At 41.3% G+C, this 72,089-nt stretch overlaps 3 protein-coding genes across 4 annotated transcripts in view; all 3 read right to left on the bottom strand.

Moving 5' to 3' along the window:
* The window catches only part of LOC123020483 (epidermal retinol dehydrogenase 2-like), a 28,033-nt gene extending 24,147 nt beyond the window's left edge, over positions 1 to 3,886 (bottom strand). Inside the window, exon 1 of one of the 2 annotated variants that reach the window (XM_044424282.1) lies at positions 3,850 to 3,886. The gene's annotated coding sequence lies outside the window, so the exon portion shown is untranslated. Of the gene's footprint in view, positions 1 to 3,201; positions 3,441 to 3,849 lie in introns of those variants that run through there. The other variant, XM_044424281.1, reaches the window with a different exon arrangement.
* Positions 3,887 to 11,235: 7,349 nt separating this feature from the next.
* LOC123020521 (epidermal retinol dehydrogenase 2-like) lies at positions 11,236 to 17,675 on the bottom strand. The gene is made up of 6 exons (XM_044424349.1): positions 17,349 to 17,675; positions 14,332 to 14,463; positions 13,457 to 13,556; positions 12,435 to 12,579; positions 12,059 to 12,181; positions 11,236 to 11,362 (listed from the first exon to the last, which is right to left on the bottom strand). Exons 1-6 carry the CDS (start codon positions 17,673 to 17,675, stop codon positions 11,236 to 11,238), a joined length of 954 nt encoding a protein of 317 aa, XP_044280284.1.
* A 16,934-nt stretch (positions 17,676 to 34,609) lies between these two features.
* Positions 34,610 to 41,363, bottom strand: PENK (proenkephalin). The gene is made up of 2 exons (XM_044424367.1): positions 41,226 to 41,363; positions 34,610 to 35,275 (listed from the first exon to the last, which is right to left on the bottom strand). Exons 1-2 carry the CDS (start codon positions 41,361 to 41,363, stop codon positions 34,610 to 34,612), a joined length of 804 nt encoding a protein of 267 aa, XP_044280302.1.
* Between the last annotated feature and the right edge of the window lie 30,726 nt (positions 41,364 to 72,089).

Here is a 72,089-nt window from a genome sequence, read left to right as displayed (position 1 = left end):
TACATATAAATTATGAACACAGATGATTTAGAGCTGGATAGCCATTACAAGGAACTGCCGCAGAATAGGTGGTTCAGCTTGGGTGAGTTCCTCCTTTCCCATTTTTTTGTATATAAGTCAAAAAGAGTTGCAGCACAAACAGATAATCTGATAAACTATCATAGGAAACAGAACATATCTTTAATATAGTTGATATATTTTCTCATTGTTGTAGGGAATACCTAAAATGGCTGCTCAAACAATATTATAACTAATCCATGGAATTGCTATTAAAAGCAAGAGGGACAGACTTAACTCAGCATCTAAAAGATGGTAAAGAAGCAGCATGGCAAATGTCTAGGGAAGGAGCTCAATAGACAAGAGCACCAGAAGAAGATTCAGGTCTTAAATGACAGGCAGCTTTATACAGCAGCAAGGAGAGACCAAGATACCTTGGGACCAGAATGTTTATAGACAGTATAAAGATTTGTAGCAAAAAAAAAAAAAAAAAAAAAAAAGCACACTGAAGATTTATTAGATGTAATGATGAACATGCCCTGCCTCACAAACAATATAGATTTCTCAGTCTTCCTCTCCACTCGTTTAATATAAAATGGTAATGCTAACTGCATTCACACCTTAAGCATCACGTGTAGTCTTAATTGTTCCTGGAAACAGCCTGCAACATAGTACAAATTCCAGAGGAATGATAATCCATGGGTTAATAATCTACCTTCTGAAAGCATTGCTTTATTTAATTTCTATGCCACCTAATAGCTAAAACTCCCTGGGCAGGACCAGGACAGACTCCAACAGGACCAATATGCAATAAAACAACCTGACTTTTTCAAAATACAAAATTTGACAGCTAAAACAATATTGTATGCAGAATAATCTTATTAAATTACCCAGATGTCCCTATCAAGACATAAATAATGCATTTACATGCCTTGCCATAGAGGATTCTCTTAACCTGGTGCCAAATAATGACAAAGCTGGTGCCAGTAGGTTTCACTATTCCCCATCAGTGAGGAGAGTGCCACTGAGAAGGCCTTTTCCTTTTTCCACCCTCCATGCCTGCCTTTATAAGTTAAAACGTGGAAGCATACAGGCATCCAGTGTAAGTGGGCCAGAATTGGTCTTACACATTCAAATAGTCCAGTCCCAGTTATTTACCTGTCTGCTGCATTTTCCAGACATCAAAGGTAGTCCCACCCAGAGAACACTGCAGTAATCTAGAGATTATCAGAGCATAGGTTACTGAAAGTATGTTATCCCTGTCCAAATAAGGATGTATATGGGCCACAGACAGGCCAAAAAAAAATCCCAAAAAACCCCCAAACATTCATTTGGCTTCTCTGTACTTTCCTTCTCCTACACTTCACCCTTACCTCTGCTTTTCCATCCAATGTTCCAACTTTCTCTTTAGCTCATTTCCTGCTTCCCAAATATTTAAAGAACTCTTTATGTTGGCCCTGATGTTGTTAGTGCTACATTTCTCAAGATGACTTTTCTTCATCTTTTGATGACTATTTGCATCATCTTCGTGCAAGCTCTTGCTTCTATTTGTTTTCTTCATCTGGGAAAGATTTCCATTTATTTTTTCCTCAAAGAAGCCTTTGTTTTGCTAACAGTTTCCTTGACATCACTTGACACCGCTTGTTAACCACACTGGTGACCTCTTTGACTTGGTGGTACCTTTTCTAACCTCTGGTATAGATTCTAGCTGAACTTCTATTATTGTTGTTTTGGATAATTTCCAAGCTTTTTCCATATGAGTGCAATGTCAGTCTCGCAGTTTTTCCTTCACTGTTGCACAGCATTGAACATGTTTTATTATTTCTCAAGGAATGCCAGAAGTTGAAAAAAACAGACTGTTTCTTTTTACACAGATTTCAGATAACTCTTCCAGGTAACTTAGTATCCTCTTTAAGATAAACTGTCATCAGATAGTCAGTGGTTTTCCAAATAATTACTATAGAAATGGAAGAGGCTACAAATATCCCTATTCTGCTGTCAAATCTCGTAGTTGCACCCGCCGGGGCCCACTTGCCGCCTGATATTTACCGTATGTGGCTCTTCCACTGAGCAAGACTGGCCACCCCTGGTCTAGACAAATGTTTGATTAAGCAAGAGCATGACACATTCAAAGTTAAACACTTTTACAACATAATCCTACAAATGTTTACGGACAAGTAAAACTCACTGACTGGTGAGTTTCCTCTGCTTATTTTAGCTGTATTCTTCTATATTTAAGAAAGAATAGTAGAGATAGAAAAGAAAGAAAAAAAAAACAAAACTCAGCATCCTCCATGCTCAGGGCATTCTAAGCATTGTAAGATTTCTTTCTGCTTAAACATGTATAGGATTGCATCCTTAAAGCCGTCAAGATTTAAGCGTGAGCATATATAAACACAGCTGAAAAGTGTTTATCTTTCAGTGGATTCCTGTCATGTTAGCAGATAGTTTAGTTCACCCCCAATTAAAAAAAGAGTGGGCTATAAATACAGCATAATAATAACAATACTTTGCACAAAGTGTTTCTTGCCTCTATATCTTAGGCCTAGTATTAATTCATTTACTACATATTTATAGTGCCCAACAGCCAAAGCTCTCTGGGCGGTTCACAACACTGGTACAACACTGGTACTGTGTCGATTTCGAAAGGTTGAATCTTTCGCAAAGACAGGCAAAGTCCCAATTTTGTAGAACAAGAAGGGCACCCGCGATGCTCGAAGTGCAGCTCAGTCGGACGTGACGTCCAGCATAACCCCTGGAATTCTTGCACTGAAAAACTAGCCCGGTTGATTTCAGCTAGGTTTCCACTTTCCGCCTAAGAGTGTTTGCACGGCCAACAACCCAGCCCCTTCGAAAGCGAAGGGCCTTTCCTAGCTGCTTCGTTTTGCGATTCCCAAGGTGTGCTGCCAGAACAACTCTCGGCAAGGAGGAAACGATTCCTCCTAGAGCGGGTCATCCGGCCGGGGGCTCCTCTCCAAGTTAGCGCTCGCAAGTGAGGCAAAGGGCAGCCGTGCCCAGCCGCCTCTTTGGAGGAGCCAGCAGCTCACATCCGCTGCTTTGGAGGAGAGCCTCATCTCTGAGCGCGATCTCGGCGTCGTCTGCTGCGCCTACACCTGACCGCCCTCCAGGCTCGCTCCCCGCTGCGCCCAGGCCGCCCCTCCCTTCTCCTCCCGCTCGGGAAGCCGCGACAGCTGCGAAGCTAACCTCGCCCGGACGACGAAGCACGCTAAACGCTTCGACTGAGCCCGGCTGCGGATATAGGAGGGACGCGCTCGTCGCGGCCGTGCGCGCGCGCCAAGACTGGGTCCAGGAAGTCGCGCTACTGCTGCGCTGGCGAAGTGCCTCACGTGGGGCGGGGGCGGGGAGGGGGAGGGGGGCGCAGACGGAGAGAGAGAGGGAACAAACGGGCGCCGCTGCTTCCCGGAGTCGCCCCGCCAGCTGCCAGCGGGGGCTGTGCGGCTGGGCCGACTGGCGGCGTGGCTTCGGAAGTTCAGGCTGCGGATCCCTCCCTGCGCCCAAAGGCCAAGGGAGGCGATGGATGCTCTTCGCGTTCTGGCAGGCCCGTGACTCGCCTAAATGCGCTTGGAAGGGGGAACTCGTCTGGTCTGCCGGCCCTTCATTTGACTCTTTGTGATTATTTGTAAAGAGGAATATCACTAATTGAAGATATGAAGATGATACCGTACTCCTGCAGAACGACCAATGACCGGAAACGACTCCTGATAAAAGTGAAAGTACAAAGTACAAAAGCAGGACTGCAGCGGAATATAAGGGGAAAAAATGGCCACAGAAGAATTAAAGAACTTTACTGTTCATACTGAAGGAATCAGAACTGTGAAAGATTTCACGTACCTTGGCTCAGTCATTAGTTCAAAGGGAGAGTGCAGCCAAGAAACTTGAAGAAGATTGAGACTTGGAAGGGGAGCAGTGAAGGAACTAGAAAAAGATGATCAAATGTAATGACATTTCAATAGAAACCAAGTTTAAAATCCTGTTGTATTTCCAATCACAGTGTATGAGTATGAAAGCTGAACAGCAAAGAAAGCCAACAAGAAGAACATTACTGTATTTGACACATGATGCTAGAGAAGAGCTTTGTAAATATCTTACACTGACAGAAAGACAAACAAGTGGACCCTAGATCATATCAATTCAGAGTGTTCCCTAGATGCAAAAATGACAAAACTGAAGTTTCATACTTAAGACATATCATGAGAAGGCAAGACTCACTGGAGAAGAAAATCATGTTAGGGAAAGCTGAAGGCAGAAGATAAAAGGGAAGATCAATATGAGATAGATTTAATCCATAAAAGAAGCTATTTGGAGGGCTTTCATTCATAGGGTCGCCATAAGTTGATGGCACATAACACACAAGAAGAAATTCTGCTCCAGCTTACCTCTGGCCCACAGTTTGCTCTCCGGGTAGCAAGTCGACTCTTCTTTCTCCTTTCAGTGCAGCTGAGAGAACTGGGCGTGCTGGGTTGTGTAACCCTGGGAGACAGTATGAGTGGAGAAAGGCAGGTGTTTGTGTAAGACACATCTGGCACTTTCATTTGTGCTTGGTGGTGAGAAAACTGCCCTGTACCTTTGAACCAAACTCCAGGGTTTCACACCCCAGTTGTCCTGGGAAGAAAAACAAAAAAACAGCCAGATTGCAGAAGGTAATTAGGTATTGGGACAGCAGAAGCTAAGCCTATTATAATGCTATAGCCATGATGATCCTCTGTTTTAAATGTGTTAATGTGAGGCTGGCTGCAAATGATGGGTTTGGGGGTTTTTTTGAGCCAAGCTTGGCAACAAGTTTTCTGGTTCTAATATATCAGGGATGTTTAGGTAGCTGTAAAGTATGGGATGATGTGGTTGGTGGGGAACCACTAGTGTGCCTCATAACTGAAGCACATGACCTTGTGCAGCCCCCCCCACCCCCATAAGACTGATAAATTGAGAGCCTAAAATTACCTAGCTGTCCCACAGCTTGGAAGAAAGTAAAGGCAGGAGGAAACAATCATAGATAAATAACTTTACATCCATTGGAGAGGTGAAGCTTTGCCCAGAGGATAGACAGAAGTCAGATTAAGAGCATCCCTGCACAAGGCAGGCATTGTGCACTCATGGTCCCTTCCTCACAGAAGTTTGCAATTCCTTTTCATGACATCCAGGATCTCCTGTGCTTTCCAGCCATTTTTGCAAGTAATTTTAAAAGGAAAGTGCCATATTGTAGTGTTAGGTAGTGCTATACAGCCACTTTGCCTCATTGTACAATCAAACACAAGGAATCAGAGAAATTACCCTTCCAAACCAAAGTACCCAAAACCATGTTAAAGGAATGCACTCTTCCTTCTGCAATGAAAATGGATGAAGCCTAAGTAAAGCTGTGGGAGAAACACCTCATCTAGAGAAAGCCAGTGCTGTCCCTGTGGCATGATCCCTAAGCACCAAGAATAATAGGAGATAGATGAAGGCAGAAGTTGGTATTACAAGACTTTTTGAAGTGTTGGCTTTAGTCAATGAGTGAGTGTGCATATGAGGGGAGAGGGGAAGTGCCATCTGTGCTTTCCTCCATATAGAAAAATGTTTTCGAGCTGGCACTGACTGCTAGGATCAGATTGCTGGATGCAAAGATGTAATGCTGGCATCTCTTTTGAATAGGCAGTACAGTTTGATGATATCAACCTTTTCATACATTCAAGCTTTGTAGATAATGAAAGCATGACAATTACCATTGTAAACAGGAAGCAACCATCTCTTCATTTGGCTGCTTCTTTTCCATCATGAGCCATATTACAGATCTTTCTGCATATCTATTGCCCAATATAATTGCTCACCTGGATTCACAAACACATGAAGGAAATAGATGTGCTTTAGCTCCAAGCACTATAGGATAACCCAGTTTTCATCCAAAGGCACTACCCAGAAATTCCATCATTCTGTTTCCCATAAAGTCTTTTCTGTACTAAGGTTAAAAAAAATGGAAGAAGTGGGGAAGTATGGGAGGATTTATGAGTGGAAGACAACAGTGCTTGAAGTCCTGTATAATTCCATGACTGAGGAAGGGCTCACTTTCCATTACATTTAACTGATGAAGCACATGTTGGCTATTAGCTACTGTTGGAATTAGTGTTTGAGGGCTGCTTCACAGATAGCTACAGAAATGCAGGAACCTCTGTGTAACATTTGGAAAACAGAACTACTGCAACATATTAAGGGCCACACTATAATATAGCATAATCAACTTGCATTATCCTCAGGAATAGGACTCTGAGCTGCCGTGTGGTATAGGGACTAGATAGTAAGCACTCCAATCCTATGGAGGTCACACAGGGAAATCCCATTATGAAGAAATTGTACTTGGCTTATGTCAAGAAAGTGGGGACCCGATGTGGCTGTTTTGTGGCTACCTCTGAAGCCCAGCAGATGCAAGAGGTTTTTATTTCCTGAAATTATACAAGAATTACACAAGAAATATATTACAGTCGGCCTCAGGTGGGCCTAAAGTATCCTTGGAGCCAGCATGTCATAGGCCCCAGATAATTCTAAAAAACTTAACTAGAGCCTGAATAACCCTAAAAACCTTCACCCATATTAGCAGATGCAGACCAAGGGGCAGGTGAGGGAAAAATAAAGGAACCCACACCCTCTTAAATCTCAAAGCGGCATACCCTCCTTGTGGGTAGTCCAACCTCCAACAGCAGGAGGTGTATATGTATATATACACCTCCTGCTGTTGGAGGTATATATGTGTATATGTCAGAGAAAACTGCCGGATTGCCAGTGATAGCTGAGTCAGGTGAGGACTGCTGGAAGGGTGCAGGGGCAGCTTGCAGGAGCAGTGCAAGCAGTCTACTCCCACAATACTCCCAAAGGTTCCTAGCCAGTCTCAGGGTTGCAGAATGTCCAGGCCAGGGACTTACATGTTCAGACTTTCTGATTTGGGTTATTAGCAGCTTCTGAAAAGTCTTGAAGGACAGTCCTACATAAAGTGCATTGCAGTTACTAAGTTGACGATTAACAGAGCACAGATTAATGAAACCAGCCTGTCCTTGTCCAAATAAGTAGGTAGTTCATCCAGCAGCTGAAGAGGGTAGAATCATAGAGTAGTAGAGTTGGAAGGGGCCAGAAGGTATCAGGTTCAAGCCCCTGCTCATTGCAGTACTTCCAGGTAAACCTTTCAGTTGCAGTAGACGTTTCAGTAGTAGAACAATTGAGTTTCAGTTGTTGCAGATGCGTTTCAATTGTTGCAGCCTGAAGATGTGGACAAGGTGCTTGGACTAGTCTGACCCACCACTTGTCTGTTCGACCCTTGCCCCTCGTGACCGCTCATCAGAGCCAAAGATATGCACCTGGATCCAGGAAGTTATCAATGCCTCTCTGAGGGAGGGTTGGGTCCCTGCCCCTTTGAAGGAGGTGGTGATCAGGTTCATCCTGAAGAGAGCCACCTTGGACCCAGAGATAACTACCAACAATAGGTTGATGACTAATATCCCATTTTTGGGCAAGGTGCTCGAGTGGATGATGGCTGGACAACTCCAGGTCCTCTTGGAGGAAATGGACCATCTAGACTCATTTCATTCTGGCTTCAGACCTGGCTATGGAACTGAAACTGCCTTGGTCACCCTGTATGATGATCTGTGCAGGGAGAGGGACATGGGGAGTGTGTCCCTGTCAGACCTGGACCTCTCAGGACCTGCTCATGAGCAACCCCACTCTTTGGCATCAACAGAGCATGGGGTGAGGATGTAGATAAAGCTGCCAAAGTGTCCACTTTCAGTAGCTGTCATCCTGGGTTCCTTAATATGCTTCTGCAGTGTCCTCTGGGATTCTTGTAGGAATAGTAAAAAGGAAGGACGGAAGGAGATGCCTCAGGACCATGCTGGATCATACCAATGTTCCATCCAGTACGGTGCTCTGTTCACAATATGACAAAGTAGCTGCCCACAGGATCCCTCAAGCTGGATGGGTTCAGTAGTTTTGCCTACCCAAGCTCTTCAGCAACTGGGGTGGGTAGACATGCCACCTCTAATAACAGAGGTAGTCCTTAGCCAGCAAGGCTAGTAGCCAATGATGATTGGCTAGTAGCCAGGAGCCTCTAGGCAACTTTAAATGCAGGGTGGCTATATAGTATCATTCAAGCATGCCTATTATAGAAGTATTTCTGTTTGACCCATTACCAGTTCATGCTTTTCCCCTCTAGAATGAAACCCATTCCCAAACAGACCATCTGCTTCTTTACCCTATGCCATCAGTTCACCTCCAGAGACAAGCACTTGTTTCCACAAGAGCAAGTACCCTTTCAAGCTTCTCTGTCTGTCTCCTTGCCAGCATAGGTTAGACTGTGTTTAACCTACATAGCCTGATCCTCTGGTTTCCAGACTTTGCCCATTTCTAACATTAATACATGTCAGCGATACAGGGCAAGGAGTGGAGTAATCTGAAATTCCAGCAGCTGAGGTCTTTTATAAAATTGCTTTTCTTTAGTTATCTGAAACATTCTCAATTCCCTCTGACAATAGAGAAGCAATAAATCCCTTGATCCTAAAGCCAAGAATATGCAGTATCTTTGTGAGCTCTGTGTGTGCTGTGTTTCTGTTGGTGAATGTTCCTGTAATGGTTCCTGCTGATTGGCAAAGTAATATATCAATGAAGGTCAAACAAAGTTCCAGTCAAATGGTCTCTTCATTTAAATCCCCCTAATCAGATTCTGTGGGTAAAGAAAGGTGACCAAATGATGTATGTCTACAAGTTTCCTGACGTATTTCTGGAAATCAGCCTAGATATTGCAATGAAAGAAAGAATTAAATCCAGATTATACAACTGTTTTACTCAGTATGAGTTGTTTCTTATTACTCATCTTAGACTGACCACAAAATGTAAATATAAATATGCATGTAAGGCTTGTTTTGTTGAAATTTGTACATTTTATTAGAGAAAACCTTTTCTTCTAATTCAGCACAAATTAATATGAGCCATATTCTTAGTTGGAAACATTACAACAAACCTCTTTGCAAATTTCCCTTTTGTACTTGTGCAGATCTTATCCATTATTTGTTTCATTCCCCTACTCCTGAGGATCCCAGATCAATGCCCCCCCCCCCCAATTACTGGATGGCTGAGACCATTGGTTGTAGTGTTTACATTAAGACCAGTGACAAAGAAACTTTATTACAAGCAACTAAAGTGCTGCCAGCTTTTTCCCTAATGTGATGCCCACTGATTTGGCCTATGCCTAGAAAGAAATGCAAACCATTTGAATGGATTGTCTTTCACAGTTAAGTTTACTGCTCCTGAACTGTGCCCTAATGTCCTGTTCCATCATTCCAGTTTAAGACTGGTGCAACTTTTGGGGCATATTCTGGGTCAGCAGAGATGATCCACTGAAGTCAGTGGCCCTTGAGCTCATTGACATGATTGTGCAGACAGCCATTGTGAATATTCAAGCTGTGGTGGGTAGTTAGCATGGCTTAGCATGATACACTAACTTGGGCAGCATGGCTTGTTCCTACGGGTAACAAACCACCTGGAAATATTCTTCAGGTTGTGGCATCTGGATAACTTAGCCACCATGCCAGGGTTTGCATATATCAATCTTCATACAGTGTCAGAATCTGGGCTGTTCTGGGGCTTCATCTAGTGGCCATCAGTAGGAGTTTGGAGCCAAGTGCCACCAGTACAGAGTTAGGCTTGTTGTTTGTTCTGGCTGGGGTTTCACTCCCTTTGAAGGGAAGTTCATAGTTGGAAGGAAGAGATGTGTGAGGAATGTTTTTTTTTCTTTTTTTGGAGATGGAGGAGCTGTGTTCTTCAACTTCCTGTTGAGCATGCCGAGCATTCATGCAGTGCTCACCAGGAATCCAGTCCTGCCAGAGCAATGTGCAAACAGTCCCCCTGTTCCATGCACATGATTTTTCATCTTTGTGTTGCACATGGAACATGGAAGAAGGCTGCTGTTTCTTTAGTCTGAGTTCTGTGAGTGTTTGCAGACTTCCTTTTGGCTTCTTTCTAAGACAGGGCTGAGGACTACAAACTGAAGAGGGATGGATTCCATTCCTTTGTTGCAAGACTATGTGGAAGTACTGTTTGATCAATTACTGTTGCTGGAATCCCAGGTGATTGCAGCAACTTGGAGTAGTTTTCACCATCTTCATTTGGTTTGCCAGCTGCAGCCTGTCCAGGACAGGGAGAGCATGGCTACAATGCTGCAGACCTCAAGTCTGCATTATTGCAATGTACTATACGTGGGACTACCATTAAGGTTGAAGCTTGAAACTTAACATTAAGAAAACTAAGATCTGGTCCTTATCACTTCCTGGCAAGTAGATGGGAAAGAAATGGAGGTAGTGACATTTTATTTTCCTGGGCTCCAGGATCACTGCAGACAGGGACTGCAGCCAAGAAATTAAAAGACACTTGCTCCTTGGGAGGAAAGCTATGACAAATCTTGACAGCATACTAAAAAGCAGAGACATCACTCTGCTGACAAAAGTGCGTATAGTCAAGGCTATGGTTTTCCCAGTTGCAATGTATGGCTGTGAAAGTTGGACCATAAGGAAGGCAGAGCGCCGAAGAATTGAGATGTTTGAATTGTGGTGCTGGAGAAGACTCCCATGAGTCCCTTGGACTGCAAGGTGATCAAACCAGTCTTAGAGGAGAACAACCCTGACTGCTCTTTAGAAGGCCAGATACTGAAGATGAAACTCAAATACTTTGGCCACCTAATGAGAAGGAAGGACTCACTGGAGAAGACCCAAATGCTGGGAACAATAGATGGCAAAAGAAAAAGGGGATGGCAGAGAATGAGGTGGATAGATGGAGTCACTGAAGCAGTTGGTGTGAGCTTAAGTGGATTCTGGGAGATGGTGGAGGACAGGAAGGCCTGGAGGAATGTAGTCCATGGGGTCGCGATAGGTCAGACATGACTTCGTGGCTAGCAACAACAACCATTAAGATTAGTCCAGAAGCTGGAACTCACTCAAAATGCAGCAACTTGGCTGTTGTTGGTAGCTGTCCTTTCCCAACCCTTCTTATTTTTTTTTTCTTTTATCTGTGTTAGGTTTTTACAGTTTACCATTCAAGAATCTGCCCAGATATTGAGTGGTATTCAAGTACTGAAAATATCAATGAATGAATGAATGAATGAATGAATACATTAGTAATTAAAGTTGGTCTGAATGTAATTTTTTATTAGAGTATTACCTGCTATCAATTAAGGATCAGCTTTTTAAGCAATAGGCATAAAACAATAAATCATTGGCTTAGTTTATGCTCATCATGTGTGTTCTCCTCATTTTGAACAGGAGCCCTGTACCGGTCAAAGGCATTGAAGAGTCCAAGATAATCAACAAGGAGACAAACTGCTTTTCTGGGAAGAAACCTGGGGAGAAAACAATATAATAGTCTTGGTTAACTATGTAAAATGTTAATATTATTCTTCAAAAATGTCTCCTCATTCTCCATTCTTAGGCTGGAAATGTAGGGAAACTATTTCCATGGATTAAACATGGGCTGGAGAAATACAGGTGATTTTCTTAGGCATAGTACATACATTTTAAGAAGAGAAGGTAGCACAGCCAGTTGCTTTTCTATTTTAAACTTTCAGCTTTTCTTACTGTAAACAGTTTGCTTTTCCTTGCCTGTGATTGCAACAATCCTCTTCTGTTTCCTAGTCACAAACATATGCTAAATTTTATCTAGGAATGCATCGTATCAACCATAAATGACACGATCTTTGTGAGCCGCCCTGAGGCTTTGTTGCGATGGGGGTGGCATAGAAATGTTTTAAATAAATAAATAATAAATAATAAATAGAGATAAAGCTTTTTACTGACATGCACAGTATACATTGTGCCTATTTTAATTTTCTGTCTTTCAGGCAAGACTGCTTGATTTTGAAATTATCAGCTAGGAAAAATAACTCCTGTCTTTACTTTATTTACTGGTCTTGGAACCACACAGGCACTTCACAAGCCCAAGCATTTTTGAAATGGCCAAAGGGCATTTTAATATTTGGGAAAAGTTTTAATTTAACTATTAATATTCAGGCACAGAGTGGAAGAAAAGCAATTCTCACAATTTTAGAGGAATGAATCGCTGCGATGCTGGCATGAAGGCATAAAATTTCTCTTTCAGAATAGCATCCACAATCCACTTGCCTGTATATGCTACATCCATATGAGGAAATAGAAGTGGTCTCCTAAAGAGAGAGAGAAAGTTGATTACTCAAACAATGAATTATTTCCCTTGAAGAGTTCTAGCAAAGGACCTCTTGTCTCATGCACCCACATGAATTTTGGCTTGCTTTCAATGTCACATGGCAAACCTGTTTTAAAACTAAGAAGTTTCAAACCAGAGTCCAATATTAAAAATGAAGTTAATTCCCACCAGATAAGTCCAAGCATTTTGCTTATTTCATTGTAAATGTCTGTGAATGCTATTCAAAATCCTACTTGATTGTTAAACCAGTAGTTAGTTGTGTATCCACAAAGCCAGGACAAACAATGGTGGTTTTGATGCCTTTCTTCCCTGAAGCCCATAATTCAAATGAAACAGTCTCCAAAAAGCCAAATGCTGCAGCTTTACGTGCAGTGTAGTCTGAAAGGCAGAGAGAAGAAGATCAAAACATGTCAAAATGTACTGTTATTTATGAATTGTATTCAGAGAAAAATACTAAAAACAGATAACTTATCATTTTATAGCTGTCTTGAAAGCCCCAGTGAGCAAATATGCACTTATGGTAGGATTCATTGAATGCTGAAGCAGCAGAATTTCATTATTTCAATTCAAACAATGCATTATATCCTTATAGAAATCGCCACCATAATGTGTGCTGATGATGGCTGGCTTACGCAACATTTTTAAAAAAAGGCCCAGAGAAGTAATAGAATGGAAATCTTAATGTACAGAAACAGTATGCTTCTGAATACCAGATGCTGAGAAGAATAAACAAAGCAATGGTGATATCTTCATGTCTTGCTTGTTAGATTCTTGGGTTCTACATCATATGACAAACACAAATTTATTCTGTTGTTCAGTTCAGCTTCAATTTTGTCAAAACCAACCCAAATAATGAGGAATAACATTCAGAACATTCTTTCCCAGAAATTTCAGATGCAGGAATGAGATATCTGAATGCTCTGCTGTGTCAAAAGCTTGTTGCTTGTTTTCTGCTTTTACAGGGAAGCACATTTTAACAAAGAACATCTCTAAAAGCGCTACAGTTTAGGAAGTATTGTATCACATACTATTCCATTAGTACTAATTGAGAGGTTGGATTCAAGAGCAAGTAGTCCCAGGGAGGTATGTGAGATTAAAACCTAATGCACAACTAAACAGGATTCTCCTCCCATCCCCATTTTTCTTGTGTTTGATCTCCCCTTCCTAGCTAATTCCACAAATAAAGAAGTTTGGGTAGCTCTGCTTTGGTTGTCAATATTTGCATGGAAAAAAGACAGATACATAGCTTACTGACCAGAGAGTTTAACAGCACCAACCAATGCTGCCCCACTTGAAATCGAAACCAAATGTCCATCGTTGCAGGCAATCATAGCTGGCAGAAAGGCTTTACAGGTCTGTGACACAGGTGGGAAATCATAATTAAGGTGGCATACTTTATGTATTTTCCATATTCGCTTCACTGGTGCAATGAATGGCAAGGTTTTGCAATTACAGTCCAAATTCTGTCATAGCGGTGTAAAACCATAACATCAGTCTATGTTTTAGATTTCCCCACTGAATGGCTAACATCCAAGAAGCTGAGGTGTGTCTGACACTATTGATTTCAACATGCTCAGAGAGTGATCCTATGGCCCCTAGACAGTGCATAATTTGAATTCCTAGATTCAAGGTCAAAGACAGTGCTTAATCCCCTGCTGTCACATGGAGATGCCAATGACTGAAGGTTTTTTAAAGATTTCGAACAAGCATCCCTAAACATTCAGGGATTCCTCTCCTCCCTCACAGTCAGCGTGGAAAGAACTGTGCCAGCTGCCTCTCTGGAGTTGGGAAGACAAGCTTGGAGAAGGAGTAAAGGGGGCATATGGTAGAAGGGAGGGGAGGAGGCTGGGGCTGCCAGGATATGAGATACCCTGATGGTGCTCTAGGTTCTTTCCCTCTGCCTTGGAACTTCCTCAGTTTGATGGCCGCAAATGGCTGCCTAGCTGAAATAGAGAATAAGAACAACAGCAAAGGAAGTTTTATAATTAGCACTATCGTCCTACTTAAAACCCAGAGTTCCCAGGTTTGTATTTTATAACAATTTATAGTTTAATAAATTGAAAACATGCACATTTTTTTAAAAAGGAGTCACTGTATTTTCATAGTTAACCACAATAAGAAAATGATTACCCAAAAATGTGCCTCTGTGTTCACTGCAATAGTTTTTTCCATATCAGCATCCTGAAGATCAAGGAAATCCTTCCCATTAAGGATGCCTGCATTGTTGATTAGAATATTTACATTTCCAACTTCTTTTTTAACCTGCAATGAAAAGGAAAGGTTGAGATACGTGCACTATGGGTACCATGACATAATCACACAACTTGTAAAGCCTTAATTGTAGAATCATAGACTAAAGTTGGAAGGGGACAAGAAGTCCATTGGATCCAGCACCTTGCTCAGTGCAGGGGGACTCCAAGTTAAAGCATCTTTGACAGATCACTGTCCAACTGCCTCTTGAAGGCCTCTGGTATGGGTAAGCCCACAACCTCCCTAGAAAATTTGGTCCATTGTTGTATTGCTCTAACAGTCAGGTATTTCTTTCTCATGTTCAGCCAGAATGTGACTTCCTGTAACTTGAGCCTGTTATACTGTGTCCTAAACCCTGGGATGATTGAAAAGTGATCCTGGCCTTCCTCTGTGTGACAACCTTTAAAGTTATTATGATAGAAATAACTTTAAATTTATCTTTACCTTAAAACTTTACCTTTATGATAGTACTTGTAGAGTGCTACCTTGTTTCATTCTTGTCTTCTTCTTGACTGGGTGGTCAGTAATAGGCACCAACCACCATGTTCCTTTTATTCCCCAGTCTTTTTAAATTAAAGCAGATCGAGCTCCTAAGCTCATCCTTCTGTGTGTGTGTGTGTGTGTGTGTGTGTCTTTAATATATAGTGTGAATCCACCTTCCTTTCTGTTTCTTCTGTTTTTCTTGAACAAGTCATATCTTTCAAATGCAGAATTCCAGTCATAGGAGTCATCCTACCAAGGCGAACAGAAGAACTGACACTGAGATTTCTCCTTGACTGTGATGGAAAGATGCAGAGAAGCTAGGTATCAGGTATTTGCCCTTCTGCATTAAGAGTTCAAGTTTATGCTGTTTTGTCCCATATTCTGGGATTTTGCATATAGCTACTGAAGACCACATACTTTATATTCTTTCTTCCTACATTTTTTTTTTGCCTAGGTCAACTTGTAGTTAAGCAAGTAAACAAACATTGCACAGATCTAGCAGGCCACCACCATTGGGGAGACTTTTCAATCCATAGACTCTTGCCTTTTTAATTCTACCTTTCTGAACCTGCTGTAACAGCCCGTGCTTTTTCCTGTCTTCCCTGAAGGTTAACAACAGAGTCCTTTTTGCTTCTGGTTTTATCTCCTCTTCCACTACAACTCTGCTGCCAAATTCCTGTTAGCTCCCGTTTGCTCACTTTCCAGAAGCTTGCTTGTTTGTATATAATAGTTCCCAAACCAGCTGGGCAACTTCCTTTCCTCTTTTCTGCTGGGAGTCAGGAACCAGAATAAACTTCCCCACTCACACTGTATTAGGCATGTTTCAAACACAGATGACATTTTGTGTTTCATTCCTAAACTTTGCCAGGAAGAGTTCTGTGGCTTGTAAGGATAAGCAGAGATTCCAAGGGATCATTGAGAAGCTGTGTCTCCATGTTCACTCTCCAATCACATTTAATAAGGTCACATATCTGATGTTTTCTCAGCCATTCTTGCTTGAGGCAGGAGCAACTGTGTCATTCACAATATGCCAGAATCCAGCTTATTGGGATGTGCAAATGCAGGTTATACCTATCCATATATTCTCACTCAATGTCTGTTCAATATCCCCCTTGAAAATTCTTCATCTTTTGTTGTAAAAAAAGGAATAGGAAAAAGGAAAAGAACAGGAGGGCTGTGAAAATTATGAAGAAAAACCTCAATATGAACCTGTCAACAATGCAGAAAACAGCCTATGGAGCCATTTCATGATTGTGGGAACTAGAAAAAGCGATTCTACAATCAAACAAATGTCTGCTTGCCACTAAGTTGTATCTGTGAACAGAAGAACTGACACTGAGACTTCTCCTTGACTGTGATGGAAAGATGCAGAGAAGCTAGGCAGATGGATGCTTTTGTGAAGCAGCACTAAGCAAAGGACTACCTGTTATTATGAGCCAAATACAGTGTTCCCAAATACACATTTGCCTCATCGCACTAAGACAGGGAGAGGAGTAAACTTTGTTTCAAGCATTTATTCTATACTACTTGTATCCTCTTGCATACAAGGCCAGAAGTAAGGATGGTGAGGCAAAGTCATTAGAATGTCCCTCTCTGCAGTTCTTTCCTGAAATGTCTGTCACCCTCTGGTTCATTTTGCCTTGAGATACTGCAGTTTGGGAACACGCATCTGTTATGAGGTTGCACCTTTCAGACATTATATGGAAGTATTTCAACTGGAAATGAATGAGAACAACATCCATGTAACCATATTCTAATAAGGCTGTTATGTAGTTTGTTATCACTAACCAGTAAAACACACCCTTGTATCTTTGTGCAATCAACTCCCTGAACTAATGAAGCAGTAATAGGAAACAATTAAATTCAAACCAATTTCTATATCTGTTCCAGAACTGTGAAATTTTGTGTCTCTGAAGATCTGAAAGGCCTACATCATGTATTCAGTGGGTATATTACGTGAAAGTAGGTCTCCATGATTTCAGATGAAAGTACTTCTAAGTAAATAGGACATTGGGTTGGAAGCAAAGTTGCAGCTGTGTGTTAACCATCCCAACAACACTCCCTCAGCAGGTTCAGGCATGATGAGAAGCCACGGAACTCACTGCTGCAATCTCAGTATTCGGGGTGACTTCTGCTGCCTGCCACAACCCTTCATGGCTTAGCTCTGACAAGCTGTACTGATTGAATGAACCAGGCCTATGCCTAGAACCTGAAATGGATTAAACAGAAACATTCTGTTTTACCTAGCTTGTTAATTGGTTGCATGTGTGTTTCTTCATTTTTTTGATTCCAAGCAATAGGTAGTCAGGTCATTCCCACAATTCAGTTTGAAAAGTTCATTCCTGCTTTAAACAATTATAGTGAGAAAGGACATTTTTGAATCACAAACAAAAATGGATAGATTTTTTCTTTACCTGCTCTGCTACTCTGTAAATTTCTTCCCTGTCACTGACATCACACTTGTAGGTATAAACAGCTAGAGCTCCATTCGATTCAACAAGCTCACTTGTCTCTTTGTTGTCATCTTCGTTGATGTCCCAGAGAACAAGAATGGCACCAAGCCGGGCAAAACTTAAAGCAATTTCTCTTCCAATTCCTTTAGCTGATCCTGTAACAAGCACTATTTGCCCAGTAACATTTTTTTTAATACAAAAAAACTTCAAAACAAAGGCCTCAAAGAGGTAGTAGATTAATAGGATTATAAATTCAATGGTGTCCAGTAGGCTTCTTATAAATACCATGATTTTTGTAGAAGTTAATCTTCCTTATCTTTAAAAAACACTTAATTTCCTGCTACTGGTCACATAAACTAGAACTGATTTTTTTCCCAGAAAAGTTTGGCAGTTTTAAAAAAAATGTTCTGTTTCTGTCTTTACTTCATAAAGGAATTGGTCCCAATTTATCTCACAGAGTAATTCTTAAGGAAATATATACACACACACTGCAAATTAACTGGGTGTATCTAACTCCCACTCTCATCCTCCTTCCATTTGTACAGAGAAAATTAAAACAATATGTTGGTGTAAGACTATAATTACACATAATTTCACTGCTAACATACATGACTAACATGGATGCCTGTAATAGAGACTCAGCAAATCAAGCCTTTAATGACATTTTCATCCTGTCTTACCCTCAATCCTAATTTTGGGCCTTCAGTGTGTTTTTTTGCCTGATAATTTGTTTATATCTGTTAGGTAGGTAGAACATTCAGTGCTTGGTTAATCTCTTTTCTGAGAATGAAGATTTAAAGCCTTTTCAGAAAGGCAGGAACATCCACCTGTTGGCAGGATGGCATCTCATTACCCAAACACATGTAACCCAGGAAAAGTATTGCTTTTGCACTGCAAGATTCATGCAATTTTCCCTCTTTGCTGGCTGCCAGATTCCAATAGTTGTAGTCAACTATACCTGGAGGGCACCAGGTTACAGATTGCTATACTAGGTATGCTGACTGGCAAGCACCTTCAGAAACTATGAAGGGTCACTTATCCAGTTAAACTTTAACAGCTGACTGGCTTAAAGAAAGGTAAGGCTTTTAATGGCTACTAGTAATGATGGGTCTACAGTCCATCACTGGACTAATGGAGCTAGCTGGAGAACATGAACAGGAAGGGGCTATTGTGCTCATGTCATAGGCATTAGGTTGGCTACTGTGGGATGCTTTTGATCTGGTCCTGGAGTGATTTTCTTGGAAAGGGAAACTGCCTTCTATAATGAGATACTTATTGCAACTCCACTGCTGCTGAATTGGCAACAATGCTGTTTTATTTAGTGGAAAAGTGTGAAACCTGACACCTCATTCAACATGGCAAGTACACTCTTCCAAAAAATATTAGACTATTTTCCAGTGGTCAAAGATCTCAAAAAGCAGAGCAAAGGATTCTCCTTTGTGCTGCCCACTTTCCAATCAGAAGGGTATGGTGAATCCTCACATGTCTGAGCTCTGCAGGACCTCATCCCAGAAATCCCAGGATTCCTCATACTTTTCAAGGAACAAGAGAAACAGCAGAAGTAGAACCTGATACATCTGAGTTCTTGCTCACATCACTAGTGACCAATACGAAGATGGCACCATAAGAAAATGGAAAAAGAAGAAAAAGAAAAGTCAAATCAGATGATCTAAGGGTGGAAGGGCTTCTGAGGTACTGTCCTATCCCCTGACAACATCTGGCCTACTGGCTTCATGGAGCTGGGGAAACATTCAAGGCTGAGGAATCCAAGTACATTCATTCATTAATTCCCTAATAGGTAATGTCTTTTGGGCAGTTCACAACAACTCATAAAATTAAAATCACAAATACACATAATAAAGAACCACATAATGCTTCAATAGACAAAAGTTTAAACAATGTAAACATCTAAAACAATGTCAGTTAAAATACTAGGCACATTAAAAAGACAGCTGACATAAATGCTGTCTTGTAAATACCATTAAATTCCTGGGGATAGAAGTCTCCCTCAACCTTCTGCTGAAAAGAAGACAGCATTGGCCCCAGGTGGTTCTCAATGGGGAGATACTTCCAATTAATGCAGGCTGGGGGCAACCACAGAAAGACCCTCTCCCTTGTTGTCACCCTCCAAGCCTCCCTCAAAGGTGGCATTTGGAGGAAAGTGTCAGGTATTGCTTGTAGTATCTGGGTAGATTCAGGTGGGAAGGCTTTCCATCAGGTATTGTTGTCCCAAGTTAGGTTAAAATAACAACTTGAAATGGCTCAGAAGCATGTAGGCAGCCAATGTTCAGCCAGAACTGGTGCTCTATGTTCAGGCCTTTAGTCTCAGTTATTAAATTGGCTGCTGCATTTTGCACAAGTGGAACCTTCTGAACTGAAAAGCAATCTCGTGTACAGTACATTGCAATAATCTAACTCAGCGGTTACCAATGCATAGATGCATTGTATAATGCATAGATTACTGAAACCAAGGTATTTCTGTCCAGGCAGAGGTGTACCTGCCCACTAGTGGTACTCTGTTCCACTAAGACGACTTGAGTTGCAAGCAACAGGGATGGCTTCAGGAGAACCCACGAGCTACAGACCTGCTCCTGCAAGAAAGAGACAACCCATTCAGAGCAGGTTGTGCACCCCCAGCCATCTGATCAGAAAAACCACCCACTAAGAGCACCTGTCTTTTCTGAATTGATCTTCAGTATGGTCCTAATATTCAGTTTATCAGCCATCATCCACTCTATTGTCCATCCAGAAATGGCAGTGTGTGGCATCAGCATATTGATAACGTTTTCATTATCTCTCACATAGCAGACGTTCAAGAGACATTGCATAGCATGAGACACTTACAACAACAAGAACACCCAGACCCATCCTGTAGATCTATGGTGCAATTGTGGTAGAACTGTGTCATAATCCTGCTACACAGGTCCCACTTCCCTGAGTGTTCCAACATTCTAGGAAACAGCATTACCAAGTCTACTTTCCTTTGAATAATAACACACTGCAGACCTACAATATAAACCTATGCACGTCTACGCTAAGCCTCGCTGCATTCACTGAGAATTATTCCTAAAGTAGCTTAAATCAAAGAATTCTGTCTTATGTGGCTTGTAAATTAGTTGCATGCCTCTTTCTTTACTCTTTCCTGTTCTGGTGCAATGGATGTTCATAGTAATTTTTGTAATTGATTTCTTAAAAATATTCTTGGTAAGAAAAAAATGGAAATATTGGGTAGACAGATAATGGAACACAACATCTGGATCCCTGTAAAATCCTCTGTTTGAGGCAGGATAAAAGCTGCGCCTAAAAGAGAATGGCAAAATTTAAAGCAGCAATTCCTCTGATTCAGTGTGCTATTCCTGATGTATGCTCTGTTTCCCTAGTAACATTTTTGCAAACACAACAGAACATAAAAAATATGGACTCAGAGTAGTAATAGATCAGTATAACAATGACTTGGTCTCTGTGGTAGATCTGAAATTATGGAATGAGTTCCCCACTGAGGCCTGCATGATACTAAGTTTACTGTCTTTTTAATGCCAGGTTAAGATGTCCTCTTTGCCAAGTTATTTACCAGTTCCAAATATCATATGGGAGTGAAGGATATTGCCAGCTGTTACTTTATAAGCCTAGCAGTATGGACAATCATTTCAGAGTAAGCCACCTTGGTGGTCCCAAATTTCAACTATGTACCTAGCAACCTAAATTTGGCTTTCACGTGGACTGCATGTGCATCACAAATGCAGCTGTCTATGTGCCTAATGATAACATCTCCCACTACCACACCCCACTGACTCCAGAAGCATATCCAAACTAACTCTGGTTAGTACTGCTGAAAAGGAGCCAATGATAAACCACTTTGCATCTTCTTATATTGAAAACTCTATGATGAAAGAATACAAAATGAAACAAGAGATAGGATCAGAAGATGAGAGGTACAGGCTGGAGGGCACTCAACAAGCTACTGGAGAACATCAAAGGGACAAGTACAAATAGTGCTGTTGCTAATAATGGAAGTAGATTAAAACTGAAAGGATTCTAGTGGGTGACATGGACAGAGGTGAAAGAAAAGCCTGATGCTGTGCAACACATGCAATTGGAACATGGAATGTCAGATGCTGCTGCTGGTGGTGGTGATGATGATGATTTCCTTTTTATACTGCTCAATCGCCAAAGCTCTCTGGGTGACTGGAAAGAGTACAGCAAGAAATGGGATGGCTAAATATTGCAGTATTTGGTGTGAACAAACTAAACTGGACTGGAATGGGACATTTTCAGTCACGGAATCATAAAACAGTAGTTGGAAGGAGCCATGAAGGCCATCGGGTCCAAACTCCTGATGTTGCAGGACACCAATTTACACCATGGCCCTAGTATAGGAGAGCTCACCACCTCTCTAGGCAGCTGGTACCACTGTTGACAGTGAGGAAGCTTTTCCTGATATCTAGCCTGAATCTGGGCTGTCACAGCCAGAATCGATTATTCCGTGTCCTACACTCTAATATCAGCAAGAAGAGATCTTGACCTTCCTCTTTGTGACTCTGAGGTACTTATAGAGTGATACCATATCCCTCCTCAGTCTTCTCTTATCAAGGCTGAACATGCCCAGTTCTCTCCATCTCTCCTCATAGGGCAGTGTTTCCCAACCCTGGATCACTTTTGTTGCCCTCCGCTGGACCCTTTCTAATTTACCTGCATCTTTCTTAAATCTTGGTGGCCAGAACTGGACACCGTGAGGCATATAGGGAAACTATATTTCTCGTGATTTGGAGGTAATACTTCTGTTAATGAATCCCAAAATAGCATTTGCCCTTTGGCAGCTGCATCGCATTGATAGTTCATATTTACCTGTTGTCCACAATTAGTCTGAGATCTTTTTCTTTTTCAGGTCTGTTGAGCCATGTATTGCCCATCTTGTATCAATGCATTTGGTTTCTTTTTCCTAGGTGGAGCACTTGGCACTTGTCCTTATTGAATCACATTCTTTTGCTTTCAGTCCAGTGTTCAAATTTATCAAAACTGCCTGGATCTTCAGTCTGCCTTCTAGGGTGTTTGCTAAAAACCCAGTTTTTTATCTTCTGCAAATTTAATTATCTTTGCTTGTACTTCCTCATCCAAATCATTAATAAAGATGTTGAAGAGCCCTGGGCCTAGGTCTGAACCCTGTGGCACCCCACTAGCTACCTCCATTCAATTTGAGAAGGTTCCATTGATGAGCACTCTTTGTCTCTGATTCAGCAGCCAATTTTGAATCTAATGGATTTTCTATCTAGTCCAGTTTTTGCTAATTTGCTTATCAGAATGTTATTGGCAATATGTAAAACACTTTGCTAAAGTCTAGGTAGATTATGTCCACAGTGTTCCTTCTGTCCATTTGGGAGGTTACCCAGTCAAAAAATGAGATTTAATTTGACAGGATTTATTTTTGATAAATCTATGTTGGCTTCGATTCAGCGCTGCATTTTCTTCAAGATGCTTGCAGACTGATTTTTAAAAATAATTTTCTCCAGAATTTTTCCAGGGATTGATGTCAGACTAACTGGTCTGTAGTTCCCAGATTCGTTCCCTCACCCTGCTTTTTTTTTTTTTTTTTTTTTTATTTTGGGGATATTTTTCCCCTTTCCTTTTTTTTTTTTTTTTTTTTTTTTTAAGATAGGGACAATGTTAGCCCTTCTCCAGTTGTCTGGCACTTCTGTTTTTCAAGATTTATTGAAGATAATAACCAGTGATTCTGAGAGTTCCTCTGCTGGCTTTTTTATGACTCTGGGATAAAGTTCATCGAGCCCCGGAGATTTGAATGTGTTTACTTCAGTCAAACACAGACTGTTTTATTCCACAAATGCCAAAATAAGAAGAATGGAATAGCTCTAATACTGAGGCAAGAAGTGGCACAGGCAAAAAAGGGCTTCAGTGCAAAAAACTGACCAATCAGAATTAGTGAAAAACCTATCAACATAACCATCTTTCAAGTCTATTGCAGTGAGTGAACCATAGAGCCACTTCTGGTGGGCATTCTAGAGTTATCATGATTTAGATTCTAAAGAAGAAAGTTGAAGGCAGAAGAAACAGAAGAAGGCCAAATATGAGATAGATTGACTCCATAAAGGATGCCACAGTCTTGAATTTACAAAAGGGCATTCATTCAATGGTCTGCCATAAGTTGAAAATGATTTGAAAGCACACAACTGCCCAGAGAGCTTTGGCTGTTGGGAGGTATAGAAAATACATACATACATAGGAATGGGTAGAGGAGGGCTAAATAAACTATTCCCCAAAATGTTGAAATTTGTCAGGGGGCTACACGTAACTGGACCTTATTTAGTGGTGGCCCTTCAGTTCTGGAATACTTTCCATAAAGATGCCTGTTTGTAATCTACTTAGTAGTTTCCTTTTTTTGGCACTGGGTACATTTTATTTATCCAGGGCTTTAAAGAGATTTTTTAAAAACTTTACATTGTTTTATTTTTAGAGGCATTGTTTGACTGAATTTAAAATAATATTTTTGTGTATTTAGCTCCTTGGATAATTTTCTATTTTTAAACATTATTTTAAATTAGTGCTTAAAAAACTTAGAACATTACTTTAATGTGCTTAATCACTGGTTTCATTGCATTTATTTTTTAAGTATGTTACTCTTTGGCTAAAGAGTGACTCATAAACTGAAAACATTAACTGATATTAGGTCAGCTTATCCCTTCTTTATGAGTTAACTTAACTCAGTTATAAATTTCTGTATAAAACAACATAGCTTGCCTTGGTCAAACTCTGTCTCCGTGACATATTGCTGTGTTTACCATTATTCAATACAATTCAGCAGAATTAGGGACAATGTCTGGGGTGCTAAAGATGGAGTAATGAACACATAAGAAGAGATCTAGTCACAGGTTTTCCTATCTAGAATTCCCTGCATTCCCCAGCCATCAACGCTGTAGGAATTTTTCTGTCTAACCTTGCATAGGATTATGCTTATAAAGAAGGAATGACTTTGTTGTTCCTCTAGTTTTGCTTGGCTCTTACCTGCTCTGGAGCCAGGGCTCTGGATAGACACAGGACCCTAAGCTCAGAATGTCTATCTATTGAAAGTGACAATCTCAGAAGATTGGGCTCTTAAGTAATTTAGACAACCATGGTCAAAGTTCATGGCCAGACCATCCCCTTAGCCCTGTTTTTTCTGTCCTGTAAAGAATACTCCACTAAGTATGGCTTGAGAAAACAAGAAAAAATAAACAAAAACAAGTAAATCAATTAAGGAAGGAGCCAAAACACAGCCTCATTTAAAAGTTTCATTTATACTAGCTCAAAACTGCATAATCATAGCATGTCCAATTTGCTTCAAACCACAGAAATTATTTACAGAGATTAACTCCACATGGTTGACAAGAATTTGCCTACATGGTGCACGTTGCCTACTAAACACATATGTATCTTTTAATCAAAATAATGGGCAGATGTATGTTCCTAAATGTGACACACCTGGGATGAGAAGAGATGATTATCTTTTATTACTTTCATTATGGTTTGGTAATTATGGTCTACAAAAAACGTTCACATGACTTGACTTAATATCCTGGTCTCTTAGTAACTTTAGCAACTTCATGGCATGGGGAAGTAGTGTGAGTTATTGTCTGGTTTTTATTTTATTCTCTTAGATTCCATTAATCAATGTGTTTCTTGTTTCATTGACTCCTCATATAAACATATGTTTAAAGTGTTTGCTGATTGTTGTAGGATTATTCTCAAGTAAAGTAAGGCTTGCAAGCCACTCCAATCATGAGAAGCTTTGGAACCGCAAGAATAAAACTAAAAGCAAAACTAAGATTTAGACTGTCCAGTAATGGGAAAAAAACATTACCTGAGGAAGACTGAAAAGAAGAGCACTTGTGCTTATTCAAAATTGCATTCACAAATATCTCTGTTTAAACCTCTCAATTCTTCATAAAGAGAAATACAATTTATGATTAAAAAAAATGGTTTTAGTCCTCCCTAGTTGATGGTTTGGTTTTGAGATCTGCATTGGCTGATACTTGTTTTATGGGTGCATTCAAGGAGTTGGTTGTAACCTAGCCCTAAACGATTTAGGACCTGTCTGTCTAAGGCTATCTAAGGTAATTTCTGGGCTAGGTGGACTCTCGTTCTGTTCGAGCATAGCACTTTCTATTAATGGAATGAATTAATAAGGAAGAAATATCATAACCTCATTTCCATTCTGACCAGAGATTCTGAGTTTTGGGTCTTCTGCTACATAGTTTTCAAATACATTCATCATTTCCTTTATTCTTTCATGCATACTGAAAACACAGTCCTCCATGATGCCTGTTTCTCCAACAGCTTACCTTATATTAGTCTTTAATTAAATCTATATTTGTTGCTTAGTTAAACTCTCCTCACAAATATTAATTTGAGTTGGAGGAGCCTTCTAGACTCTTGAGGCATTTCCTGGTAAACAACAGTAATTATGCCAGCTTTTCATTCCAGTCATCAGTATTTGTGTCCCCATTAATGCTAATCATTCCTTTTGAGGTATGATTGCATCTCTCTACATGTTCTTTTCACCAGTATTTTATAACAAGTAAGTGAACAGTACTTATTATTAACAATAATTTCATCTCCATACTACCCATAGCTGAAGCTTTCTGAACATATTACAACAATCCATAAAACAATAACATAAATCATAAAATCAGACTAACATCAACAAGTTTAAGAGAGTGAAAGCACACAACAGTGAATGACTATGGAAGATGGGTGGGTGATCTCCTCACCCTGAGATGGGTGATCTCCTCAAGCACCTGGGTATTCCAATAAATCTTTAAAGAACCCAGCATAAATGGCCAATTTGATCTATTGCCAAAGATATGACAAGTTGGGCACCAGGCAGGTTGTAGTAGGGAGGCTGTTCCATAGATTAGGAACCACCACTGAGAAAGTCCTTCTTTTTGCCTCCATCCAAGCCTTCCTTGGAGTTGGCACTCAGAAGTAGGCTCCAGTGGTTGAATGTAGTGTCCAGGATGGGAAAGGTACTCTGACAGGGATTGAAGTTCCAAGCTGTAAGGCCCTAACCCAGCACCCTGATCTGGGTCTGGAAGCATACAGACAAGTGGGTCAGAACTGTTCTCATGTGTTTGGACCTATGGGTCCTGATTACTAATCTAGCTGCCATATTCTGCACAAATTGCACATTCTGATCCTTCAAGGACATCTCCACATAGAGAGTATTGCAGTAATCTAACTCAGCAATTAGCAAAGAGTAGATTACTGAAACCTGGCTATTCTTGTCCAGATAGGGCATAGTTGGGCTTCTAGCTGAAGCTCCAAGTCATTTAAGCCACCTGAGCTTCAAGTGACAAAGATGGACAAAGAGAACTCCAAGCTATGAACTTGCTTCTTCAGAAGAGATTGAACCCTTCCATCTGGTCAAAGGAACCACACACCAACAGCACCAACACACCAACTCCTGTCTGAATTGGGTTTGAGTTTGTTAGCCTTCATACAGTTACTCCAGCCTTGCCTGCTGATGATGAAAACGAGTGTCTCCATTTTGCCTGACCTGGTTTAGGTCTCTTGTCAGGCCTTTTTGCAGGGAAGATGAACAAAAGACAGGCACATAACATCATGTGAAAAATAATGACCAGGTATGTGCTTATCAGGGTCACTAACAAGCTTGCATTGCTGATTTATCCCATGTTATCAGATTGTGATGCAAACTACTCTTATTCTCATCAAGCACAGCATGGATTTGCTCACTAACTTTGGTATAACATTGCCAATCAGTTGATCAATTGATAGCAATACCAATACTAGCTTATGATGAGAACGCTATGCAGCAGTGTTTTGCCTTTTAGCAGAACTTGGCATGATGTAAGCAAGGTGTGCTTTTGCTGTAAACAATAAAGGGTATATAAGGTGGGCAATTAGCTGAATCCCTTGTTCAAAACCCTTGCTAAGACCAGCAGGCCTTGTTGTTCATCCATTCCAGCTAATGGGAGCCTTGCTGACTAACTGCTGATATTGACTTCATGCATGCATTGTAAGTTACTCAATTTATCAATAAATCTCCTTGTGGGCAAACCTAGACTTGGCATATCACTTTTCTTGGGTTCCAAAAACCCTTGAGCCCACTACAGGGGCATACAAGGAGAAACAGATCTCTGTGTCTTCAGCATACTGATGGCAATGCTCTCCAAAACTAATGTGCTTTCATAGAAATTTTAAATAGCATGGGAGACAGAACAGACTCCTGGTGAACCCTATGCTGGAGTCTCCAAGGGGCTGAACAATATTCCCCAAGCACCACCTTCTGGAGACTGGCCTCCAAATAGAAGTGGAACCACTGCAATGCTGTGTCCCCAACTCCCAACTCAGTTACCCTGGAAGGATACCATGGTTGATGGCATTGAAAGCTGCCAAAAGGTCCAGGAGTATCAACAGAATCACACTTCCCCTGTCTCTCTCCTGGCATAGGTCATCATACAGTATGACCAAGGCTGTTTCCATGCCAAAAGTGGTCCTGAACCCCAACTAAAATTGATCCAAATAATCAGTCTCATCTGAGAGTGCCTCTTAAGAACCTTTTCCTGGGAAGGAATATTTGCTTCTGGTGTAAAATTATTAAGGTCTTCCAAGTCAAAGGAGGATTTCTTCAGAAGTAGTCTACCACAGTCATTTTAAGGTAGCATGGGACCACTCCCTCTCACAAAGAGGCATTAATTATCTCTTCGGCACAGCTGGTTGTTCTTTTTTTACTGGCTTTATAAGCCAGGGGAAGCAAGGATCCACTGCAGAGGTGTTTGCACCAACCCAGCCAAGCATCTTGTCAACAGCCTCAGGTTGTACCAACTGAAATTCATGCAATAAAACTGGATCAGGCTGTGCTCTGGATATCTAATTTCTTTTGTTATGTAGTAGTTAATAACTGTGACTTTGATCTTGGAGACAGTGTAAAAGAAATTGTTAAAATTTATAAGACAAATAATTTTATATATGCATGCAGTCCCCCAGTTATGAACGTTCGAGTTGAAAAATAACCATTACTTATGAACCAACAAACCTGGAAGTGCCGCCTCACCCTTGAGTTGCAAGGGGGTACCTGTGGTTGGCGGGCAGCAGGTGGCAAGTGAGTTGAAAGCATATACAAGAATAACATATGAAGATCCTTAAGCTCTTTTTCTTAGCTTTGTTAAGTTTGCAAACATGTTAGAGGCCATTACATCCACCAATGTTGAGAAACATCCACCAGCAATTCTGCAAATATGACTTTCATGGATTATTTAAACAGAGGAATCCACATAGTCATGAAAAATGCATTGCTTCTTCAGTTCACAGAGCAGTACCAGGAGTATAAAAATGATCTGCTCATCAGTGGGCTTTGAACGGCCAAGGACCAATAAATAAAATAAAATAAAATAAGTTGGAATAGAATAGAATAGAATAAAATAAACCCCTCTTGTTTGTTGTCTGAGAAGGACAGGCAACACCTGCAAGTAATTTAATATAAAAAGACTTTATTGTTAATTTGCACCTTTACATTTATTCAAGATAAGTTAGGCATGTACTGTATGTGTGTGGGCAAGAACCATAACTGTAAAGAAGAAGTTGTGAAACTTGATTCTCAAGTTTAAAACACCATTGTCCATAAAGTAAGACAAAGTAAGACTGGTCTAAAAAGACTTGTGCTAGGACAGAGTTTAGATGGTCAGAAACTCCAACTAATGTGCTTCTCTAGAGTATTCTGTTAGCAGGTGATGTAATGTTATCTTACTGCAAGTTTTAATGGAAGTGTGCAAAGGGTTGGGATTATTAATTCATTCACAGTTTTAAGCTGTACTCTCTTAGAAACCTGATGAAATGTGCTATCCATTTCACCTAAGAGACTGGATTTAAGTAAAAACACCAGCCCTGGTGGAAAGGTCCATACTAAGTCCCCAAGCTGTGATCAAATGCAAACGACTGCAGGGGTGGAAGAGCTAGAAGCAACTGAGTTGCATTGCAAGGAACTTCTGAACCTGTAGAAAATAGGGTCAGAGGGCAGGGTGATGTGCTGGCAACCTCTCACCTGCAGTAATTTCTACTGAGTCCAAGTTCAAATTTGCTTTAACAAAAAAATGTCATGGTTATGCTGCCTTTTCAATCCCAAGGCCTGCAAAAGAAAGAAAGTTCTTATACCCAGATAAGAAGAACCATTTCAAGTGATCCTAGTGACAAGAACCATTGTGAAGGTGAAAGAAAGAAGGGGCTGGAGCCACACATAAGGCCCAATCCTGGAGCCAAAATCCAGACTCAGTGTCAAGGAAGGACCACTGAGAGCTGAATAACAAGCTAACCTTCCTAACTCTGGCAACTTCAGCCAGAAACTCCTGTATTTATGCATTTGAACCCTTATCCCAGGAGAGTGGTTGGTGATGTAAAGAAAGCTGCAAAACCTTCAAACTACCTTGAAGAAGTGCAAGGTAGTACAAAAGGACCTGCAATTGACTCCTCAAGAGAAAGTGGAACAAGGCAAGACTTGCAAGTCCAAGTAGTAGCTGTAGAAAAACACAAAACTTTTCTGTAAGATTTTAAGGTGGCAAGAAACAACACTTCTGTATGTTCAGAACACTTTGAACCCAACCTAGTCAGCCTGTCTCTCATCTGGATTAAAGAGATTCCTACCCAGATTCATCATACCAGATTCAAGAACAGGCTTTCAGAAGCAGACAATTCACACAACCAAGGTGAAGGGAGTGCCATCCTTTTCTCAAACTCTGGAAGAAATAGAGTTGTGCTCCATCCCTACCAGATGACCTAGAGCCACAGCATGGCGTGCTGGCAGTTTTGTATGTATGTATTATTATTATTATTATTATTATTATTATTATTATAACATTTCTATGCCGCCCCTTGCCGAAACCTCGGGGCGGCTTACAACATGATGAAATACATTGAAATACAATAGTACATAATAAATTACCATTAAATATAAAAATACAAAAAATACATTGATTTACAAATACAAAATGTATATGATGGGTATGGGTTGCCCTGTAATACATTATTGATCATGTGTCTCAAGAATCCCCAAATAATTTTCTAGGGCCAGAAGGAGAGACTGAAGAACATAAGTTGTCCTGATAACCAAAAAGCAAGTGTAAATTACCCAGTGTTCTATCAAAGAGAGAGAAGAAGTTTGCAAATATAAAACAAACCTCTGCCAAGAAGGTCCTATATTGTAAAAATAAGCCTGGAAACAGATATTTTGACACCAGAAGTGTAGGTCAAGATGTAATGTTTTCTGCTATGATGTTTTCCAGTTACTAATTATTGTAAAAAGCTAAACATAGAAATTTATTTATTTATTTGGAATTCTTGTATGCTGTCCCATTCGCATAAGCCTCGGGGCGGCTTCCAACACATAAATAAATATCTATACAAATATATAAAAAACTGGAAACATCCTGGCATAATAATTTAAAACCAATAAATAAAATCAGCAATTATTAAAATAACTTTTAAATAAAAAGGTCTTGGCCTGGCACCGAAAAACAAATAATGACGGCGCCAGACGGACCTATCTGGGGAGCACATTCCATAGGTGGGGCGCCACCACAGAGAAGGCCCTCCTCCGGTACTCACCCTCCTAATATCTTTCACAGGGGGTTCCCGGAGAAGGGCCTCTGCCACCAATCTCAAGGGGTGGGAGGGCAAATATGGACGCAGGCGCTCCTTTAGATAACCAGGTCCCAAGCCGTTAAGAGCTTTATAGTGATAACCAGCACCTTGAATTGGGCCTGGACTTTGATGGGGAGCCAGTGAAGCTGACGGAGGACTAGGGTTATATGAGAACAATGCCCAGTCCCTGTCAGCAACCTGGCTGCTCTATTTTGCACAATCTGAAGTATCTGGACTGTCTTCAAGGGTAGCCCCAGATAAAGCGCGATACAGAAGTCTAATTGGGAAGTAACCAATGCATGTGTCACTGTCACCAGGAAGTCATTCTCCAGGTAGGGAAGCAGCTGATGGATCAGCCAAAGCTGAAGGAAAGCGCTACTCACCACCGCAATCACCTGAGCTTCCAACGACGGCTCTGGGTCGAGAAGCACTCCCAAGCTGCGGACCCTGTCGTTCAGAGGGAGTGCTAACCCATTCAGGATAAGGTCCAGGTCCCCTACCCCGAAGCCCAAACCGCCTACCAACAGGACCTCCGTCTTGCCTGGATTGAACTTCAGTTTATTGGCCTTCATCCAGCCCATTACCTTGGCCAGGCACCGGTTCAGTACAGCCACTGCCTCACTTGGATTGGTGGAAAACGAGAGGTAGAGCTGGGTATCATCAGCATACTGATGATTCCACAGCCCACACCTCCTGATGACCTTTCCCAGCAGTTTCATGTAGATGTTAAATAGCAAAGGGGACAAAATGGATCCCTGCGGTACTCCATGGCATAACTGCCATGGCGCAGAGCCATAGTCCCCCAGCACCACCTTCTGGAATTGGCCGTTGAGGTAGGAGCAGAACCATTGCAAAGCAGTGCCTCCTACTCCCAATCCCGCTAGCCTATCCAGAAGGATACCATGGTCGATGGTATCGAAAGCCGTTGAGAGGTCCAGGAGGACCAACGGGGACACACTCGCCCTGTCTTTCTCCTTGCACAGGTCATCATACAGGGCAACCAAGTCAGATTCAGTACCATAACCAGGTCTGAAGCCGGACTGAAATGGGTCCAGATAATCAGTTTCACCCAAGAATGCTTGGAGTTGTCCCGCCATCACCCGCTCTAACACCTTGCCCAGGAATGGGATGTTGGCCACCGGTCTATAATTGGTGGCCATCTCTGGATCCAGGGATGCCTTCTTTAGGACTGGCCGGACTACTGCCTCCTTTAGAGGGGCAGGTACCCAGCCGTCCCTCAGAAAGGCATTGACAACCTGCAGGATCCAGGCCCCTATCCCATGTTTGGCTTTGTTAAGTAGCCACGATGGGCAAGGGTCCAATAGGCAGGTGGTGGGACGTACTTGTCCACCACAATAAATGGAACTCATCTATCAATTTTGGACCAGATGGCAACATTGGCACCTCCCCTGAAGGTTCTGAGTCACTAGTGGAATCCAGCTCGTGACGAATCTTGGCAAAGTCATCACAGCGGGCCATCAAGGGCAGTATGGGGTCTTTCTTGGGGCCCAGATGAACCAGCCCTTGTACCACCCGAAAATGCTCCACTGGACAGCATTGTGATGAGGCAATGGAAGTGGAGAAGAATTTCTTTTTCGCCACCCTCACTACCACAGCATAGGCTCGAAAGTGAGCTCTCAAGTGTGTTCAGTCAGATTCATCCCGTGATTTCCTCCAACTACGCTCTAGACATCTCCCAACCCGCTTCATCGCCCATAGTTCAGGTGTATACCAGGGGGATGAAAGGGCTCTGCCAGGTGGGAGAGGACGCTTAGGAGCGATCGTGTCAATAGCCCTGGTCATTTCCCCATTCCATAGTTCGACCAGAGCATCGACAGGAGCACCAGCCTTATCAACCGGAAATTCAACCAGCCTTATCAACCAGAATCTTCAGGAATCCATCCGGATCCATCTGGCTCCGGGGGCGGACCAACACAATCAGGTTCACACCCTTACAGAGGGAAAGACCGTTCTCGTGCTCAAACTTCATGAAGAAGTGATCTGACCATGATAGGGGTGTCAGACATAAATTCCTCACCCTCAGATCCCCCTCTTCCTGCCCTTTCGAGAAAACCAGGTCCAGAGTGTGTCCACGTTCATGGGTTGAGCCAATGACATGTTGGAGGCCATGAAGTCCTGAACTACCCTGGTCAGAACAGTCTTGGCATGGAGATTGAAGTCCCCCAGGACCTGCATCCTGGGAGTCCTCAACACCAGGTCTGAGATGATCTCTGTCAGCTCAGGCAGGGAGTCTGTTGGGCAGAAGGGTGCACGGTACACCAACAGAATCCCCAATCTGTCTCGGTCGCCCAACACCAAATAGAGGCACACTAGACCTGGCCTCGAGAGAACAGGAAGCCCCATGAGGGAGATGGATGCTTGGTAAACTAAAGCGACCACCACTCCCCTCCCCTCCAGGCATGGTTGGTGCTGGACAGATACCCAGGCAGGCAAAGTTGAGAGAGGGAGACATCCCCCCCACTCTCCCACCCAGGTCTCTGTTATGCAAGCCAGGTCGGCCCCTACATCCACAAATTGTGGATGAGGGATGATTTATTATGGACTGACCTGGCGTTAAGCAACAGCACCAACAGGCCCGGGGGCAGTTGATAAGCCTACCTGGAACCCTCCGGCTGGGGAAATAACCAGAAGGAGGAACAGGTGTCAACCATCTGTCCCTCCTTCTTCTACGCCGGCTCGTTAAACCCCCAACACCATAACGTCCATTGCCCATGACCACCCCAATGGCAGCGCCTACGCGCTCCCCAGGCAACTCGTAGCTGTGGCCAGGAATGAATCCATTTAAAAAGTTAGTCTAAAATACAAGTTAAAATTGCAATAAAACCCTTAAAATCTCCCCACCGATCACAATACAAATTCCAACCAACCAACAAAGTCCCTCCTGACCAGCCCATCCCCCACATGGCCCTGAAAGGCCCCAAATGGCAATGACGCCCTTAGGCTGTCACCCTTCAATTAGCTGTGTATTATGATTGTAGCTGCTGTTCCCAACTGGAGATGGGCTTACTATCTATTGTTAATATGCACCTACCACAATGAGTCTTTTTTTTAAATATTAAATTACTTACAGGTGTTGCCTGTCTCTCTCACAGACAACAACAAGAAGGTATTTTTTGTCCTCAACAAAACCAAGTTGGGTTATCTTTTAGTGCTGTGATGTCTACTTGTGTTCTTTACGTTCATGTAGGCTATATGGCTGTAGCTTTAAATGTTATCCTTTAAACCAACCAGTAGTTGCTAATAAAATAAACACTTCAGGATAGATTATGCAGTTAGGATGGACAATTTATTGTACATACAGTTAAGCAATTTGCACTGCTTTAAAGAAATGGATATGGTAACTAAAACAGATTTAGCATGAAAGTACAACATAGACAAGTTAGACTAAAACAGAAATTATTTGTTGACTTAAAAGAGCACAGAACTCAAAATAACAGAGATCAGGTTGCATTATTAACTAGGACAGTAAAAAAACTGTACAGTACAAGCAACACATTACAATAAATTATGATCAATGAGGCAGTCTTTGATTTGAGATGGAAAGGGCAAAAGAGAGGGTATTAAAATCTCATAAATCCACCATATCTCTTTTCCATCTCTGGAACCTCTTTGGAATAACTTTCACCATCTTCATCTGAAGGAAGAAGAGATTCAGCAAAGCGCTTAAGAAATCCTCCATATCGTTTCTGGTAGTCCAGCCACCATTCTGGCCTTCCCACTCTTCTCATGAAGCCACCATATCTCTTTTGCAGCTCTTTGGCATCATCTTCCAGTTCTGGGCTGCGCTTTATGCTGCTCATGAAACCACCATATCTCTTGATGACCTCACCATCATTATCATTCAGGTCCCGATAATGCCCAATGTCAGCATTTTCTCCTGTTCCGAGAAGCTCCTTCAGCAGATCGGAAGAGTTAGCCAAGGTATCATCATCTGAGTCCTTTTTCATAAACCCTCCATATCTTTTAGCAAGGATTTCTCCCACATTAGGTTCCTCCTCTGGTTCTATGTGATAAAGCTCATCCATCTTTTTCATGAAGCCCCCATATCTCTTCATGAACCCACCGTATTTTTTGGCTAATAAATGACTCTCATCCTGTTTTGGGTTGTCTGCTAGGGCACCATTGCCTTCCTGGGAAAGTTCCAGTTTATTAATTTGAAGGAGTTCCTTGCAGGTTTCCCAAGCTTTGGCAGAGGGCAGCTTTCCCTCACATTCTAGTGTACATGCCTGAAAAACAGTTTGATTTACAAATGCATATTAAAATATATAAGAACATATTGGAGGTTTCTTGTATTCTTGAAAGCACAGAGAAACCAGTTCTATATGTTGGGGACAGGGGGTTAAGAGAGTCACGCTTGCTTACGTATCTATCGTTCTCTGAATCAATGATCCAAGGTTTAGCATTGTGTCTACAAATGCACAGTGGTATTTAGTTGAATTGTGTAGAGGGCCTCACCTGAAGTAGCTTTTCCACAGAAGTGGAAAGTATGATTGGAAATCCTTGCAAATTCACAGCAGACTTCAACTGCACATACCACACTGGCTATATGCACAGTGCCCATGCAACTGTGGCCTCACCTGATACTTGGCTCTTATCCACAGAACAATGGATAGAATGGGTTACAGTTGACATGTTATATGCCCATACTGGTAACAAGCAGCTTTTCCATGGGAAACAAATGCTTATCTGAGGGTAGCTGACTATTGTGTAACTAGACAGAATGCTAGATGAGATCAGCCTTTGGTTTTTCTTATGTTCTTACCTATATTAAAGTTACTCAGAAGAAGTCCTCACAGAGGGCCCTCACAGAGAAAAGTCCTCACACATGCACTTTTCTGAATTCCAATTCAATATATCTCATATTATGTAAAGGACTCCTGGCTGCTGCCTCTGAAGTGCCAGCTCTAATCTGCTAAAATCAATTGGAAATGTTAGCAGATACTCAGAAGTTAAGAATAGGGCTTGTGGTATAAATTCAAACCTATGGATTGGATCCAAATTTGGATTATGCTTCTTTTGTTTAGGGAGACCTATCAGGATCCAGCAAAGGCCTATTGCCAGAGAAATTTGATAGGGAGCTTTTCTTCTTCTACAGCTCATGTTGCTTCTTATGGTATTTCAGATGGTTCCTCAGCCACTCAGAGGACCATTTTGGGCATTACAAGGAACTGCAGGATAGAAATTACTGGAGAGATCACTCTTCATCCCATTCTTCAGGCAGCAATTAAATTATCCTATATGCTGCATTGGATCCAGTCCAATGAGTTGAGCCAGACTTAAACTCATTATCCTATATGCTGCATTGGATCCAGTCCAGAGTTAAACCAACCAAAATCAGGTTAGTCATAGCTAATTTAAATTAAATCAAAGTCTGATTAATTAAATTGGCTCTACTTTAAACATTACTAGGTCTGGATCCAACTCATTGTCAATAGTGTTGCACCTTAATTGGTTTATGATAGTAATGCTTTTTTAAATGTGCTATGTTTTGTGTAAAATAGTATGATTCTGAGACCAAAATTATAAACCTACCACTCACTTTTCTATCTGCTTCCTATGCAACAGCAAATAAAATCTCTCAATATGCATCCATATTGTTTCCAGTTTAGTGAAGGAAAGGAATTTGGAATATGTGCTGAGCAGGGCATGAACTCTGCATCGAACACAAATGGTTGCATTCACCTTTCTGACTCTGACTGGGCTCAGGCAACAGGAAAATCTGCACTCAAGGGCTCAGCATGGATTACTTGCGGGTATTTGTTGTACCCACACCCAACCAATGGATTCCCCTTCACACTACTTGCCCTACCAAGTTTTGATGGGGATTCCTTATCCCAGATCCAGGGTGGAGATGAGGACGGTTGCACATAGGGGAAGAAGCCCATAATCCACCACAGGATGGACTGGGTAATACTGCAGACCAGGTTCAGCCTGTGGGCTGGAGGCTACCCTTCCCTACTTTATTTCTATTTCTCCCAAAGGATGACTAATGCTGCCCACACTTTGAGTTACTGCTGCATCTGCATATTTCTAGATCTACATATGATATTTTCCAGGCTGAAGCATTATTACAGGAGGGAAAGAGTTGCTGGACAGTTTGACTACCAAGGTGGGCTATTAGCTCTCTTCCCAGAAAGCACAGGCTGGGACTTTGCCTGGGTAATGATTGCTCATATTGGCTTTAGCTTCTGGCTGGTTATCTGCTCGGACATCTAGCACTGAACTGTCATTTGACATGGTAGCTCTGACTTGGTTCTGAGGCAGACTCCTGCTTCTCTCTCATGGTTTGCCATGCCCCTCACCCCAGATCCTGGCATCTTGCTTGTGTTTCTTGGCTGCCTGTAGCTCACCTTGGAGACTGGGCTAGTTAAAATGTAACATAGCACAGCCTCATTTCTGCAGTCTTTGTAACAGAGAATGCTGCATGCTTGAATATGAATATCTGGATTAAAGTAGCCACATAACTGTGGCTATAAAGGACATCCTATTTATTATTTTGCTCAACTGACAGATGGATGCATATGATCATATGTAATAGCACATAGAAGTTTTGAAATCTGTTCTTTTGCAAAAAGTTACAATGCATTTTAGGTGCATGCTATGAGCACAGGACTCTAATATCTGTTAGCGCAAGTTGGTCCAACACATGGCCTGTAGGCTTCATGCAGGTCCCAAGGCCTTGTTCTGTGGCCTTCTTGATGCTCAGAGCCCCCCGCCCCCCACTGAGGTTCAGGAAGAAAGTGGGTCAGACTGGTGGCCTCACCTAGCATGTCCCGCACTACTCCAGTTGATGAGGAGGAGCTGCTCATCACCAGGAATGGGAAGGACATACTTGGAAGAGTTTGCTGGCTCAAGTGCAAGAGGCTTAACATGCCATTCCCAGACAGGGTCAGATGGGAAGGTTTCCAGGTAGAAAAACAGGGAAGAAAGAAATAGACCACCCCAAAGGAGCGGTCATTATGCTTGGTCTGCAGTCAGAAGGAGCTGCCTGTGATCTCTGTATAGTTCACAGGCTCACAAAGTGTTTAATCCTTAATTAAATATATTAATTCTGTGTATTAAATCACATGAACATATTGTGAACACTTTAATTTATGATATGGAAATGTAATCTATTGTGTGGTACCCATGTTCCATATCAAAGTCCTCACGTGGCCCTTGCAGTATGAAAAGTTAAACCTCACTTTCTTAGTGTGATGTTGCCTCCTTGAGAGACTGAATGACAGAGCAGTTATACATGCCTTTCCCAACTGAGTACTTTCCAGAAGTTTTGGGTGACAACTCCCATCATTCCTGACTCTTGGCCAGTGCAGGCTGGGACTGCTGAGCATTGCAGTAAAATCATCTGGAAGGAACCAGCTTGAGGAAGGCTGACCTATACAGAAAGACTTAGCAAATGTGATATTTTGAAACTTGCCTTTTCTATAGTGAAAAATAGGAAATAAAGGGGGCATTTTATTTTTCGTCTTTGTCACTGTCTTTTGTTCTGCTGTGCAAATTCCTTTCAAGACTGACTTGCTTTCCACCTTTCGCTCTGGCAACATGTTATCTTGCTTGAACATACACAGCGATGAAGAAAATAATGAAGCATAAAGTAACAGCCTAGTGAAATGACAGGAACATTGTTGAACCTGAATGAAATAAACTCCTTCTGTACTCTTTAACATTCATGAAATGCTGAAGCAAAACACTTCAAAGGCATTTTCTTTAAAAGTCAATGCCATTGTAATTCTTCTTTATATATTTCAGAAATACAGTCCTGCTGCATCACCACAGTCTGCAGTGTTTTTAGTGACAAGCTGGGGAGGTAATCCTTTTAGGGGTCTTAGAATTAAATGCTGAAACGCTATTTTGCATCAGGACAGCAAAATGCAGCAGGGCTGTGTGCAGAGGCAGACACATCTTTCTCTCTGTGGCTGTCCTACAAGTCCAATCTCTCTCATAAAACCTCTTGCTGAACACCATGTGGTTGCTGAAAGGAGCTGAAGTATTTCTATGCACCCAGTCTGTGTGTGCATGTATGTTTCAACTTTTCCTCTTTGAACTATAGATCTCCTCTAACTGCCATGACAAGATTCTTGGAGCTAATCTCAGTTGCCTGGTTTGCATGGCACAATAGCTTGCCATGTCTTAATCTATGTGTGGAGGCTAGCACATTGCACCAGGTGCCCATGAGCACCATTTTTGCATTTTAAAAGGTCAGGAAATCCTCAAGTACCTAAGTGAAGCCATGGGTTATTTCTGGACTGTCTGTCCCTTAAACCCTTCACATGACTCCAGTTCTCCGTCAGCTTCACTGGCTTCCCATTGAAGTCCGGGCCCAATTCAAGGTGTTGGTGATGACCTATAAAGCCCTAAACGGCTTGGGACCTGGTTACCTGAAGGAGCGCTTGCATCCATATATGCCCGGCTGCCCCTTGAGATCGGCGGGGGAGGCGCTTCTCTGGGAGCCCTCCGTGAGAGAAATTAGGAGGGTGGGTACTCGGAGGAGGGCTTTCTCTGCGGTGGCACCTAAGTTATGGAACGCACTCCCAAGAGAGGTCCGCCTGGCACCGTCGTTATTTGTTTTTCGGCGCCAGGCGAAGACCTTTTTATTAATATTATTGGATTTTATCTGGCCAGGGCGGCTTATTTTATACTGTATTTTTGTATTTTTAATTTAATGTTTATATTTTTGATTTAAAATTATTTTAACTTATTGTTGTAAGCCGCCCCGAGGCTTCGGTGAATGGGGCGGCGTAAAAATGGTTTAATAAATAAATAAATAAACCACCCATGCTACCTGCATTCACACAGGATGACAAGCCATAGCAAATAGGGCTTTTGTGAAACCTGTGTGAAAACAGTGCCTGTGAGTAAGATATGGCAGGCCAATGTGCAAATTAAACCATATCCTGTGAACCAGGTCAATCTGTTGCAGAGCAGGGCTGGGGCATTCAGGATTCAAATTGCCTCTCAGCCATGAAATTCACTGGGTGACCCTGGACTGTTTCTCAGCCTAACCTACCCATGTCGTTATAAGGATAAAGCGGGGAGGGACCTTATATCCCTATGGTCCTTCAAGGAAAGTGGACTATAGTGTATTTTAAAAAGAAATAATTAATTTCAAAATTGACTTGCATTGTGACACGGAAGTTTGCTGTTGCGCAGCAGAAATTCTACTCCCTTACGTGTGCACAGAACTAGTGACACATGCACACCTCACATTACACAGAAGGATTTGTTGGAAGATAGCAAAAGTCAATTCAGTGTAATCTTTGTCACAAGGATCAACATTCGTGCATTGATTAATCCATACAATTCATACCACAGAAGGTCCCTACTGGACAACAGAGGTCCCCACTGGTTTGGGGAGGCAATATTTGACAGGGAAGTCATGTCCTCATAGGAAAACCAAAGCCCAGGTCCAAATGGATATTACATATGCTTACTGATGTCTGGCACTAAAAGGCTCCAACCCATCTCTGAACTGTGTCTGCTTAATCTTTTAAAAGTGTTTTCCTTCAGGCATCTCTGTGATGCTTGCTTCACCTTTTCTACAGTTTAGGAGTGCAAATGTATTAGTTAAATTTCTTATCCAATGCAAAATGCATTCTATCTCTTCTGTCTCATTCCCGATGTACAATAATCTCAAAGGTCATGCAAACTATCTAGTAGGAACTAGTTTTTAAAGAGTGAGAAATGTTCATAGTGCTGAACTGACTGAAAAGTCTGGGGGCAAGATGACAGGTTTTACAAATATTAATTATTAATCTGTCATTGAAATGTAGATAACTCCCATACCTGATATCAAATAACCCCAAGAATAGAGATCTGGCAATATTTTGCTAGAGGGTGAAGAAGTACATACTTGACCCTGTAAGAAAAGGTATTGGCCATAAAATTGTAAATGCATACTCTATATTGCTCACTTAGAGGAACTTCTCATTCTTTCTGTTTTATTCAGACACATTGAGACAGATTAGAAGTACCACTTCTCATATAAATGCATGTGAGAAATATATGGGAATATACTTTGCTCATCAAATGGGATTAAAGTTTATGTGTGATTGGCTATCACATCTGTGCTAATTACATTACATAATTTTTGAAAACTGCTTGCGCCCTTATAATTTTCCCTGGTAATCTACCTCTTGAGATTTTTTAGTTGGAAAGAGAAGAGTAAATTCTGCTTACCAGGGGGTTAATGTCGGCATGGTATGCCAATCGTTGGGTACAGGATGCACAATCCTTGCTACATTCTGCCTGAACAGTAAGGATGAGGCATGTACTGAGAGACAAGATCAATAAATGACATCTCAAGAGCAATGCCATAGTCTGTAAAAAGAAGAAGCAAGAGCTTAACCAGGTGACAGTCACTTTCTGTTCGTTCCAATGTATCTTGTGCTACAAATTCAGAAACAAAAGAGCATCCAGGTGAAAGGACTCTAAATGTAATATATCAGATACAGTACTTACAAGCGTGAATGTGAACAAATTTGCCCACAGTCAATTTCCTTTGATTACAGTGGCACATACTTCCAAGAAAGGGAAAGCACTGGAGATCATGGCATTAACATCTATGTGATATTTCTTCATTTTTGAGTGAATATGTTTATGGTGCCCTAGCATATCAGAAAGTCAAAAGTCATCATTTATAATAATGCTGGTTGCCTACTTTGGACAAGGAAGATCCTGAATGTTACATCCAATATTAGGCAAAGGTAAGCCCCATCCATTTTAATGGATCTACTCTATGTAGGATTAACATCGAATACAATCCTGAAAATTAACACTAGAAGATGAAGAAGCAAAGAAGAAGGAAAATTTTTCTAACCAAACCATTGAATAGATGTTTGATTCCTTCATCTGTTTTCACTTAGGATTGATTGATTAATTTCACATAGGATCAGTTGGAACCATGACAATTCCTTGGTTCTGTATTCCCCGTTATTGCTGTTTATAATGACATTTCACCCACTTGACTAGGAAAGGAAAATGTAAAAATGTCTTAAATGCTACTCTAGCAAAGTACAAAATGCTGAGTGAAATAGGTAAACCAAGGGAAAAATATCCAACTTTAGCTATGTGTGTTGCAATGGACGTTGTCTAGAATTGGTTCAGCCTTTGAAGATTTAGCATCAAGGGGCCAAGAGAAGAGGAAGCTTTGGCGCTAATCGGGCAGGGAAGGGAGCGCACCGGGCAGTAGCCAGTGCCAAGCGTGGCCAGAAGGGAGTTTCTTCCAAGTTCTTGGCTAGACTTACAGGACCAGCAACACATGCGATCCCTTTTCTTCGATGCTGAGCTTTGCAAGTTGGCTGAGAAAAGACAGGGTGGGGCGTTACCAGGACTCTCCCGAATATAGTCCCACACCCCTCGACAGCACTCTCCCTTTCACTTACATGCCTTTCCCCTCGCGGACCCACAGTCCTTACTTTGGAAATGAGCAGCAGTCCCTGCGGAAGCCTCTCGATTAGCGCAGCTGGAAAAGTATTTGCAGACGAGCTCGGCGCTGTTTGCTTCCCGAGGTACTGCAGAAGGAAAGGGAAGGGAAGGGTAGGGTAGGGTAGGGAAGGGAAGGGAAGGGAAGCCGTCACATACTAAGCTCACTGGAGAAAAAGTAACGAGCTGCATGCAGTTCCTGAGGATTCTCAGCTCCAGTAAAACTTACAGGGCAGAGGGGCAGGTGGCGCCTCCGTCGCCGCAACTCCTCTCCCGAGACGGAGCTCCGACGCTCTCCAGCAAAATCAGGACCCGGGGCAGTGGACAGCGCGACTTTATAATTAGTCAAAAAAGGAGAAACGCGGGCCGTCCCCCAATCGCTTTCACCCTCCAACTGACGCAGCACCGACGACATCCAGTGGGAGCCTCTGGTGCTCAGGTGGGCAGGGCGTGGGGAGAGGAGAGTTCGTGCACGCCTGCCTGAGGCCAGAAGAAGACGCACGATGCTGCTGTACCCCGGGGTGTGTGGGAAGCTGCTGCTTCATCTGCGCCCTTTCCCAGAGAAACGATCAGTTTCACCCCAGAGTGGCGTGCCCCCTCCCCTGCAGGGGACACGGGACCTCCACACTTCGAATGGGGAACAAGATACTCTATTCTGGTCCCGGGGCTGGATGTCCGAGCCGGTAACACTTCCTCCTTCACATTGGAGGTCTCCGATTTTGAACCCCATCGGGGAAGATGCTGGACATGTGTTAATTGCTTCGAGCACCCGCCAGCTTAAGAGATGACACTGGAAACTTCTGTGGCCTTCAGATCTTTGACAATCTTTATATCATATATATCTCAAAACTCTCTTTCTGTCATCCATCTCCTCCCCTCTCCACCACCCTATAGCTGTTCCACGTAGATGATCCATTCAGGATTTAAACCCACACATGTAGCTAAGTTGATGCATGAAAGGTAAAAAACAATTGCAAATCCAGAGCTGGGCAATAGCTTTATTAGAACCAACCAGAATGCTGACAGATTGTATGCACTTCCAAGTTTTCAGAAATCTAGATGGTACAAAAGATAGGGATGGTACAGAAGGCAGGGTATTGGGTAAGAAATATGACTAGCCTGATGAAGAGTTCTGTTGAACTTTAAAGCTTATATAAACTTGAGAAATTTTTGCTGATTCTCATACAGGTATTGCCCAGCTGTGGATTCCAGAGCTTGTCATTTGTGCAGTGACACACAAGAGGTTCAGCTGGTTGAAAGGGTCCAGCATGGTTTTGTAAGTGCTGTTGCTTGCACAGGTAGAAATGCCATATAATTATAAAATAGTAGAATGGGAAGGGGCCAATAAGGCCATTGAGTTCAACTCCCTGCTCAATGCAGAGCTCGAAATGAAAGCATTCCTAACACATAGCTGTTCAGATGCATCTTGAATGCCTGCAGTATGGAAGAACCCACAACCTCCCTAAGTAATTGGTTCCATTGCTGTACTGCTGTACAGATCAAGAAGTTTTTCATGATGGATAACTAGGCAGATGAATGTTCATCTGGCTTCCTTTAACTTGAGCAGATTATCTTCTAACTGATATTCATTTTCTATGGATAAAGTGCAGACCAGGCATATATCCAAATGACTGATTGTTGAGTGGGGAGAAATAGCCCATACGCTATTTGTTACACATGTCTTTTGGAAGCTCCTATGCCTGCTCTGACATAGTTTCATGATGTGAAGCCAACCAGGAAGGAAAGCATAACATGAACAAGCCTATTGCTACTTCTCACTTGAATATGAGCTCCATGACTGTCTGGTTTGCTTTCCCAGAGTGTGACCTAGCTTTGCATCTCCTTCGTTTCTAGCACAACATATCCATTTTATTCAGGAGCTGAGCACAGGAGACAGTTTAGGTGTTGGATGCCACACAGACATTATCTTTGAGTAGCTACACATGAGGTGGTACTCAATTTGCAAGCACTAAGTATATGTATGGGTAGGGAGGTTGCCCAATTCCCTGTCTGAGCCAGTTGACAATAAGGAAATTCCCCTTAGGGAATGCAGTGAAAGATTCCAGATGCAGAAAGACAGGTCAGAATCTGTGTATTACTGAATGGAAGAGCATCGGGAAGACAGTAAGCTTGCTGTGAGGGGGGGAAGGAGTAATGATAGACACCAACTTGGATGGCTTTAAAAGGTATTTGCCAACAGGTATAAGGATATCAGTGGTACTGGCAGAATAGTTATTAAGTATCTCCAGTATGCCTCCATATACCTCTTGTTGTGAAAAATGAGCAGAAGGATGTGAATTTATTCATGCTTCCCACTGGAACCTGACTGGCCTCTGTGGGAACAGAACTGCTGAATTTGATAGGGGTTGGACTCATCCAGCAGAGCCCTGGATATTATGTTCTTATGTTTGGGTTATTCTGTGCCAGAAGCACAGAAGTAGAGATGACCAAGTCACGAGCATTTTCTGGGAAGGATCAATATCATTTCAAGACAACTTGTTAATTATATACCGACCTGGCAGCTTTGATTATACTCAGAAGCACATAACAGAGGCCTGTAAAAATACTGTCTGAAAACAGATAACTTCCAAATATATATAAATATTTAAGTGGTGTGAAAGGTGAGCCAATCCCTGGAAAAACTGGACACTGTTTCACACATTGCTGAAGAAAACAGAAACATGCAACCAAGTGTTCTTCCAAACACCTGCTTGTCACATTCACACACTGCATTGTTACATATACATCCAAAATATAACTTGTGGAATGCTCTGGAGAGATAATGTGTTCCTAGCAAGCAGAAACTGAGATAAATCAGGTGGCAGAGGGAAGCAGACTAACACAATGAATCTCTCTTTAATGTTTCTAATCCATAAGAAACTATGTAAGGCATTTCCCCTTCTCCTATTTTAAACTGGCTAAAATTCTAGCCAGCTCAGTGGTTTTGCACCTTATGACTATTATGTAAAGTTAAATGGATCTGTGTACAAGCATTGACAACAAATATTTGCTTCAATAAAATAAACGTTCTCTGTAGTTCCATTATGCTCTCTAACAAGAAAGAAAATAATCACAAGAAAGACACTTAAATATGTTGCTTTTTACATTTTAATTTTGGATATATTTAACAGCATACTTCTGACCTTTGTTTTCCAAAAATGAAATATTCTGTCCTTCTCTTCTGCCATGATATCACATCCACAAATCTGTTAAAGTGGGATAAAGGGCTTAACTGCTCTAGTTTGTGGGGCCAGCTGAAAATGTTCTCCAAATATCATTATATTGCCATCCACTGCGCTTATCTTGTACATATTTCAGCTTTGCATGGAAGCATCACAGTTGGTGTCTTTAGGTTTCATGGTCTCTTGACCTCAGTACTTGCATCACATCCATCCAGCCATCCATATAATTGCCAGCTATAGACAGTGTTTCAAGAATCTGCTAAAGTGGGCTCTAGTCCCATGTCATCTTATGCCACAACTTGCCCTGCTGGTCTTTAAAGGTGCTGCAAGTCTCCTCTTTGTGCAATTTCTATGCAGGTATTGCATAAAAATGGTTGCTCCAAGAGGACCAGGATGATTACCTTCTCTCTCCTTATCAGCTGTCAGGGAAACGAGGTTGGCTGAGCTCCTCTGAACTTGAAGAGAAAACAAGTGAATGCCAAAGATACAGACTGAAAAGAAAACATGGGAGCACTGAGTCCTAGTAGCAGGTGAATGTGTGCATGTGTCATGTGTGCATGTCTGTGAGGGGTTAGCCACAGGATGCAAGAAGGAGAAATAAAAGAGACAAAGCCTCAAAATGCTATCAAGACATAGAAAACATTAATAAGATCTATGAAATGTGCCCTGCATTTTGATGTATTCCTTTTGCCGTTTCAAAAGCATCATGCCCTACTGAGGTAGCACAAGTTATTTTCCTTTATCCCTGGGGAAAGTATATGCTTGAACACTGGGCATTTCACAGCTCCTATGAAAAGTTCCTGTTTTGAGGCTTTGCTTCCTCTGCTCACATTTTTCCTTCAAGTCCTAGTTCCAGAGCACAGGCAAAAGGGAGAGATCTGCTGCATTGCATAACAGCTGTTGTGGCCATGCACATTGTATGTGATCCCACCTGCAGTGTTTGCAGCCAGTCTTGCTCACTAGAGGGCACTCACCCACTTGCAAGAGATATTGAGAGCAGTCCTATTCTAAAGAGAGTTTATTCAACACCGGCACTGGGAGAAATACATTCTCTTGGGTGGTGTGTACAATTTAAGGAGGCAAGACATGCCTTATACAGGGAACATGCCTTATACCAAAGGTGTGGAAAAGTGCAGCCTACAGGCTTCAGATTGTCAGATTGTCCCTAAGCCCTCTTTGGTATTCCCCTGAAGTTCAACAAAAGTCCAGTCCCCCAATCCTCCCCCTCAGATCACTCTAGGAGCAGGAGTTATGCTTCCTGTCACAGAGGCTTTTTAAACAGAGTGCCCCATGGGCCACATCTTATTTATAGTCTGTTTTTTCTCCTTACCTTCTTTTTGGGGAAGGAAGGGAAACATCTATGTAACATATAACATCTATGTGACATATCAAGATCATTCAAGCAGAGAGTGGATTAGAAGCAGAAGCAGACGGAGAAGGGAGCGAAAGCAAGGAGGCAGGATTCCTGGATGGCTGGGTGGTTTGAGAACAGATTGAAAGGTTGATCTTATCTGATCAAAAGATCGTGCATCCCTACTTTACAGGTGGTGGTCAAATCACTGGCATCATTAAGAGTACCACAAAAAGGGATGGAGATGCATCCCTTCCTAGGATATTGCAGATCCACTTCACTGAGATAGTGAGCTGATACAGCAATGGTTTCACAGTAAGCAGGGGCAGAAGATGGACCAATTCTCTGGCTTTGTATAAGGCAGTTTTATGTTCTTTGAAACATATATGCACACATGTACACATCCATATCTTCTTTTCTATAGAGATCAGATGGAAACTAGCTGAGTCAGGCTACTAGTTCATGCAGCCAAGAATGATAAAATCTGATTGTCAATAGTTCTGCATACATTGGTCTCTGAAAATGAACAGCCTTTCACTTGAGAAGCAGCCAGCACAGCCTAGTGTAAACACCCTGATAAAATAAGACTGAAAAACCAAATAGACTAAGCTTAGCATGGATTATATTCAGGTAAGATCTCACACTAGCACAGTTGTTACACTGGGTTATTTTAGTGCCACTTGCACACATCTTCCCCATGTATCATGTCCACTGTGTATGATAATGAGATCTTGTTATTTAAGCAGACTTCCTTTTTGTGTTGTATTGATAAAATTTACTCTATATAATACAATCCTCAGTTCACTTGGTAGTGTCTGGGAAGAAAAGTCTTATTTTTACTAGCCAAAATCATAACCATGTAATAGAAGGTTCCTTTAGACTATGCAGTACTAGTCTTTTATTTCAATTTAATATGTGTAGTTACATAGACAAATGAGTTTGTAAATACTTCTGCAAAGGCAGCAGTATTGAACAAGGTAACAAAAATCCAATCTAATGGGATGAAGAGCAGTCTAGAGGTGGGCACTCCCATTTTTGGAGAAGTTACTTGCTCAAGTCCAAAATGCCAGCCCCACTAGGGGAGACATTAGTAGTACTGTGGTAGCCCAAGACAGGCAGACAGACAAGGCAGAAGGGCTCTGTGTTAGTCAAAAATTCAAAGTCAGCCAAAGACCGGGGAATAGGGATTCATGGGCTGGATGGGATTATACTCCCCCCAGATTCAGACATGCAGTTGGTTGCATTTCTGGATTCTACCTAGAACCTGAATGGCCAGAATTGCATTTGCACACTTGAGTTGAATGTAGCAGCTGTTTGCATTCCTTGAGATGCGTGATCTAGCTATGGTCACACATGACTTAGTTATGTCCCATTTGGTCTACTGCAATGTGCTCTACATGGGTCTGCCTTTGAACATTTTTCAGAACATTCAGCTGGTTCAAAATGCTGTGCCTAGACTGGGACTGCTTACAGGGAGCATGCGATTCCCTTGTCACAACATCTTCATCTTCTCTCTCTGTTTCTAGGCATAACTGAAAGTGCTGTTTATGACCTATAATGTGCAATATACCTCGGGAACAGGTTACCTGGAAGACTGCCTTCACCTGTATAAGCCTGTGTGGTTCTCAGGAGATGAGAGGTTTTAAGGAGAGGCACGTTTTATTTCTGGATGGCCTTCAGGAGCACATTTGGTAGAAATGCAAAAGATGGCCTTCTCAGTGACAATTGCAGGCTAAGTTAATTCCTTCTTTGCTCTCTGGACAGCTGCTGTCTTCAAATGGGCCTTTAATAATTAGGTCTGTTGAGCTGGATGCAGTTTGTACTTGTACTGGATGCCATTGAATTTTGAATTGGGTTTTATCAAATTTTGTTAATGATTGTTAACTGCCTTGAGTACCATTTTAGTAGAAAGACCAGGTATACTGTAAATCAAATAATTTTCATGGGATATTTTTGGATATTTTCTGGGACATCATTGAGGAAGAGTCACAGTTTCCCCAGCTCCTAGATTGTGTGTATTCACTATAGAGTGAATCCAAATGAAATTGTTATCAGTGTTGAAAAAGGAAAACAAAAATGCAAGGCCACCATACTTCCTGTAGTAGTATTCTGCTGTTCCAAGAATTTTGTGAATTTCTTTTCTCTTCAGAAAAGGATTTGTTTTATTCCATAGCTGGAAGTGTTTGATGTGTTTTTAAGAAGTGCATTGGATTGTTTCTTGCATACTACTGTGATCCTCACCTCTATTACCACCCTAGTGCTAAGGAGAAATTGCTTTAAATGCCATGAAAACTGATCATCTTTCGAAACTCTAAGGCAAAAGGAAAATTACTCCCCTCCATGTACAGATCATTTTGAAGCTGACATAAAAGTTGACACTAGAATTATAAATCTGGGAGAGCCAGTTATTGTAGTGGTTAGAATGTTGGACTGGGATCTGGGAGATCTGGGTTTTAGTTTCCACTTAGCTACAAAGCTCACTGAGACTTTGGGCAAATCACTGAGTCTCAGCCTAATCTACCTCACAGGGTTATTGTGAGGATAAGATTGAAAGGAGGAGAAGGAAAAGGAAGATTATATAAGCCACTGAGTTCCTTAAAGGAAGAAAAGCTTAACATAAATACAATAAATAAAATATTTCTGCTTGATGCTAGAGCTTCCCTGACAGTTGGCTATCCAGCCTGTGTTTGATTAGCTACAGTCAAAAAACATTTTCTTTCTAATGATTACTTCCATTCTTGAACTGAATTCTATCACATTAAAAGACTTACAATAACATTTCATGAAAATCTGCCCTGTGTTTACATAAATCCATTAGAATTAGTCCTCCCCTGTGGGGCAGCAGAGAACAAGTTTTCGCCTTCTTTTATATGACAGCCCTACTGCCTTGGGATAGGACAGTGAAGTAGCCAGATGTCAGGTAAGAGGAGAAAGTGCTGGTCATACAAATGATCTGCAATAACCAAACATAAGGAAGTCTAGACAACACTTCCTTATGAGATATATAAATATGAGATCAGGCCATAGACTGTAAACTAATACAGGGTACTGGAGTGCCTTTGCTATTAAGATTCTCCTCTGATAAGGCCAGAGCAAATAAAATGGACTGGCCAGTAATAGCCCTATCTCAAATATAATGTATTGTTCATTTCATTTTTACACCACCCAATAACTAAAGCTCACTGGGCAGTTAAAAAAACTTCCCAATAATATGCAACTATTATATTGTATATTTATTTATTTATTTGATTTGTATCCTGCCTTTTTCCTACAAAGGGCTCAAGGCAGCTTACATCTCCTCCTCCATCTTATCCCCACAACAACAACCCTGTGAGGTAGGTTGGGCTGAGAGTCTGACTGGCCCAGAGTCACCCAGTTAACTCCATGGCTGAGCGGGGACTAGAACCCATATCCTCTGAGTCCTAGTCCCATGCTCTTAACCACTACACCACACTATATAATAACAATGATTATTTTTAATAATAGTTAAATTAGTATTTAATTTGAAAAATTTGTTTAACGTTAAACACCTAAAAACAGTTACAATGGCTTATGGGATCTGCTATAAGAACTGGCATTAAATTCCATCATATACCATCCAAAAGCCAAGTGTAAAAAAAGTCTTAACTTCACACTGAAGAGATGACAATGTTGTTACTCGTAGTGGAGAGATCACTCAACAATTGTGGGCCTCCACTAAGAAGGCCTACACCCTTGCTGTCATCCCCCAAGACTCTCTTGGAGGTGGCACCCAGACTAAGATTTCAAGATGACAACTGTAGTATACAAGTAGGTCCATGCCAGAACAAGCACTCTGTCAGGTATTGTGGTTTCTTGACTGGAAATGGCCTTAGAAATGTGAAGACAAACAGAACAACCAGATCAGAATTGGTACTGTATGTTCAGATTCCCCAGTTCTTTCTGTCAATCTGACCAACTCATTTTGTACAAGTTCAGCTTCTGAAAATCTTTAAAGACAGCCACATGCTAGTTGGAGTCTACTACCAACTACCCAGTCATGGAGAAGTTGACGAAACTTTTTGTTAAGTGAATTACCAGTTTCAAAGAAGTTTGATGTAAAAGTAATGGGGAGCTTCAATCACCATGATATCTGTTGGGGGCAAATTCTACCAGCAGTGGCCCTTCCAAGACATTCTTGACATGCATGACTGATAACTTTCTTCTACAGAGTGGAGGAAAGAATGAGAGGATTAGTCATACTAGACTTAATACTGACTAATAGAGATGGTTCAGTAGATATACTGTCAAGAGTGCTTTGGCTGTGGGGAGATATAGAAATGAAATTAATCATAATAATATGTGGAAGTTACAGGAACTCAGAAAGGGAGCACAACATACTTGTCCTTGATGTTAAAAGAAGCAAACGTGAAACATAGCTATATATACACTATGTATTATCAAAAAGCTGATTTTAAAAGACTCAAGGCAATGACAAGTAAGTTCCCATGGCAAGTGGAAAAAAGGAGTCCAAGATAAGTGGGAGTTTTGAAAGAAGGAAAGGCATGTTAAAGGCACGAATACAAACAGTTCCAACAAAAATAAAAGATAAAAGACAAAAGAAGAAATCAGTGTAGCTCCACAACAAACTTCAAACTGATCTAAAAACAAAAGAAGACATGTATCAGGAAGCGGGGGGGAAAAAGTCAGGTGACAAAAGAAGTGTACAGACAGTGGCAGAGAAGTTCATGAATGACATCAGGAGGGCTAAAGCTGAGAATGCGCTGAAGCTGGCAAGGAACAATAAAGGCAACAAAAAGCTTTTTTTTTTTTCCAGGTGCATGAACAGTAAAAGAGAAAAGAAATGGTTGTTCAAATTCTAAATGAGGAGGGCAAATTGGTAACAGATGGAAGAAAAAGGCAAAAGGGCTCAGTTCCTACTTTGACTTAAAAGCAGGTCTATGAGCTCTCTGGCAAAAATGAAGTATAAACTAAAGGGGGCAGGATTGAAGTGTAAGATTATTAAACAAATTTGGAACACCTTCTTTCTTTGAATGAATTTAAATTTCTAGGGATTGATAAATTGCATCCTAGAGGAATAAAGGAACTGAAAGAAGCATAGAAACAGAAATAGAGTGAGTCAGACGGGACCTCCTGGGCCATCTAATCTGATCCTCAGCTCCAGCTGGCTTCCCTTTTGTCATGCCTACCATGTGCATGTCCAGCCTATCCATGGGGCCTCACCACCTCCCGTGGAAGCCCATTCCATACCTTTGGGGTCCTAACTCTCAGGAAGTACTTCCTGACATCCAAATTGAACCTTGGTTCCCTGAGCTTGGCTCCATTGGAACACAAACTCCCAGAGTCATGGTCTATTATCTGTGAGAAATCTTGGAGGATGGGTGAAGTGTCAGATTACTGGAGGAGGACCAGTGTTGTCCCTACCTTCAAAAAGGGAAAAATGGGCTATCCTGGAAACTACCTGAACTATCAGTAAGTCTAACTCCCTGGGGAAATTCTAGAATAGATAATAAAGCAGCCATTTTGTAAACACTTTGAAGGCAATGCAGTGATTGTTAGAAGCCAGAATGGATTTATCAGGAACAAAGCTTGTTCAATGAATCTGATCTTATAGTTTTTATTTGGTAACTCTCCCCCCTTGTGCACTGTGGGAATGCTGTGGACTTCAGTAAACTTTTGGCAAAGTGCCTCATGACATTCAGATCAGCAAACTAGCTAAAAGTAGGCTGTATTGGACAACTATCAGGTGCACCCACATTTGGCTATAGAATTGGATCCAGAGAGTGCTTCTTAATGGCACCTTCCCAGACTGGGAAGAGGCAATGGGGTACCACAAAGCCTAGTTCTGGGACCAGTTCTCTTCAGCATTTTGATTAATGATGGAGGAGCAGGGAATGCTGATCAAATTTGCAGATGGCACAAAATTGGATGGGGTAGCTAATACCCTGGAAGACAGAAACAAAATTTGAAGTGCTCTTAATAGGCTGGAGTGCTGTGCTGAAAGCAGCAGAATACATTTTAATACAGGCAAGTACTTGAAAAGCTGTCACACAGAGGAAGGTTCAGATCTCTTCTTAATCATGTCAGAGTGCAGAGCATGGAATAATGAGCTCAAGTCACAGGAAGCCAGATTCTGGTGGAACATCAGGGAAAAATTTCTGACTCTTAGAGTAGTACAGTGATAGAACCAATTACTTAGAGAGAACATGGACTCTTCCACACTAGTGGCATTCAAGAGGCTGTTGGATAGACATCTGCCAGGGATCTTTAGCTTGGGGCCCTGCATTGAGCAGGGGGTTGCACTTGATAACCTTATAGGTCCCTTCCAGCTCTATCATACTATGTTTCTGGAATACAGCACAAACAAACTTGGAAGTTTTTTTTTTTTTTGGTAATGACACTCTTCCCAGAATAGAACTCTTTCAAGGTAAAGATACAATAATGAAACATTTTTTTCCTTTAAACCTCACAGGGACACATTCAACAGGGCAATTGATAATAGAAGGTCCTCTAGGAAAATGGAGGAACAAACTACCCAGAGCAGGCACCCAACATGGTCTTTGGAATCCTTTAACATATATATGAAAGCCCCTTTCTTGGAACCCTTCCCACAGGGCAGTGGTTGGTAATAGCACTCTAAGGTGAGAGAAAAGTGTGGATGGAGTGTGGTTTTTGCCTGCCTGTAACTCTCTCCATGAATCCATAGGCAGTGGGTAGTACTGGCTGCAGTGCTATTTGCTTCTCTGGCTCCCTTTCCTGGAATCCATAACAAGTGTATGGAGCACAGTGAAATGCCTACAAGGATACTATATTGTTTCTACCTTCAAAATCCTCAATCCACTGCACTCATAATTATATGGATGCATTGCTGTTGTTGTTAGTCATGAAGTCGTGTCCGACCCGTCGCGACCCCATGGACAACATCCTCCAGGCCTTCCTGTCATCCACCATCCCCCGGAGTCCATTTAAACTCACACCAACTGCTTCAGTGACTCCATTTAGCCACCTCATCCTCTGCCATCCTCCTTTTCTTTTGCCATCTATTGTTCCCAGCATTAGGCTCTTCTCCAGGGAGTCCTTCCTTCTCATTAGGTGGCCAAAGTATTTCAGTTTCATCTTCAGGATCTGGCCTTCTAAAGAGCAGTCTGGGTTGATCTCATCTAAGACTGACCGGTTTGATCACCTTGTGGTCCAAGGTACTTGCAGGAGTCTCCGCCAGCACCACAATTCAAAGGCCTCAGTCCTTTGGCGCTCAGCCTTCCTTATGGTCCTGCTTTCAAGCCATACATTGCAACTGGGAAAACCATAGCCTGGACTATATGCACTTTTGTTGGCAGGGTGATGTCTCTGCTTTTTAGTATGCTGTCTAGATTTGCCATGGATGCATTAAACACCTGCAAAGTTAGTTTCAAAATAAATGATGAGATCTTTGTGAAAATTCACTGAGCAGGTTTGTATGTGACAGAAACCCAGAGTAAGAGTTAAGTATGTGTTGTCATTGAATCATGGGTGGTGGTTGTTACATGCACATTCTACGCTATGGTTTAACTGTGGTTAGTAAACCATGAACATCCCATAGTTCACAGCCCAACAACAAACCATGAGTTTTCTTCCTGTGATTCATGCACAACCAGGCCATTAAGTATATATTTCAATTGAGGTTATTAGATGGCATCATGGAGCCTCTTTCTAAGAGACAAAGAACACTTGAATTTTAATAGCCAGAATGTAGTTTTAATTAGCAAAAAAAAAAAAAAAAAAAAAAAATTATTTTAAATAAAAAAAAAAAAAAAAAAAAAAAGATAATTATTTTAAATCTGAAAAAATCCTCTTAAAAAGAATGGGCATATATCAACCTACTAAAAGCTGCAGTTCTGGGAAAGGAAAAGGATTAAAATCCATGTGATGTATAAAATGGATTATTGTGTATAATGCAGGGACAAAAAGGCTTAGCTGAACATTAAAGTTAAAATTGTGGTTGTGGGGGAAGAGCACAATTTGAAGCTGCATTGAAAAGCAGAAACCATAGCATTACAATGTCACTTGGGACAGAGTTCCATCTACTGTGCAGGGGGCACCACACAATACACAGTTAGGCAGATCTTACAATAGATGCATTTCAGTTTCTTAGATTTCAGTTCACAGCTGAAGATTTACATCAAGTGTTATTAAAACTACATCAACCCTGGTAAAGATTGATTAGGCCAAGCTGGAACTAAGCATTGTGTACTAGAGAACAGATGCAATACAGAAAATAAAAGCATGTGGCTTGTTCTTTTCAAATAATATTGTATTAAAATAAATAAATGATAAAACAAAGAAACTGAAACAACTGAAAAAAATTATCAATACAAATGATGAATGCTGAACAATGTATTTTTAATTGAATTGAGAGAAAAGTTCATAGAATTAACAACCATACAGCATTCGTACAGAAATCAGGTCCTTCCAAAAAGATCTGGGTTGACTTTGGAAGGAGGGAGCGATGCTATATGAAAGTAAGCATCATTTATATGGAAAATATACATTTCCATTACTAGCTGTGCTTGTCCTATTCAGATTGCAAATACAACCTCTCCAACTTATCATCAAATACAGGAGGTAGTCCTGTTCTTGTTTCCACAAAGTGCCCTTACTAATAACACCTGCTCACATCAATGAGAAATCCTGTTTTTAGTATTTATTCATTTAAAGCTTTTGTATCCCGCCCTTCACAGTGTCTCAGGGTGGTGACAAATAAATACAGCATCAAGATAATAATATATAAAATCCATCTTAAAAACAGTACTAACATTTAAAATAATGGCAAAATAAAAAGGTTTTGGTCTGGCACTGAAATGAAGAAAGCTGGCTGATGTCTTTCATGCTGCTTTAAACAAAACTGAAACCCTTGGCAAGCAGACTTTACTCTTTATACAGATCATGCAGTTACAGTATTTCTCTTAAGACTGATGAAGTTATGCCCTTTAAAATTTGATTGAGTTTATTGCACTTTCTTCAAAATGCTAATCTTACTGAACAATGAACATATATGGCACTAGTTATTCAGAGTTTAACTGCAGCCAGTAGGGAGTTCAGCACTGAAGAGGGAACTTCAGTCTCTCCCAAATATTTTTTCTGGCCTCCCACTTTCCAGTTATTATTTGCCCTGTGGGGAAAACACATAGAAGCACCTGCTTTCTGTATTTCTTTTTAGCTGCAAGGCAAAGAACAGCTCTGGTAGGGTAAAAAAAAAACCATTGGGGAAATTGTGCAGAAGTAATTTGCTAATTCCACCCTGCTGCTGTGGTCCAGATCTGCTTCTTGGTCCTCACACACAGCTGCAATGAAATCCATTTAAATCTGAGCAGATGATCTGCTACCCTGTCCGCTATTGCCCTGGGTCAGATATGTCTTGAATACTTTTCCACAAAGAATGAAGAATGCATAGCAGGAAATATTTCAAAAAACAAAGGTAAGGACAAGCAGAATAAAGAACGATCATTGAAACTTCCAGACACATTTGGAACACCCCAAATGGCCCTCTGGCATGTAATTGTGGTGCACAGTCTGTGGCTTTTGTTTACATTAGGCTTAATCAAACCTGTTGACAGGAAGGCAGTCAGTAAATGACAATTCCACTGAAATATACAGTGACAATGTAGTCCAAAATCAAAGGCTTTAGCAAATTAGGAGAAGGACCAAGCGCAGGCCGTTGGAGCTGTTTTTAGTAAAAACAATGGCTGTCTCATTTGTGCACTGCCTCCCACACTGTCTGCTCCTGCAGAAGGAATATGAAGGCCAACTAACAGTGAATACTTATCCATGTATGCTCAGAAATACAACTCTCTGAATTCAATGGAACTTATTTCTTTGTGAGGATGCACATGAGATTGCAGCCTAAGGGGTTTCTATCATGGAACAGGTTGTAATAACAAAAAGTCTACAACACTCATTTAATCAACAACTAACTTGGTTGTGGCAAGGATCTTGACAACGTAAGAAGATTTTCAAAGTGTGGATCTTAAGATCCTACTGTAAAAGCAATATATGCTGAGTAAAGGAAAAATGGCAGGAAATGTTAAAAAGGTGTGATCCTATGGCTGCTAGATAGATGGGATGCATAATTGTTCAGAGTCCCAACCCTGTGTTTGGAAATTCAATCTGATGTTGGGCTGTGGCTCTGAACTCAAGGGACACTCCTTTGCCCTTTGCAACGGGTGCAGAAAAGACTGTGCTGGCTGTGATTCCAAGGCTGTAAGAGTGGCCCTGGAGATGCAGCGGGGAAGAGATAGTGTCAGATTTCTAAAAACAAATGAACAAACAAACAAATGAACAAAAAGACAGAGATAGTTTTGACAGTGCAAATTTATTTTTTTTCAAAGGATCCCACGGTACTTCTTGCCTAATTTGATACTTCCTTCCTGTTATTGAAGAATTGTGAGACATTTACTCAGGATGGCACATTACAGTACAGGAATCTCATTTATTTCCTAACTTATATGATGAATTTTGCAATGCTGAGTATCATCAAACGTACTGACACACAGTTCCATGCTTATGGCAAGATGAACATTGGCTGTGTGACAGCATGGATACACTAACAAATACCCCCAATTTAATTATAAATAAGGAAGCATTAAAAGATAAGATGGTGACATTTTGATTACAGAAGATTCAAAGAAAAAAAAACCCATTTTTTTTTACAATTCCTGATTGTTGTGGGAAATGGCTCTGTCAAGGTTAAAACAGGCCATTGGATTATTGCATAGTATGTTTTACTAGGCTCATCACTTAATGCTTGGAGGCCTTGACTCATGAGAAAGAGAAGGAAACCCCCTCCACCACTGTCAGGGAAAGGTCAGATGACCCTCTTTACTATCCATGTAAGCACCAGTGTTGTCTCTACTCTGAATGGAATCAGTGCAGCTTGGCAAGTGAGAAAACTTCATTTTCTTGTGATATGCTCTAGTACATTATGTACTCACCTATACAAAATGGCAATTGCGTCACCAAAATAAAGTGAGTCACTCATGAGTTGGCAGCATGGATAATTCCAGCTCTTCCTTTGAACCCAGAGGGGCTGAGCAGCAAGACAAAGAGTACAATAACAGCCACACACTAGTTAAGAAACAGAATACTCTGAAGTAATGCTTATGTGTTGGATTAGAGTCAATTTGGTTTACTTGTAGGAACTGCACAGCGAGGAAATGAAAACAGCACTGACTGCAGTTCAATAGGCAGGCAAGAATGAATAAAGACCCTTTTAGTCCTAATAGTTTATCTTGCCTCTTCATCTAAGCATAAGGATACACAGTTCAGGGAAATGAGGATTAGACATCCTTAGAATCTAGGTTACCTCTTTGTTTCAATCTGAAACCGGAATCAATTTTGAATAGTCCACTTGTTCACCAGACTTCAATTCTAAGCTTTTTGTTGGTATGTTTTTATTATAATAAGTGTATATGCAGATGTACAGAACATCTGAGTAGCATGGCATATTTGGTACATGACTGTGTACAATCCATTTGTGCATGACTGTGCAGTCCATGACTGTATACCATCACAATATGGACTGTGATGATGCTAATGTAATCTCATAGTCCTAATCTCATGGACAACCTTTTAAAGGCTTGAATGAATTCAATTACCATTGAGGTAAACAGTAGTTCATGGCTAAATCTAACACACACTGACTGATGAAAGTATAATTTTCTTGAATAGCTGGAGGCACTGCTTCAGATTCCTTGGCCTTGTGAAGCAGCAGGAAGGGAGCCAGAGGTCTAGAGCAGAGCCAAAGGAGTGCTTTTGGCTGAAAGGCCTAACAGGTTTTCTGCAAATCCACTGGGGACCGAACCCCAACAGGGTGGCATGCAGCTCCAACTGATAGTCCAAGTTTTCATTCAGTCTCTCCCATACCCTCATACACACACTTATACACTCCGTCACTTTCAGTTGCACACTCACTCATTTGCTCTCTCACACATAAGCATGTGTTCCCTTCCAAACATGCACAAGCAAAGCATATCACCCACAACAAAGTACTGCATTTTTGTAACTCCGTTGAGGCCCTGTTAGGGAGGGAGATGTCACAGCACTGGGGAAAGGTAGGTTAGACTTTCCATCCCCAGCAGTGACTCCTCTGAAAATATTTCGACTCAGTGGAGGCAACTGGCTCTGATGTTAGTGCAGCAGCAATTTAAGGTTCATGGTGCTGAGCCTATTTTGGGATGTGGTTGAGGGGGAGGGGAGGGAGAGAAAGGACTGAAGGAGAAACAACCCCCCCCCCTCTTGACTTTGGGCCCCACTCACTGCCAGTCTACTATCCCTACCTGCTTTTCCCTGCAGGACAATAGACCTCATCCACCCAAAATATTGCCCACCCTTGTTGTGCAGACACAGCCAGAGCACCAGCATGCATTCATGGAAAAAATATCTGAATATTATACAATCTTAGCGGAATTATTCAACTCATTCAGTTCCTGTGGGAAAATTTGCACCACAAATTTCAATCCATTCAAAACTTCTTTTGTTGTTCTGGTTTCTCTAAGCAATCTTGGACAATTGTAGTTTTCTGAGGGTACCTGGGATTTGTTTTGGGAGTCCCCAGCTTTTCTTGGAGCTACAGTTGACCAGTTTACTGACTGATTTATTGATATCCTGCCTTATTCTACATTGCAGATAGAATCTAATATAATCCAAGTATAAGTATGATAATAAATATGTAATAAGAAATGCAATACATAAATAAAGCAGTCAAAGGCAAATAATATAATACTCATATAATATAAGATTCATTCCTGAAGCCTATTAAGGTAAAGAGGTAGAAACTGTTTTATATTTGTAGCACAGATATATCCAATGTTTTATTTGATCATCAGTTTAGTATTTTAAAAGCTGTGATGCCTCTGGAAAGGACTAGAATTAGAGGTTCATCAACATATGATGTGGTGAGTTATGTACGAAATAAGATAGAGTGAGTAAAGCTAGTATATGAAGAGGCTCTTTTATATGCATCCATAGGTAAGATTCCCAGAATAGGGGGCAGGCAGAAGGAGCTAGAAACTTCCATAAGAAGGAGGCTGATACCCCAAGGGCTGATTTGGCATCAAAGATAGCTGTTGTAGTCAAGGCTGGTTGATACAGCAGTGAGAAGGTACAGTCCACTTTCTCCTCCCAGCAACTGACCACACCATCTTGTTTGTTAATTGGGCACAGAGTGTTACTGTGGAAGGAGGAGTTAAACTAAGCTGACAGCTGATGGAAAGAGAGAAACGGAGACAGAAGTGAGAGTGAAGAGGCTGAGCAGTGAAGAGTGAGCTTCTAGTTCTTCCAGCATTCCACAGTATTAATTATGTCTCTTCTCCATACAGTTTGGTTTGGAATTAAATTTAATACTGGACCTCATTGAAACATAGAAACATAGAAAACAGAGCGAGTCAGAAGGGGTCTCCCAGGCCATCTAGTCTGACCTCCAGCACCAGCTGACTCCGCTCACGACATGCCCACCATGTGGACGTCCAGCCTATCCTTGAACACCCGCACTGATGGGGCCTCAACCACCTCCCATAGAAGCCCATTCCACACCCTTGGGGTCCTGACTGTCAGGAAGTGCTTCCTGGCATCCAAATGGAACCTTGGCTCCCTGAGCTTTGCTCCATTGAGTTCCCCCACCTTAAAGATATTTCTGAGGTACCCGTTAACAGGTTGTATGGGTGCCACTGTAGCAGAAGGTCTGCAGCTGTCAGGCACTCCCCATCCTGATCTCAGACTGAGGAGTGGGATTAACCTCCATGCCAGTCATCTCCATCTCCAGAGCCATTTGTTTATTTCAGGTTTGTCTTGAAGGTGAATTGCATATATACCCATAGAGTAAATCTGTCAGAAGAACATAGGTTTATGATTCAAATTTGTTTGGCCATAATCAGATTTTACAGCCAGCAATTCTAGGGCAAAGCAAATCAGCATGGGGCTCGTTACAAGCTATACATTTTTGAGCCAATTTTGAAAGTTGTATCAGGCATCACAATAAGAAAAATTGCTGTTGTGTATGCTGTTGCTATTCTTCCTCCAAGGCAAAAGAAGAAACACTCAGACAACATGTGCAGACTTTTCTTTTCAAACCTAGAGCCATTAAATCATCATCACTGAAACAAAGAGTATGCAATTGGCTTCCAAGTGCACAGATGGCCTAAGGCAATAAAATAACAACCAAGGTATAGAAGCCTGGAATCCAGTTCCTCAACTTTTAGGTAGAAAACCTGGACATCAGTGATGCTCATTTGGGACCTTGACAGTTAAGAATAAAACAGTTCCAAATGTAAGTTTCTGAATTTTGGGGATTCTTGTGGACCAAACATTTTACCAACAAATTTAATGGAATATCATTGGTGTTTAGAACACTAAAGAGATGGGAGCTTAACCTAAGTATAAATAAAATATTTAAAAGAGTTCTTTTCTGAGTTTGGTGAGGATCTTGTTGGGATACAGTGTACATGAACAGGCCAACAAAAGCTGAAAAATGAGTCGGAAATATCAGACTGGTGAAATATCAATAATGGCGAAAGCCTGGTGGTTGAAAAATCTGACAGCTGCCACCTAATATGAGGGGTCTCTGAACCATCACTAGAACTCATGTATGCCTATATGCCAGTGATAGCTGATAGGATTCAGGGTAAAGGAATGGATACACCCAACCTATCTTGGAAAATGGCTTTTTATGTATGGGCCAAGCATATGGAAAACAGTTTGTATTCTGAAACTTTGCAGAAAGCCCATGCTTGAAGTATCAACCACATGAGTTTTCCAGAAGAAATAATCACTGATAGAGGGGAAAAGAGATGGAACTGGCCTGTTAACCTGGATCAGCACAGGTGCTTGCATTCCCGAGTTCTCCTTGGGAGTGTGGTGGTAGGGACTGTCATGACGAGGACCTGCCTTTCAAAATGTACTTCCTCTCCCCTGGAAAAGGTCTACTTCTACCATCCCCATGCAATGTCGATATCATTGGTCCCCTCAGCCCCAGATGTAGAAATTTTGCATGCAGTCATCACGCAGTTCATTTACTGCTTGGAAACCAATGTCAAGATTTGTAACATTGCTTATACTGCCATGCAAAAGCTATTGGCAAGTTCCTCAAAAACTTGCCAGACTCCAATCAGTATACAGCATTTCAGCCCATCTGGGTCTTGTTCATTTACACTTCTGTCACTTGATCTTCTTGGACGTCTGGCAGCCTTTTAAAGGTCAGTGAGCTTAGTGATGATTTAGTGTCAGGATGTTGTACAGTTTGCTCTAAAATATACAGGAGTATCAAGGAACATTATGGTCACGGGGCTAAACTGCATGCTCATTGCCCTTTCATCCATTCTGTAGAATGGGCATTCATGTGCTCTTTTGGCATAGTCTCAGCCTCTACCATCTATGTGGGACTGGAAAACCCAGAGCATAAAATGGAATGCATGTAGCCAAAATCTCATGGTTGAATATTTGATTTTTAAGGGGCCTGCACAATTCTAGTTTATGCTATGTGCATAGGTTGCATCCAGAAGAACAGTTCCCTACATGGATGTCTGAAGATGGCACAGCTAGGGTAGATGTACAAAGGGAGTGAGGAGGGTTGCCTGGTGCACTTGCTATCTTCTCCACACATGGGCCAGGCTGGGTGGACAACATTTCTGATTTGGTCCATTCATAGGCAATACTGGGGAAGAGTCAGCCATTTATTCTCCTAAGTTCCAATCCAGATCAATGTGCTTGAGCAAGAAAGAATACTTGTGGTGTGGCATGGATTAGGATGGCTACTTAGGCTGGCATGGATTAGGATGACCATTCAAATATGGTCCAAACTTGCATGACAGCCCCACCCACAGGAGCACCAGGCAGGGCTGATGGATCTTTGCTGGCTGGCCAGTCACTGAAGTGATACTGGTGTTGGCATGTATAAGGCATGTGTATGAGACTCATTGCAGGTATGACTTTGCATGCATGCATGATAGTGGGTGCTGGGCCCCATCATACGGATAATGATTACATGGGTCTAAGACACTTTTAGAGGCTGTCTAAAAGCGCTGGTCTTCAATTGTTTGATCTTCAACTGTCAAGAACGATATAGAAAGAGTATAATGATAGTTGTGTAGTTGTCACTTTCAGCAGGGTAATAAAGCTTTGAAATGGATGGTGCAAATGGAAGATTCAAATTCTTAAATTACTCATTGATGTCTCACATTTCAGCATTATGACTTTACTACAATGCACAGGCCAAGAAAATGAACATTTTTGGCTGGCTTCCTTTCTCAATTCCAGAAGGCATTCCTGATGATACTTTAGTGAAGAATTAATGTGTTGTTTTGACAGAACTCTGAAATATATTCTTTGAGAATGATCATATTTGCAATTTGTGTGCTCTTGTTTTGGTGATTTCTATATTGTCTAATATGGTGTGCTTAATGGGTTCTAGGGCTGATGTATTAGGTCCTGGCACTCTCTGTACTTTTGTGCTGAGGAGAAGGCTAAATTATGTGGCATAGCAGGAATAGCTCAGTTCATACCTAGGTGCAGAGCCTGTTTGTGGCAGGCTGCTACTGAGTCACCATTATGCATGACAAGTGCAACCTCAGACAAAATGTTGCGGCATGGAGTGCTTGTGTTCAGCATTCCATCCAGCCTCCCTTGTCTTCTTCCAGGATGCTTCTTTCCACCCCTCATTTCTGTTTCAGGATTCTATGTTTACTGCATATGCTCACTTTTCACTGGGCTGCTTTTTCCCCTTTTAGGAATTCCTTCCCCCACTGCCTGTGCCTTATGTAAAACTAGGGCACATCATTCTACTTTTATTCTGCCTCTTCACAACTGGAGTATATCTTCATAGAAGCTTCTGGAATGCTTAATCTTACTCTCATTGTCCATGCTCTCTCTCTCCTTCAGTTCACATGGCTTCATCTGCTCCCCTATACTATGCAATGAGGCTGGACAACTAGTATGGGACTGCAGTCTATATCATCTTGCCCCTTCTACCACATCATAGCTGCATTTTTATGCATGCATCCCATGTTAAAGTTTAACACTTAGCAGTGAAAGCACAAACTAGGGAAGCTTTTATGCAGCCTTGTGCTACGTGGAAAATGTACTGGAACCTGGACTGAGTAGTTGAACACTTAACAAACGCTCCAATTCAAAACCATGAGAAAACCTTCTAGAAACAAAGCTAAAACAACAGGGTTGCCAAGCTGCCCGGCCATATTGTGAAGCCTTTGTGTGACAATTAATTCAAGTAATTGCAGTTTGAATTACAATTTACCTGCATTCAGGAGAATATGTTTTGTGACTTTTCCACAGTTCAAGAATCAGCCTCTACTTTGTTCTGTTTACCAAGCCGAACCAAGATTGTTAAACAACCTATTCCTTGAATGCCTGCCTTTTCTAATTCAAAACTGTCAGATTGAGACTTGTAATCCAAACAGATGCTTCCTAAAATCATGGCTTTCTGAAATGCTTTCATTGCCCATGGCTTCCTGAACCATTATTATTCCATCCAGTCACTGCAAATCCAGAGCAATCCTGTGATCCATCTGTTCGACTGCAGACCAGTAGCTGCCATCTGTGATCCTGGAGAGGAGGGTGTCCCTACAGAATTTTCTTGCTGCCCTTGGAGGCCTGCCTCTTCATTTGGCTTCTCCTTAAATTCTGTTTGCCAGGCCTCATCAACAGAAAAACAATGTACAAAAACAAAATCCACCCCAGGAATACGGCTTAATCACATTTGTTTTTACAGTTTTGAAACTGTAAAACTGATCTATTATCAGTTTTGTTGCAGAATTGATATCCGAGTTCTACACAAACAGCATTTCCTTTCTCACTTTTCTACCGTAGCACTGTAATATACTGAAATATTAAAATCACAGAAATAAAAAAATGTATCTTCTCTTGCTTTCAGGAATAAGGTTGCGGAAATGGCTGAGTTTGCTGCTTCTCCAGCTCCGCTCCTGGAGTGCTGCAAGAGCCCCCATAAGGAGTGGGTTAATACTGCTGCAATGCATGGCTCTGCACTGACCTCAGGAATCCTTTCACTAGCCACTGGCTTTCCCAGTCCAGTAAAGATCCCAAGGGCCTTGGCACACAACACTTGTTGAAATGATGAGCATTTGCTTTTTTCTTATATAGGTGTCCTTCACTTAGCATGCATGTTACAGGATCTTTACCTTCAGAAACTTTGAAAAAATCACCACCATGCCCTATATTCTGCAAAAAAGCAGCAAATCCAACAGTGTCTTTAAGAAACATTCAACAAAGCTGTTTCTACAAGTGTTCAACTGCAGCTGTTAAACTGTTATAAATTGTACATTTTTTAAAATGCAGAAAACAAAAATGTGCCTATTAACTGTTTCTAAATTATAATGGAACAAAATTTCCTTTCCAGCCCCATGAATACTAAGCAAGTTTGTTATGATGAGGGCTGCAATATTACAATGAATTCTAAATGTTATTCATAATAATGGGTCACAATCGAAAGCGCTTGTCACATGTGCATTGCTTTAATTGTATATGGCATCCATAGTTAAAAATGAATGCATACTTTGGAAGCGTTTTCCAGTAGCAAAAATAATGCCTGGCAAAATTATAGGCAACAGCATAGATCTACATCATGTGACATTTGCAATCCTTAATGTTTTCTAACTTTTAAATGTTTTTTCAGCCACTGATGTGGCTGATGTGTAATGTATCCTGTGCTCTACAATCACAAAGAGATGAAGTCCAGCAGGGCATATAAATACATATTTAACCAAACATTAAAAATACATAGATGTTTTGCAGGAGAATGAGAGGCATATTCGTTGTGGTGTGTTCTTCAAATGTGATTACACTAGGTAATAACATTTTTGTGGGCATTCAATGGCGTTCTATCTCCCACTCACCTTGTAGTTCAGTCTCATGCTTTCAAATCTACATTGTTTCCTGAAGGACTGCATCCTTATGTAAATTTGAACTGTTTTCAGGCCAAAGAAAAATAACCATCTTCTTTCAATGCTCATAACTCAGTTTCACCTCTTGCCCAGTTAATATACTTTCAAAAAATGAATGCATTATGGGTGACTGCAGAAGATGGAGAAGGGGAGAAGAGATTCATTCCATCACTTGGGAGATCCACCTCCATGGAGAACAGTCAGTAAAAAAAGTTTGCTTGGCATTCTAACTTTCAGAGTCCATTTAATAAAGGCCATAAGCAAAAAAGTTCTATGCGCTATAAGCATTTAGAAAATAGGTAGAACCCAGAGTCAGAAAAAGGTGAAGCCAAAACCAAAATGCTGTTTCAATACAAATGTATCTAGTTCTTCAGTCTTGTAGTGTGAATTCAGCATTGGCTAGATGCTTGGATGGCACAAGGTCAACATGTCTTGAGGTTACTGCATTTCTCCCCATCCACTAGCGGGCTGGCCTTGTTTTTCTGTTTCCGTCATTCTTCCCTTCCTCATCCCTTTAGAAACAGTCCTTCCCTTTTTTTTCAGTCATTGCATGTAATACAGCACAGCACATCTTGCCTACAAGAATTTTCACATTATCAAAGCTTATTTGCACACTGTTAATTTTAAGAGTTCAATGGGCCACACAGTATTGCTGGTCCCTACAGACCATAAGCGATCTAGCATCTAATCGCATGACTGACGGGGCAGTAATGGAAACAGCATGGGCTGTGAAGTCTGCTCCATCTGCTGATTTTTTAAAAATTAACCAATTCTACACAATACGGGCAGTTGCCAGTTTGTTTTTATTTCTCAGTCAAAATATAATTCTAATCTTCCTATAGATTGTAAGCCATTTTGTTACTGTTTAACCTTTGCTTAGTGTCAACAGCTGCTACGAACTGTGGACACATATTGAACTTATACTGCCACCATGCAAAATGCATGTTGTTTAGGGATAACTTGTTGCATATGTGATGCATTTCCAAAGCAGGTTGCTTTTTTTCTGAATCTCTTTGCTATGTATATAGTGATTTTTAGTTGCAATGGACTTTAGTGTGTTTACACATCAGAGTTGTATGGGCCTTTATTATCCCCATTTTACATGTAAAGAATTATGAATAGAAAACAGTACTGGGTTCATACATCACAGCAAATAGCCATGCATGGTTTCCATGGCATGAGGAATTTTGCTTCAACTTACTGGAAAGATGATAACATAGTTCTCATGGCAACACAGTTTCCATGTTCTTCACTCTATCATCCCATTCTTGCTATGCATTTTGGCAGCCTTGTGAGCAAAATCTCCTTCCTTACACTATTGCTCACTGTAAGCAATTGCCTCCTGATTGGTCTGCTGAGGGTTTTTTTGGGGGGGCGGGGTTCCTCTTTCCAGAAGTGTACTTGCTTCCCTGCTATACTTCCTAACCATTCTATCCCCAAAGGAAATCATATTAAATAATAATAAACACCTTTTCCATGATTCCTTCTTTCCCCCTTGATATTTACTTTCTCCTGGTTTCCAAAGGTAAACGGGGAGATGGGCACTTTGCTTGTTCAGTAGAAATAAAGCAGATAATGATTTATGCATTACTAGAGAGCTGAGGTTAGTAGACAATGGATGTCCGAGTAGCTACTTCTGCAGCTACTCTTTCTGCAGGACCCCATAGTGTTTTCATAGCAACAATGGTAAAATGGTGATCTCCGGTTTGGACAACCAGAGATGCCATGGTAAAGTGTCAAAACCTTAGAAGAGACCATTAATTTACTTCATGTAGAAATGCCATGACTGAGTCTGGACATCAAAACAGACCCACAAGTTTAAGAAAGCACTACAGAGTCTCAAGACGTGTAAACTGGCCAGTGATATCAAGTTCCATTCACACAGCTAAGTAATTCATTACTTGGTAATGAGTTGCATGTATGACCTTAGCGTATGACCTTAATGATGAGTTGCATCATCAGTGTTCACATACCACAGTTAGAACTTTACATTTACTTCAGATTCATGGGGTTGTTTTTGGTGGGGAGAATGCCTTCATTTGCAAAAACTGCAAGCCTTTCTTCATTTGAATCAGTTATAGAATTAGAGCACTCATTTGGGGGCAGCTGATACATATATTTGTCATTCAGTGACTCAGCTGTACAAATATATGATAGAGAGCACTTCTGTATCACCACACTTCAACACAATGCTTTCAATGGAGACAGTTTGCCTATTCACCAGGATGCCATCCAGTTCAAAGAAGTTAAGTTACGTATATGAATACACATTAAATGAGTGGGGCTATAGCTGTGCTTCTAGCATGCAAGATAAGATCGAACAAACTCTTTGAATGTACAGTTTAGGGTTTTCTCCCATTGCCTTGAGCAAAGGGGCACATGTGTGATGAAATACACTACCATTCTGAAATACACTCCTATAAACCAAGGCAGTGAAAAATACAGATGCTTACAGATGCTTTTTAATAGCACTATAACTGAAAGCAAGTAATCAAAAATAGATGAATGTAGTAGCCTTGAGAAACTTGCCCTTTCCCACAAAGTATTATTTAATGCTTCCTTAAGTGTTTGGAGAAGAAGCAAGACTTGTATATTGCAAACAAGTGGAAAAACAGTGGCAAAAGAAGCATGTGGGCATATTTTGAACAAAATATGGATCTGTAAATCTCCTCACCTTTCTTCTTTTCTTCTACATGTGTGAAAACATCCCACTAGCCAGTCATCTATCAAGAACTATATTTGTCATGTTTAATGTAAGATTTCATGGAATTCCTGAAATGGCTGATACTATCTGAAGGTAAAAAAGGAAGGCATATGCCACCAAATTTACAAACCAATTATATCAAAAGAGAATAGTAGCTCAAATGCAAAGATTTCTAATTATAATACTTATTAGTTTGAAAGGAGTGAAGGCTCAATGATAGAATGGTAGTACGCAATGGTCACATCCATGCAATCGGTCCCAGGTTCCATCTCCAGATATGACTAGAAAAACCCTGTCTGAAACTTTGGAGAATTGTTACCAGTCATCATAAACAATATAGAAGTGGGTGGACCAAAGATCCTGCTGCTATAAGGTTGTTTCCTGTGTTGGTCTGAAGCTGCTATTTCTAGCTGATACACATTTATATTTGGCACTTTCTTAGGAGCTTGGCTTATGTGGCATTTTGTTGGTTTGTTTTACTGAAATTTGGGTAGAATGGTAGTGTATGACATGCAATCTACTTCTACAATACAATAGATGGAATTCTTATAATGATGCCTATTCCATTAGCAATTGGAGATATTTGGTGAAGGTTAGGTATAACTTGAGGAGATGATATGGAGCAGAGAAGTTATAGCTGGATAAGCCTTTATAGGTTTTCATCTCTAGAGGTGACTGGTAAATGACCCAGGAATCTTGAGTCCCAGCATCACCTTCTATGCACTGGATGATGGTCATCATTCATACTCATGACTCCTCTCTCATTCATGCAATGCACAAAATTACTATCCCCATTATTTAGAGTTAAAGTGATTGTTGTCTTCAAAAATGTTATTTTTTTACTGTTGTTCCTGGTGTCCATGGTGACATGCCATTCATATAACATCTGTGCTTCAAAAGCATTACATTTTCATTTAATACAGTTTAGTAATTTCAGTGGGTCACTGACTCCATACTTTGGAGTAATCTGACACAGAATAAATATCAGTCCTGCTGGGCGAACCAAGGGTCCAGCTAGGCAAGCATCTTGCTGCCAGTTGTGTCAAACCAGAGGCCTCTGGGTAGTTCACAAGCAGGCATAAAGGCAACAACACCACTCCCACACTGATTTTACTCAGCATTTCATATGCTCAAAGTGTGTCTCCACATGAGGCAAGCCAGCACATTACTGAGCTGCCTTTTTAAATTTTCTTTGTAAGAGTTAAAGCACATCCTTTAGACATGTTCTCTTTTCTCTTTCTTTCTCTCTTTGTGTGGGTGCCTCCCATATGCTTTATTATGTAGCCACAAGGTGGAACAGTGATATAATGCAGTTTCAGACATACACATGTTGCTGTATATAGCTAAATAAAAAGATAAAGATGGGTGGGGGAGCAGAGAGATGCTTGGAAAACATGGAAAAGGCCATGGAAAATGAAGATGTTATGTAAAGTTCCTGCAAGTTACTGTGAATAAAGAATCACAAGTGAACAAAAAAGTCTTCATGTAGAGAACCTTAAACTCTCAAAACATTTTATTGTATATGACTAATGGCTATTACAAACAGCATAAAACAAGATGCTAGAAGAGAACAGGAATATCTATCAAGTTAACATACCAGCAAGTTAACATATCAAGCGTGTTTAGAATGTTTGCATGCACATGTTTCACAACTTTAGTAAGCAAAGCTGGTTTATATGTTGCATAATATTTGTAATCTGATAGTAATCAGTAGATATTCATACCAAAAGTCTACCTGAAAAGATGCCAAAATCTGTTCTAAGATCATCTCCCTAATGTATTGATATACAGGATATCCAATCAATAATGTGATTTATCCTAGGTAGGGAAGGAAGGCTGGCAGGCACACAACACAGCTTCTACAAAAACAGATCCTGCCAGATGAACCTTGTGTAATTTCATGGTAAGCTTTTGAGGTGGCTAGATGGAGGGGATGAAGTGGATGTAGCTTACCTAGATTTCAGCAAGGCCTTTAACAAAGAGCTGTATGATTTCCTGCTTGAGAAATTGAGGAGTTTTGGGATAGACTGATGCACTGTCTGATGGATTAGGGCCTGGTTGATGGACCAAAAGCAGAAGGTGGGGAATTATCAGGATGGTGGCTGGTGACAAATGGTATCCCCCAGGAATCTGTCCTGGGACCAATCCTGTTCAATTTTTTCATCAATGACCTGGAATAGGTCATTGTGACAAGTGGGTGACAAGTGGGTGACAAGTCTGCTGATCAAATTAGCAAATGATACTAAAATGGGGCCAGTGGCCTGAATTGAGGAACAGGTACTTTGGATCTGAAAGGATCTGGACAGACTATGGAAGTGGGTGTGGGGACAACAGGATGTTGTTCAATGTGGAAAAGTGCAATGTCTTGCACATGAGGCATAATAATGAGTCTCATAAGTAAAGGTTAGGGGACAAGTGGCTGGAGAGCAGTACTTTGAAAGGAATCTCGGGGTACTTGTCAAGTGCAGGCTACACATGAGTCAGCAGTGTGACATGGTGGTCAAGAGGGTAAATGCCACCTTTGGTTGCATAGCCAGAAGCATGGCTTCTAGATCAAGAGAGGTATTACTGCCACTTTAATCTATTCTGATGTGCCTGAAACTGGAGTACTGTGTTCAATTCTGGGCTTCACATTACAGGAAGGATATAGCCAGGTTCCAATGGAGCAAATCTCAGGGAACCAAGGTTTAATTTGGATGCCAGGAAGTACTTCCTGACAGTTAGGACCCCCAGGGTATGGCATGGGCTGAGGAGGTTGAGGCCCCCTTGGTGAGGGTATTCAAGGATAAGCTGGACATGAACATGGAAGGCATGTCATGAGCAGAGCTGGCTGGAGCCAGGGGTCAGACTAGAGAGCCTAGGAGACCCTTTCTGACTTGCCTTGTTTCTATGTTTCTATATTCGTCACCTCTTCCAGAACAAAGATAGATTTCAAGGCTGGATGTTCTCTTGAGAATTTTGTAGGCATGGTTTGAAAGTATAATCCTGTGAATGAAATTCTCAAAAGCGAGAGCTTATACATATTGGGCTCTTGCATGATCCTTTTTAAAACAAGTGGCACTATTTAGGGAAAAAAGCAACGTTGCTAATTCTTGATTATTACTCATCCCATATATCCATTTTGCCACCTTATGTTTGCCTCCAGGAATAGTGCAAATGTCAGGTGGCAGAGTTTTTAAATATCAACAGCTCTTGGCATAACTTGGCTTAGCCTTCCTTCTGTATACACTCTTTCAAGCAAAGTTTTGGGAGGTGATCTTTAGGCATTTCCAAGATTGTTTAATAATGCAAAAGGACTGCCTTCTGAGATCTCGCTTGTACTGACAACACACCTGTCTCTATCCAGACTGTAAAAAGACATACTACCTGTGAACATCAATTTGCCCTACAGCAATAATGGCTAGTATCTACCTCTTCCTCTGATTTTTCAAGTTCACTCTTAAAAGTCAACTTCAAATGTAG

This window comes from Varanus komodoensis, unplaced genomic scaffold (assembly GCF_004798865.1).
Source record: "Varanus komodoensis strain SLA01 unplaced genomic scaffold, ASM479886v1 scaffold14_1, whole genome shotgun sequence".
NCBI lineage: Eukaryota > Metazoa > Chordata > Lepidosauria > Squamata > Varanidae > Varanus > Varanus komodoensis.
Note: the sequence above shows the minus strand (reverse complement) of the source record. Positions and strands in the feature narration are given on the sequence as shown.

What these genes read in the sequence shown, in the direction of transcription:
- LOC123020521 (XM_044424349.1), bottom strand. Translation starts at nt 17,675, where the DNA reads ATGGTATTTATAAGAAGCCTACTGGACACCATTGAATTTATAATCCTA. An exon ending in TTTACAGAGTAGCAGAGCAG is followed by an intron (nt 14,464 to 17,348) that starts GTAAAGAAAAAA and finishes TTTTCATTGCAG; the next exon opens with GTTAAAAAAGAAGTTGGAAA. An exon ending in TGGTGCTGTTAAACTCTCTG is followed by an intron (nt 12,580 to 13,456) that starts GTCAGTAAGCTA and finishes TCTGCCTTTCAG; the next exon opens with ACTACACTGCACGTAAAGCT.
- PENK (XM_044424367.1), bottom strand. Translation starts at nt 41,363, where the DNA reads ATGGCATTGCTCTTGAGATGTCATTTATTGATCTTGTCTCTCAGTACA. An exon ending in ATGCCGACATTAACCCCCTG is followed by an intron (nt 35,276 to 41,225) that starts GTAAGCAGAATT and finishes ACTGTTTTTCAG; the next exon opens with GCATGTACACTAGAATGTGA.